This window comes from Gymnoscopelus braueri (genome assembly GCF_963280865.1).
Source record: "Gymnoscopelus braueri genome assembly, chromosome: 22".
NCBI lineage: Eukaryota > Metazoa > Chordata > Actinopteri > Myctophiformes > Myctophidae > Gymnoscopelus > Gymnoscopelus braueri.
The window spans coordinates 41851868-41923956 of record NC_137624.1 but is presented as its reverse complement, the minus strand read 5'-3'; the positions used below and the strand labels follow the sequence as shown (position 1 = coordinate 41923956).

General features: G+C 39.8%; 1 protein-coding gene across 1 annotated transcript; it reads right to left on the bottom strand.

Annotated features, from left to right (window-relative positions):
- Positions 1-12597: 12597 nt before the first annotated feature.
- LOC308079034 (CD5 antigen-like) lies at positions 12598-26795 on the bottom strand (the record flags this gene model as incomplete). The annotated part of the gene is made up of 10 exons (XM_080420371.1): positions 12598-12699; positions 14046-14200; positions 14582-14791; positions 15239-15457; positions 15634-15741; positions 16223-16343; positions 16459-16664; positions 16892-17134; positions 18335-18439; positions 26753-26795. 10 exons carry the CDS (start codon positions 26793-26795, stop codon positions 12598-12600), a joined length of 1512 nt encoding a protein of 503 aa, XP_080276497.1.
- Between the last annotated feature and the right edge of the window lie 45294 nt (positions 26796-72089).

The window sequence follows — 72089 nt, the reverse complement described above, 5'->3', positions numbered from 1 at the left end:
AAAATAATAAAGCATTGAATGGGATTATAGAGGAGAACTGACAGCCCTACTGTCTGTGTCCCGCGGGTTTTGTAGCAAGTTGGGAGAGAATTGGACAACTGCTTGGCTCTGATCTAGTAGTCCGTACGCAGACGGACCGGGCTTGAATTATAGTTGGAAAGATTGACATGACATGATGTTCAAGCCTCCTATTGACAAAGTTCATATAAAAAGTTCATATAAAAGAGAACATCTACCTACAACCACGTTCATAGAATACATTAATATAACATTACTCACAGTTGCTGGCCTGGCCTGGAATCAAACCTGGACCAACCAGGGCCTCCGGCTCCGCTGGCATGCTCTCTAATGATTCTGCTATGACCGCTGCAAATGTACAGAATGCTATTTAGATAGATGCTAGGTTCATTGTTTACCTGGAATCATCTAGTTTCTTTGACACACTATTGTTCTACTGTACTGTATTATACAGTACAGTGATACTGTATTATAAAGTACAGTGGTGTGTGCGACACAAGTCAGTGAGACAGAGTTAGATAATGAATGTGTATCACTGTCTGATGAGAATGTAAATATCACTCACCAAGTTGATCCAAGACTTTCATTTCTTTTGCAGTGATGCCAATCTCTTCATATTCAACACCTTCATCCTCTTTGTCTTTCTGTGAAGATTGTCTTACTAAATGACAACACAGTTAGAAAACTACGGATGAAAAACTATATATTTACTGTTGTACATGCAGTATTACTGTACTTATTATTATTATCATTGTTATGTAGGATAAAATGTCTTCACAATGACACACACACACACACACACACACACACACACACACACACACACACACACACACACACACACACACACACACACACACACACACACACACACACACACACACATATTAAAACATGTCATTCACTGAATTTACATGACATGATGTTCAAGCGTCCAATTGACACATGGTTCATATAAAAGAGAACATCCTATATGACTACAACCATTTTCATAGAATACATTAATATAACGTTACTCACAGTTGCTAGCCTGGCCTGGCATCAAACCTGGGACAACCAGGACCTCCACAGACGTGCTCTCTAATGATTCTGCTATGACTGCTATGAATATACAGGATGTTATTTAGATACCATGTTGTTTAGACATTTCATTGTTTACCTGGTATCCTATAGTTTCAAATATCCAGAATGTTGTTTAGACAGAGGCTAGGTTCATTGTTTACCTGATATACTATAGTTTATTTGAGGCTCTACATTGTTCTCTCTGAACTCTACTTATGTGATGGTTTACCCTGTTTTTATTGACTATTGTTCATGCTGCTGACTCTGATCTCACACTTGTAAATATCACTCACCAAGTTGATCCAAGACTTTCATTTCATTTAAATATCACTCACCAAGTTGATCCAAGACTTTCATTTCATTTAAATATCACTCACCAAGTTGATCCAAGACTTTCATTTCATTTAAATATCACTCACCAAGTTGATCCAAGACTTTCATTTCATTTGCAGTGATGCCAATCTCTTCATATTCAACACCTTCATCCTCTTTGTCTTTTAGTGTAGATTTTATTACTAAATGACAACACAGTTAGAAAACCACTGGTGCAAGATGTCACAGAAAGAAGAAAACCTATAATTGCTTTACTGTTTTACATCAGTATCATTGTACTTATACTTGCCAAAGCAGAGCATTATTATTATCATCATCATCATCATTATTACTATATAGGATAGTAGTAACACACACACACACACACACACACACACACACACACACACACACACACACACACACACACACACACACACACACACACACACACACACACACACACACACACACACACACACACACACACACACACACACACACACCAGGCCAATGTGAAAAGGGTGGCATTTCTTCCTCGGCCTAGTGGGAATGTGCGTGTGAAATTTCACGGAAATAGCAAGCTGCGTGCATAGTTTGAGGCATTTTGTTCAAAATGGACCAATCCTGCAAACTTTGGAGGCCAACCTTAGGCAATGAGGATGGAATATGGGAAATCGGACAGATCTGTGTTGATCATATGACTATAGAGATACTGTGTACCGATTTGCATGACGTTTGGATAAAATCTGTAGGAGTAACATCAAAAAATGGGTTTTGCACAAATCGGCCTCCTGGTGGCGCTACAAAGGGCCCATGTGAAGAATTTAGGGTATAGGTTCTGCTCTGGCATCCAGGGAGTGTGTGTGCACAGTTTCGCAGCGACCGGGCCAACGGTGCCGGAGATTAGCTGGTCGCACACGGACAGGACACACGGACGGACACACGGACAGGACACACGGACGGACACACGGACAGACATACGGACGGACGGACACACTGACGGACGGACAGGGGGTAAAACATACTCTCCCGCCATGCCTTTCGGCCTGGCGGAGACAATAAATGAAAAATATTTGCATTTGACTTGCACTACGAGAAACAACATGATACTCTGTCTTCAAATACTGGCCTCTTGTGACCAGATAGTAGTATTACTTCATCTACATGAATACAATCAGGCTGTGTTTCTGTCAAATATCAGTTTCTTTTTTTCCTAAATGATGGACAAATATTAAAACATGTAACAGTGAATTTACATGATTGTTGACATGATTCAAGACTCCTATTCACAATTTTCACATAAAAGAGAATAATTATCCTATGACTACAACCACTTAAATAGAATACATGAATATAATGTTACTCACTATTAACAGTAGCAGGTGTTCTCACACACAGGCTGAGGAGAATCAGCAGCAGCACAATCACAAGGGCTGTGACAATCCTAAGGAACTCCAGTAAATCCACTAATCCAAAATGATAAATCTCTTTGTGTTGTTGATTTTGTTGGTTGAATAAAGCAAATGAGAGATCATAATCATCATCATCATCATCATCATCACAAATAATCATAAGAATTGTTTCACTCATCAGCGTCTACAGTAGGTAAAACCACAATAACTAATAACACATTTAGTTTAACATGATCAGTGAAAGTATGTGTGTTACCTTTACAATAGATTTCAGCTGGTTTGACTTTCTTACAAGACTTCCGGTGGACACAGTCTCTGATTTTCAAATGATCTTTTGTGCAAACCAGTGTCATTTCCAGGTCCTACAATCAAAATCAAAACTTCCTTTAGTGTTTGAGAGTTTTTTTTCCTCACCGTTTTCAGTCAGGAATGTCACAAAAACACATTTCATACAAAATAATGTGCAGAAGAGACTGGAGTGACATGATATCAATGAGACTTAAAGGTATAGTAGGCAACATTAAGCCTATATTTGAAAAATACCTCTATATATATATTTTGCATTTTTTCCCCTCTATCAGCCACTATATAATGATGCTGGGGTGTTTTCCTGCATTGAAAAACACTCCTCTTTCTGAAATCCGTATTTTCCCTACTATTTAGGTTACACATCCGGGTATCCGGTGCGTAAATTCACGCACGCATGTGCGCATCCGTGCGCGTCCGTGCCCGTGTGAACTTTTTACTTTCGGTTTTAAAATGCTCTCAAACTTCGTTTTTTTAGGCACATAATTTACTTTTCAAAAAGCGTTTGGATAGAATTTAGTTGTTTAACTTCATATATGTGGTCAATTTGTCATGAAAGAGCCTATTTAAAAATAAAAATTCGGAGAACCGGCAGGGGTGGGCAGTTCCTTGAATTGTATCCGTATAAAGCACCCTATATTCGGCATGGACGGTTTAGAAGCCTCCTTAACTCTATGGAAGTCCTCCCTGCGACACCCCCTGGTGGTCGGGGAAACGAACTGCAGGAGTTTTTTTCATTGTTTATCTCAGAATCGCCTACAATCCCTTTAAAGGACAAAGCAAACAAAACAGTTTACCTCCTCTGATGATTTCACATCTGTCATAATGTTCTCTCTGACTTCACCACAACCAAGCTCCTTGCACAGCAGGTTCTTAAAATCCTTTGTTACATTTAGGGGACACACGTGCTCCCACTTATCTTGGTAATAGACTTCAAGTGTACCTCCACACCTCTCTGTGGTGCTGAATCTGATGCCATCTGTAACAAATGAATTGAAAAACCTCTGCTTTATTCTCTGTCATGTGGAAATTATATTACATCCAAACTTTTGAATGGATAAATATCAGTAGCATATATAATAGGAATTAATTTGCATAAGGAGCAAGGGAAAACAAGTAGGAACCTTATTCAACCACTAAAATAGGAGGAAAAAATAAATACATCCATTGAGAGTTTCAAATGAAAATAAAAACGGATGATCTCAATTCCAATCCATTGTTTATTATGTCTAGAAACTTGTAAATAAGTTAAGGTTAATCTAACATTTAGTTTCTATAGAGGTCTTTATCCACTTTTACTTTTTAAACTATATGTCATTGCAGTCTCATATACACCTTTATTTTTTTTCAGTTGAAAATAATACATCAGTAACACATACTGAAGTAAAATATGGACAGAATTCTTAAGTAGTCTGATATACAGTAACTACTATATAGAATACAAAATTACATACAGTAACTACTATATAAAATACAAAATGACTTACAGTAACTACTATATAAAATACAAAATGACATACAGTAACTACTATATACAATACAAAATGCAAAAGTGTAGAAGTATATAAAATAATTCACCTGTACAGTAGACAGACACCAGTCCTCCAGCACACCGGTCCAGGACCGTCTCACACTGCCCAAGACTGGACTCAGAGCCCTGGCAACGGACATGGTAAACATCTGACCCAGTTCTTCCATGTGTTTTAAAGGGCAGAGCATTGCCACAGCCCAGCTCTCTGCAAACTATTTGTGAATGTTTGTCATCCCAGTGATCACTGCACACCCTGATGTTACCGAGCTCCACCAAACCAAAGCAGTACCTATCAGGATACCTATCATAAACAGGATACCCTGATAGTCTAACCACAGGGTTATCTGGGAAAACAGTAACAACAAATAATCAACATAAACAAATAAATCCCTAATCCCACAACCATACAGATGTGATAGCGCTGAAAAAACATGTTATGGGGTCATGTAGAGATGTCATTCAAACCATTTACTTGAAATACGAGGCATACATCCACTGGGCCTGATGAGGCCTGAATATCCCTCATCCAATTATGATCAATGAAAAATAAACTGTCCTTTCACCACTTAAACATACATCTGTCTGTCTTGATATTAAATCAGCTTTTGAACACAAGCCTGTACGTTAATATAACTCTTAATGTGTACAAATGGACTGGTAAAATCCTAGGTGTCAATTTATTTTATTATTTATAATAAAACAAATTATAATGACAGTATTTATTATAATATTATTGTTTTGTTTTAGTTTTGGATTGCACTGTTTGGTAATACAATTTATTACTCTGGCATTGGAGATGTATTAATAATAATTGTTCATTACTCTGGCATTGGAGGTAGATAGTATATAGTAATAATAATAATAATAATAATAATAAGTTATTACTCTGGCATTGGAGGTAGACCCCTTGGTTCCCGGAAGTTGTATTTTCACGTTCACAGTCCCAGATGGTCTTCAGGTTCTTCACATCACTACAGTTGAAGCTCTTCTCCCACAGATCAGAAGAACTATTTGATGCTGTATGGTTTTTATAACCGCCACGGTCCAGATCACGGCACAGTTTGTCTCCCTCTGTGTCTGTCCAGCCATGGCTAGAAACCATCCTGGAACCATTCTGACTATAAACAAACACATGTCCCTCAAAGTGTCTTCCAGGCTGTTTTGGATGTTGTAATCTGATCTTCTGCCAGTCTGAGATGAGAAATAGCAGAGACACAGCATAGTTGAAAACCAAGAAATATGAATCACTGCCTCAGATTGTTGCTGTAAAATCATATTCTACATAGTCCATGTTCATAAATGGGCTGTTACTGTAACATGCAGAGTATCTATACAACACCTGTTTGTTTAAGTCAGTTGGAATCAGATGAAAGCATTTAAAACGTACCAGAACACTGGAGGCCACCAAGAGAACAATGTACTTTGTCCTGTAAAGTAATGTTACAGTCTGCCACCTTGTGGCTGTTTGCAGGACAGCTCAGTCCTGACACGACTTCAGGTGGACTTAGCGGTAAAGGTCCAAAGAATTCAACAGGCTCGCCGGTCTCTCCACATTGCAGCTCTCTGCAGATGGTATTTTGGACATTGGTGTCATTCAGGGTTTCTTTACAGACAGGGTGTCGTTGGTCTCCATAGATTATCACATTTCCAGAACAATGATCTCTGGAATCCTTGAAATCAGCCTTGACACTGGCTGCATGGAAACAGTATAAAAACTTCACGTGAAACAGTTTTTCTATGCATGTACAGAGATAACATACTACTAAAGCAACAAACATATAAATATACATATACATATACATATACATACATACATACATACATATATATATATATATATATATATATACACACACACAAATACAATAAATAATATTTCTTAATTGAATAAATTAATATACTTTAACAATTACTGTTAATATTAACAGGTATGTGTGCTTTACTGCAGATTGTTTCCAGATTTTGTTTACAGACTGGTTCCACTGCTTTCCTTTCTTTACAAAACTCTTGAACATGTTGTCTCTAACCCGCTTTCTCTCAGTCTCTCACAGAACAACCTGCTGGATCAAACCAGCTAACTCCACTGAAACAGCACTTCTCAAAGTCAGAGAAGCACTCCATGCTGCCTATAGGCTGCCTTCCACTCTGCAGTCCTGATTCTTCTATCTTGACCTATCAGCAGCATTTGATACAATGAACCGGACACCCTTTCTGACCATGCCATCACTGGGACAGAACTTATTCTCTTTGCACTCTTACAGTTTGTGACTTATTACCTTCTGTTGTTGATCTAGGGTTCATGCTTACTCTGCTTTCACACTGGTCAGTCACTCTGGATAAGATCGTCTGCTAAATGCCTAAATTGTATTTGTAATTGCAATTGTATACAGTACCAGACCAATCATGACATTAGTCCAGCATGGACAAAGAGAACAAGAGGCATCAAGATAAGCCAATGTAAATGGAGTGAGACAATCACACACACAAACACACACACACACAACATTACAGAATTGACATATGTTTCTCCCCTATTTATATTTGATTATTATTATCTTATTTTTTGTCTGAATTTAACTGTGCTGCTGCTACTGTTTAAGGAACATTCGTAGTATTAAATGATAGACAATTGACTAAAGGTTACAATAAATTACAAACAAAACATCCCCAGACACCTGCATTAATATACAATACTACAATAATGCATCATCATGCTCTTACTTTCACAGGTGACATGAGCAGTGGAAGTGCATGGGACAGAGTCATTGTACTTGGCCTTGCAGTGCCACAGTGACGTCTCAGTGCCATTACAGTTGACATTGTCCAGTATTCCATGATGACCAGTTCTGGTGGTGCTGGTGTAAATCACCTGCAAGAACACATTCAATGTATTCTGAATAAAATGCATTTCCTTTGCCACACAAAACATTTCTGAGAGGATCATCTGTATGAGTAATAGTGTATGAGTAATAGTGTGTGTGTGTGTGTGTGTGTGTGTGTGTGTGTGTGTGTGTGTGTGTGTGTGTGTGTGTGTGTGTGTGTGTGTGTGTGTGTGTGTGTGTGCGACAAACACAGCAAACTAGTTCTCTCCGCCAGGACGGGTTGCTTACCCATTGCCTGCAAGCCTCGGAAGGCAGTTACTGTTATAGCGCCACCATGAGGCCAATTTAAAAAACATTGGGTGGAGCCGTGGAAGTTCTTCTTTGGCTGCTGAGAGTGTGCGTACAAAGTTTCACGGCAATCGAACATGATTTGTGGCATTTTGTGCAAAACAGGCCCCACCCACAAATTTTAAAGCCAACCGTAGCCAATCGAAATGGAATCCGCCGGTGCGGAAGTATAGCGGGCTCTACCTGCCCAAAGTGTATCACAGCCCTGCTACACTCCTACCATCTGGAGCTACCAGGCCCTCCAGGCGACCTTGATCCTGAGGCATTTGACATTGTGGAGCAGTATCTCATAGTTTTTGAGAAATTGAAATAAACTAATAAAGCTACTTTTCAATTTGCATGCACCCAGCAATATATATTTTCACACAGATTCTTTTTTTTAAACAACAAATTTGTAACAACAGCATAATATTGGGTTGGGATGTGCAGGTGAGATTTAGAAAACCCTGTGTGGTTTATAAAGTTGGGGTTGCAAAAATCAATGGGAAAAGTGGGCATGGCCGCTGCCAAGGAGAGGTTTTGGTGCCAAACTTAATGCATGCAAAGATTCAGAATAATGATAAACACCTAGTTTGACCCCTCATAAGCTACTTATACGGAAGTTGAAGTAAAACTTTTAGAAATGTGTTTTGAGCTTTATAAACACATGGATGAACATTTCTTGGTAAGGAATTTATTGTGACTTTGGCCATTTTTATATGATATTTGCTGTCTACTGATTGTGCAAAATTGACCTGTAAGGTGTTTTTGTGTGCCACAGATACATGATTCATTTCATATTAACCATAAAGAATGAGAGCTCACCTTGCCACAGCCCAACTCTCTGCAAACAACTTCTCCATCATGTCTGTCCCAGTCTGAACCACACACAGGCTGCAGACCCATAGAACTATTGATGTAAACTGCACCATAACAATCACTGGGACTGTGGTCGTCCAGGAGAGTTATGTTGATCTTTTCTGTTAAAACATTAAGGGATTTTACATTGGGGGAAAAAACGATTAAATAAGTGAAATGCATTTAATTTAAATGATAAAATTAAGACATAAAGACACATGCTCTGTTTATTCTGTTATGTATTATCTTTGAAGTCAAAGAAATGATTGACCAAAAGAGAGGCATGTCGTCTAAACTGCTTAAATGTGCACTATTAAGTATCCACAATGAAATATAAAATATAATATAATGTTTTCCTACTGTGTGTGTGTAAAGCAAGATAAAAAGTATGGACAAACTTAAAGCTTAACAACACAGGAGTTGACTCCTTTTTCTTGTTGCTGAGCTGAAACTATGAGATGTATGAATATTAATATTACCTGAGCAGTTCAGTGTTGTAGATGGAACTGATTGGCTCCTGTCACAGGTAAAGTTGTGTGTGACACTGACTCCACATCTCAGTTGTTTACACATCATATCAGCTGTTATTTTGGTGTTTTCATTGCAGGTAATATTCCAAATGTCACCGTCCTCCACCACCAAGGTTCCAGAACAGACATTGTCCCCGTCTTGTAGCACGGGGTGATCTGTTAACAGACATGAAAATGTACCAACACTTTAACATACATCTTTATGTGAAAATGTACCAACACTTTGGCATTGAACATTTGAACATTCATTGAACAGCAAACAAATAGATACAAAATGATATACAGTAGCTACTACATAAAATACAAAATGATATACAGTAGCTACTATATAAAATACAAAATGAGATACAGTAGGTACTATATAAAATACATATTATATATACACAGTAGTTACTATATAAAATACAAAATGAGATACAGTAGCTACTATATGACATACAAAATTACATAAACAACTCTATAAAATACAAAATGACATACAGCAACTACTACAAACAAAATATAAAATGCAAAAGTGTAGACTCCTACAGAGTGTCTCTTATTACAAGTATATAAAATAATTCACCTGAACAGTAGACAGACACCAGTCCTCCAGCACACCGGCCCAGGACCGTCTCACACTGCCCAAGACTGGACTCAGAGCCCTGGCAACGGACGTGGTAAACATCTGACCCAGTTCCTTCATGTTTTTTAAAGGGCAGAGCATTGCCACAGCCCAGCTCTCTGCAAACTATTTGTGAATGTTTGTCATCCCAGTGATCACTGCACACCCTGATGCCATCGATCTTCACCTCACCAGAACAGTATGGTAAACTAACCACAGGATTATCTGGGAAAACAGAAACAACAGCAAATCAACAGAAACAAATACATCCCTAATCCCACAACCACACAGATGTGATAGCGCTGAAAAAACATGTTATGGGGTCATGTAGAGATGTCATTCAAACCATTTACTTGAAATACGAGGCATACATCCACTGGGCCTGATGAGGCCTGAATATCCCTCATCCAATTATGATCAATGAAAAATAAACTGTCCTTTCCCCACTTAAACATACATCTGTATTAAATCATCTTTTAAAGACAATTTTTTATGTTAATATAACTCCTATTGTGTACAAATGGACTGGTAAAATCAAGGGTGTCAATACATTTTATTATTTTTAGTCGCGGGTCGTGGCCGCCGGGACACAAGGAATAAACTGGGAGGAATACCGTCGGAGGCCGTGCGGCGTGCAATTCGAATTCGGTACTGAACAGATTCTGCGTTCGTGATACATGGCGTTTTGATTTTAGGAAATAGGGCCCTTGCACTAAAGAAATAGGCCCCTCCCACAAATGTAACCGGACAATTATATTGTCACGTCACTCCTGAGATCACTTGTATTTCATTTTGAGAGGATTGATCCTCCTAAAAATCATGTTTTTGCATCAAACGGTTACATTTTACACATTTGTGGCGCCCCCTATGGATCAAAGTTGAAATACTTTTGGGGATTTGTTGAGTAAACCACCCTTGACGTGTGATTCAAATTTAGGATTGACTGGACGTTTTGTTCATGATTTTGGCATTTGTAAAACAAGCCCCTCCCTCCAACTTTGGCAGCCTATTACGGACGAACGGTATGGACTAATACATTTCCGCATGGATATGTTTATCGCATGGGTCCAGAGAACATGTGTACAGATAAAGTGCAAAAAGTGTGTTTTGAAGAACATTCTAAATGATGATGAGATGCAAATGGGCGTCTATATGGGGAGTTGCATCATGACCCAAGGAATCAAGGGGAATCGTTTTTTTTTATTATTCTACGACCTACGGTTCAAAAGTTATGGGCCGAAACGTTAAGTGGGCTGTTATAGCGCCACCATGAAGCCGATTGGTGTAATTTTTTTTTTTTCAAAATTTGGCACTGGACTATGAGCCTCCCCTCCAAGTGTTGTATTGGTAGCACTTACGGTTTCCAAGAGAAAAATACTTGAATGGGAGTTTTTACATTTCCCATCATAAGTCAATGGGGAAAATGAATTCACTGATAAATTAATACCAATTAAACTATACAACCCTAGCCTGGTTCCAAACCATAGACCCCGCCCACTCTCTGAGTGAGCTCCTCTTGGTCTGGCATTATAATGTCAGCCTATGGCTTTTCACGATCGAAGAAAAATCTGTCAAATCAGAGTCGTAGGTGGGGGTGGTCTAATGACAAGCCAATCAGCGAATATCTGCTAAAACAAGCTGCGCGATGACGTCAGATGTAGGCGGATCCGTCGATCTCTTGTGATTGGTTTAGGGCAATTTCAATCCCCTCCCCCTGGTAATCGCGGACAATGCAGCCAATTTCAGACTGAAGCTCCACGCAGCTTCAGGCTGATAATCAGGCTAATACAACCCATCTCTTAAAAATACAAGCACACGATTCCCGGTGAAGCCTGTCAATTTGACATATGGCTCGAGTGAGTGAAAACTGTGGGAGGAGTAACGGGACAAAATAAAGTTTCTCCTGAATAACGAAAAAGAAAGTCGGACAAGTACTATAGTTGCGCTGTTAGGGCAACCACACTAATAATAGTCATTACTCTGGCATTGGAGGTAGACCCCTTGGTTCCCGGAGGTTGTATTTTCACGTTCACAGTCCCAGATGGTCTTCATGTTCTTCACATCGCTACAATTGAAGCTCTTCTCCCACAGATCAGAAGAACTATTTGATGCTGTATGGTTTATATAACCGCCACGGTCCAGATCACGGCACAGTTTGTCTCCCTCTGTGTCTGTCCAGCCATGGCTAGAAACCATCCTGGAACCATTCTGACTGTAAACAAACACATGTCCCTCATAGTGTCTTCCATGCTGTTTTGGATGTTGTATTCTGATCTTCTGCCAGTCTGAGAAGTAACAGAGACAGAGAATAGTTGATGAAAACTAATAAATATTAATCAGTTCAAGGGTTGCTTCAGTTCAAGAGGTTATTGATGTAAACACATATCCTACCACAGTCCATGTTCACAAATGGACTGTTACTGTAACATGCACATTACCTGTACAACACTTATTTAAGTGATGACTTTTTATGTTATCCTTTTAGCCTAAATGTTTTACTGTACCTTACCTCTGTGCTGTTTACATTTCTTGACAGATTGAAAGTATTAAATCAATCAATCAAAACTAAGTCAGGTGGAATCAGATGAAAGCATTTAAAACGTACCAGAACACTGGAGGCCACCAAGAGAACAATGTCCTTTGTCCTGTAAAGTAATGTTACAGTCTGCCAGCTTGTGGCTGTTTGCAGGACAGCTCAGTCCTGACACGACTTCAGGTGGACTTTGCAGTAAAGGTCCAAAGAATTCAACAGGCTCGCCGGTCTCTCCACATTGCAGCTCTCTGCAGATGGTATTTTGGACATTGGTGTCCTTCAGGGTTTCTTTACAGACAGGGTGTCGTTGACCTCGATAGAGTATCTCCACATTTCCAGAACAATGATCTCTGGAATCCTTGAAATCAGCCTTGATACTGGCTGCATGGAAACGGTATAAAAACTTCATGTGAAACAGGTTTTCTACGCATGTACAGAGATAACATACCACTAAAACAACAAACAATCTAATATAATATCACCTCCAATAATATATAATACTACAAAAATACATCATGCTCTTACTTTCACAGGTGACATGAGCAGTGGAAGTGCATGGGACAGAGTCATTGTACTTGGCCTTGCAGTGCCACAGTGACGTCTCAGTGCCATTACAGTTGATATTGTCCAGTATTCCATGATGTCCAGTTCTGGTGGTGCTGGTGTAAATCACCTGAAAGAACACATTCAATGTATTCTGAATAAAATGCCTTTCCTTTGCCACACAAAACATTTCTGAGTGTGTGTGTGTGTGTGTGTGTGTGTGTGTGTGTGTGTGTGTGTGTGTGTGTGTGTGTGTGTGTGTGTGTGTGTGCAAGCACGACAAACACAGCAAACTAGTTCTCTCCGCCAGGCCGGGTTGCTAACCCATTGCCTTCAAGCTTTGGAAGGCAGTTACTGTTATAGCGCCACCATGAGGCCAATTTAAAAAACATTGGGTGGAGCCGTGGAAGTTCCTCTTTGGCTGCTGAGAGTGTGCGTACAAAGTTTCACGGCAATCAAACATGATTAAAACATGCATTTTGTGCAAAACAGGCCCCACCCACAAATTCTAAAGCCAACCGTAGCCAATCAGAATGGAATCCGCCGGTGCGGGAGTATAGTGGGCTCTACCTGCCCAAAGTGTATCACAGCCCTGCTACACTCCTACCCTCTGGAGCTACCAAGCCCTCCAGGCAACCTTCTTGATCCATTTGACATCGTGGAGCAGTATCATAGTTTTTGAGAAATTTAAATAAACTAATAAAGCTACTTTTCAATTTGCATGCACCCAGCAATATATATTTTCACACAGATTTTTTTTTTTAAACAACAAATTTGTAACAACAGCATAATATTGGGTTGGGATGTGCAGGTGAGATTTAGAAAACCCTGTGTGGTTTATAAAGTTGGGGTTGCAATCAATGGGAAAAGTGGGCATGGCCGCTGCCAAGGAGACATTTTGGTGCCAAACTTAATGCTTGCAAAGATTCAGAATAATGATAAACACCTAGTTTGACCCCTCATAAGCTACTTATACTGAAGTTGAAGTCCAACTTTTAGAAATGTGTTTTGAGCTTTATAAACACATGGATGAACATTTCTTGGTAAGGAATTTATTGTGATTTTGGCCATTTTTCATATGATATTTGCTGACTACTGATTGTGCAAATTTGACCTGTGAGGTCTTTTTGTGTGCCACAGATACATGATTCATTTCATATTAACTATAAAGCATGAGAGCTCACCTTGCCACAGCTCAACTCTCTGCAAACCACTTCTCCATCATGTCTGTCCCAGTCTGAACCACACACAGGCTGCAGACCCATAGAACTATTGATATAAACTGCACCATAACAATCACTGGGACTGTGGATGTCCAGGAGAGTTATGTTGATCTTTTCTGTTAAAACATTAAGGGATTTTACAATGGGGGGGAAATCCATTAAATAAGTGAAATGCATTTAATTGAAATTATAAAATTAAGACGTAAAGAAACATGCTCTGTTTAATCTGTTTTGTATCATCTTTGAAGTCACAGAAATGATTGACCAAAAGAGAGGCATGTAGTCTAAACTGCTTAAATGTGCACTATTAAGTATCCCCAATAAAATGATACAAAATACTTAACAAGACTACCATAACAAATTTAACTCATGGCTTTTATATAATGTTTTCCTAATGTGTGTGTAAAGCAACACTTAAAGCTTAACACAGGAGTTGGCTCCTTTTTCCAAACCAGCTGCTGAGCTGAAACTATGAGATGTATGAATATTCATATTACCTGAGCAGTTCAGTGTGGATGGAACTGATTGGCTCCTGTCGCAGGTAAAGTTATGTGTGACACTGACTCCACATCTCAGTTGTTTACACATCATATCAGCTGTTATTGTGGTGTTTTCATTGCAGGTAATATTCCACATGTCACCGTCCTCCACCACCAAGGTTCCAGAACAGACATTGTCCCCGTCTTGTAGCCGTAACATGGGGTGATCTGTTAACAGACATGAAAACGAACACTTTAACCTACTGTACATCTTTATGTGAAAATGTAGCAACACTTTGGCATACATATGTATGTGAAAATGGACCAACACTATGGCATTGAACATTTGAACATTCATTAAACAGCAAACAAATACATTGTATTGTGTGCACACGTATGCGCATGCATAATATTAGTGTGTGTGTGTGTGTGTGTGTGTGTGTGTGTGTGTGTGTGTGTGTGTGTGTGTGTGTGTGTGTGTGTGTGTGTGTGTGTGTGTGTGTGTGTGTGTGTGTGTGTGTGTGTGTGTGTGTGTGTGTGTGTGAGAGCTCAATCTTTCAAACGGAGTGCTGCTTCTTTCCACATATTAATGCATGTCAGTATGTGTGGTTTGTAACTGACAGCTGTTGGAGATTAGAACACAGATGTAAACCACAGTGAAGTAAACAAACGTACCTGAACATGTGATGAAAGCAGGTTTAGAGCATGTTGCAGGCAGAGGGTCTTTAGGATCACACTGCCACAGATGGTCTTCATTTCTGGTGCCTGTACAATGAATTCTCTTCTTGCCTTTGGAGGTGAACCCCTCTGGTGAGGTCATTTTGGTCGGGTCAGGCACATCTTTTGCCATTCCACATTTGAGGTTGTTGCACACAAGGTCAGCTTGTTCCTTTCCTTTAAGTCGGAGAAAAACCAACATGAGGTATTTAATTTGGAATTATATGAGAAATACTATCATTGCTGCTGCTGCTGCTACTAATGATAAATAATAAGAGCCCGGAATAACAGTCCAAAGGTCCATAAATGATCACACAGGAATTTATGATGACACATTATAGTGTAACTCTTACCCCAGTTGTCAGAACAAACATAGTATTGTGAATTTTCCTCATTTGACGTTGTGGTGAATTGGACAGCTCCGGCACATTTAAAACCATCCAAACTTATTTCAATCTTATCTACAAGTAGAAAGAAAGAAAGAAAGAAAGAAAGAAAGAAAGAAAGAAAGAAAAAAAGAAAGAAAGACCTTTTTAAAACAAAAAAAATACATTATCAATGTCCAAGCTCAAGAATGGTAATGAACTGGAATGGAAATATTTTCATATATTTTCTACAATGGTGTAAACAATCATAATGGAATAGGCGTAATATTCAGAGAAAAATAATTGTATATTTATGAGAGACAAAAACTTGAATATTCTGTGAGAATAAAGTCATGATTTAGCAAGGAAGAGAAACCCTCACTTTCCACATTATGCCTGCAGTGGATGACCTAATCAAATTATACTTTGCAATTAGAAATACTATCACTATTATAAAAAGCTTCTAATAGCAGCCTCATGAACTGGATCTGATCTCTAAAATGTATGACATGTTTTAGTACAATTCTAGATAAACCGAATACTTTTTAATCACAAAGCAAAAGTGGTGTGTTCTTACCTGAACATGTGATCCATTTAACTGAGTCCTGAGTGGAGACGTTGACCCCCCAATCACTGAAGTTCTGACAGTTCCACAGCTGATCCTCTGTCCCGTTACAGTTCACACCATTGATCCATACCTTATCAGGAATATTAGTTATATTGTGTTTCATTATATAGATACAGTTCACATTATTAAATATGAGTAGTATTGTGTTTCATTATATAGATACAGTTTACATTATTGATCCATACCTTATCAGGTATATTGGTTATATTGTGTTTCATTATGTATGAAGATCCATTCACAGCCTGTCCACAGCCAATACTCCTACACACCACATCTTCATTGTTCTGGTTCCAGTTATCATGACCAACGAGGCCCCATTCATAGTCATGATGTATTTCAATGTAACCCTCACATGGGTTGGAGCCACCTTTAAGGATCAGCCTGGTCACACCTGCATGGTTACATGTCATGTTAAATCTACAGTATAAACACTATTTCAAAAACAAACAAACAAACAAAAGCTGATAAAGCCACACATGGGAAAAGTTTAATTGTGTTAAATGTTGTGAACCTGGCAATATGAATTGAAGGAAGGAAGACAGAAAGAAAGAAAGAAAGAATTTGCAAAAGCCTGCCAGCTGTAAATATTGACCCACTAGACCATTAGTTTCATCTCACCTCTCACTTCCATCCAGCTCTCTGGTGACTCTCCACGGTCAGAGATGTTACACTTGTAGAATCCTTCATCAGACTTGTTAACATGGTGGATGGTCATCTGTCCTGTAGACTCAGTCCTGATGAGGGATCCATCTTTATAGAAATCAGCTGGGCGGTCAGAGGAGGTTCTCCTGTACAAGCAGCGGAGTGTGACATCACTTCCCTGGACAGGAAGTAAAGGACTCTCCAGGATCACACCTCCACCTAGAACCAACAGCAGTGAGTTATGAACATCTATAGAACCAACAGCAGTGAGTTATGAACATCTATAGAACCAACAGCAGTGAGTTATGAACATCTATAGAACCAACAGCAGTGAGTTATGAACATCTATAGAACCAACAGCAGTGAGTTATGAACATCTACAGAACCAACAGCAGTGAGTTATGAACATCTATAGAACCAACAGCAGTGAGTTATGAACATCTATAGAACCAACAGCAGTGAGTTATGAACATCTATAGAACCAACAGCAGTGAGTTATGAACATCTATAGAACCAACAGCAGTGAGTTAAGAACATATCTAGAACCAACAGCAGTTTGTTATGAACATCTTTAGAACCAACAGCAGTGAGTTATGAACATCTATAGAACCAACAGCAGTGAGTTATGAACATCTATAGAACCAACAGCAGTGAGTTATGAACATCTATAGAACCAACAGCAGTGAGTTATGAACATCTATAGAACCAACAGCAGTGAGTTATGAACATCTATAGAACCAACAGCAGTGAGTTATGAACATCTATAGAACCAACAGCAGTGAGTTATGAACATCTATAGAACCAACAGCAGTGAGTTATGAACATCTATAGAACCAACAGCAGTGAGTTATGAACATCTATTCATACGTACGTACGTAGGGGTGAGCCGTCTAGAAGTGTGTCTGTCTGCTACTCTCACAAACCACTGGACCAATCAGAGCTAAATGTCTTGTGTACGTTGCCAGTAGAACAAGGAAGTAAATCTATAATTCAATATATTGTCGTTTTGTTGTCAGAATATATTTTCACATTTAGTAAATTCATATTCTCAGATCCACTGTCCTGTCATCCCTCCAGAATTCTTTGTTTGTTTGGAAACAAAGAATCAGGATATATAACAGTAATACTCAAATATCTATAAGTTGGAAATAGGACAGTGACTCTATGACTTTTAAGTTAAGTGTTAAGTTATTATTCAAACTTAAAATATTCTTTATCAAGAGAACAGACGTAACCTCTTGACCTACAAGGTTAACACAACAACACTATACTGATAGACATACTGTAGTCAACATGTGACATCATATCTATTGAATGGAAACACATCAATATCTGTGTTAACATTCAATGATAGTATGTGAATTATGTCTGTCTACACATTAATATATTGATTATATACAGTAATTATATTGATTGTACCAGAGATGGTAATGTTGATGGACTGGCTGAGTTGTCCTGACTGGGACTCACACCAGTAAACACCACTGTACTCAGTCTGCAGGTTCCACGTGTAACAGGTCTCTCCTACACAGAATCACAATGAAAAGAAAGAGGCATTTCACTTGAAATCAATCAATCAATCAATCAGTCTGAATGCCAGTCCGTCCATCCGTCTATCTATCTGTACCTACATACCGTTAATGTACCCCCAGTCATTGCCACATGTTCCACTCCTCCAACGGGTCTTTCTTCTCACAGACCACCCTGGCACAGACTTCCCTTCTTCCTCACAGCTCAGTGTGATGAACTCACCACTAAAGAACTGAGATCTGTCAGGACTGACTCTCACTGACACTGTATATGGAGAGAGAGAGAGAGAGAGAGAGAGAGAGAGAGAGAGAGAGAGAGAGAGAGAGAGAGAGAGAGAAAAAAAAATAACAACATGGACATTAGATCAGGGGTCTTCAACAGGGGGTCCAGGACCCATAGGGGGTCCTAAGAGCTACTACAGGGGGGGCGCCAAATATTTTGTGATAGGATCATTCTTTTTTACAATAACAACTTGAACCCTATTATCCCTATTCTGAGGAGAGCAAGTTAACAAGTGCTTTACAGGACCCTGCTGGATGATCTCAGGCAGCAGCCTGGCTCACAGATAGTTAAAAGATCACAGATATACACAAGTTGTGAATGAAATGCATGTCCCACCCGATTGTACAATAACCCTCCTGTTGTACGCCTGGTGTTACAGTAGGACCCAGGGCCCTATCTTGTGCTCCACCTTACCCCTTATGCCTAAACCTTTATAGGCATATTTTACCAATTTGAAAAACATTTAAAAATAGTTTACATCAACACGTTGTGAGCTTGTAGATCGGCTGAATAAAGAAGGTGCAAAAATAAACGACAACGTTTTGATGTCAGATTACATCTTGTCAGATGTAATCTGACATGTAAACGTTTATTTGTGCTTTACACCCTGTTATTAAAGTAAAAGGCTCCAATCATCTGAGTTGCTCCAGGCCTTCTTTATATGTGTTCGCTTCTGAGACGCACCGGATCAGCCTGATTTCGCCTTGAGGCGCGGTGGAATATCCCTTTAATCTTGTAGATCGGCTATTTGAACTATTTTAAAATGTTTTTCAAAATAGCAACAAAAAAAAAATGGCATAACGGTTAAGGCGGCGGGCAAGATAGAGCCCCCAGTGTGCTACCCGTTACCACAGTTATAAACGGACACCGGGCCGTACTTGCGAACGATGCAAGTCAGTAACAAAGTTTGGAATTCTTTCCCCAGGAAAATGGAAACATTATTATAGAAATAATAATGAAACGCTCTCACACTGTAGTGTAGTAGGGCTCCTATGACAAAGTGCTACACGCTCTTCATCAGACTCATGGATGGGAATGCATTCCCCATTTACCAGAGGTGACCAGTGTCACCAAGAGCTGATTTAGGCAAGCATATAATATTCCTCGAAAAATGACATAATTTCAGGAAGGCGACGTTGTAGTTGTTGTTAAAGTTGCACCTGTTCTTACACCCACCGTGTGGTACCTCTAACATTATGACCACAGTGGTACCTCTAACATTATGACCACAGCGTGGTACCTCTAACATTATGACCACAGTGTGGTACCTCTAACACAGCGGTTCTCAAACTATGGGTCGCGACCCAAAGTGGGGTCGTGGGAACGTGCCATTGGGGTCGCGCATTGGTAACAAATCAAGAAACTAAAAAAATAAAATGGTAACCAACGTGAAGGGGACGGTGATGAATGCAATTAGTGTTCATTCAGTATAGCCTAGTCAGGCAGGGTTGTTATATAAGCCTGACCAGCTGTATCTATTTTGTTGATTAACACAGTAAATGGCAGAAGCCACAGAGCCAGTGGTGTAAAGTAACAAAGTACATTTACTGAAGTAGCCTACTGTACTTAAGTACAATTTTGAGGTACTTTTACTTTACTGGAGTATTTCCAATTGTCTATACTTTTACTTTTACTCCACTACATATCAGAGGCGAATATTATACTTTTACTCCACTACAATTATTTGAAGACTTTAGTTACTAGTTACTTTTCAGATATAGATTATATTATGAAACATACATTAACCACTTTAGTCCCATACCTAGGCTATTTGAAAATAGCCGATCTACAAGCTCACAACGCGTCGCAGCGCGATAATTTGTGAGCTTGTAGATCTGCTATTTTCAAACATTTTTGTACTCTTACTTTTGGTACTTTAAAGGAGTAGTTCACCCCCAAAATGACTTTTTTTCTATTGATTACTCACCCCATGGAGCCTTGAATTCATGGATTTATTTTTGTTTTTGTTGCATTCCTTCCTTTATTATTTGATTATAATAAATGTGTCCCCATTGATTCCGGTAGGAGACACAAATGCATTTGTGTCTCCTACCGGAATCAATGGGGACAAATTTATTATAATCAAATTATTGTCTTAGGAATGCCACAAAAACAAAAATAAATCCATGAAATCAAGGCTTCATGGGGTGTGTAATTGATAGAAAATAAGTCATTTTTTGGGTGAACTCCTCCTTTAAGTACATTTTTAATGCCAATACTTTTGTACTTTTACTCAAGTAATTTTTTTATTCCTGAGCTTTTACTTGCAACGGAGTACTTCTACATTGCAGTATCGATACTTTTACTTAAGTAAACAAATTGAGTACTTTTTCCACCACTTTAGAGAACTGTGAGTTCATGACAGGGACGGCCACTTGACTCCTCCCACACAGACAGCTCCAACACTGACAAAAATCCAACTGATTTTAGCCGTTCATAAACCATTTACTCAGGACTTATGTTCAATATGAGCGGGTGGTACAAATACATGGACCATGGGTCCATTTGGTTCCATCTGTACCCTCGCAGAGTTCAATTTAGATAGCGCGGGGCGCGATGCGGTCGCCAAAATAAATCCCTCATAGTATGGGGTCGTGGACGTGGTATAAAAAGGTTTGAGAACTCCTGCTCCTGCTCTAGTCCATGAGCCAGACAAGATTTCATTATCGAAAAGAGTGGGCAAAACCTACCTATATTAAATTGTTTATAGGGTCAATATAAGTAAATTAATGTATGATAACCTTTACACAGGAGCAGCTTTTTCATATTTATCACACATTTTGTTATTTTCCCCATACATACATGACAGGTGAAAAAAATAGTTATCATAATGAAACTTCCCCTGTTGATTACTTACATGAAGACAATGATTTATCGTATTACAAGTGTTCTGAAATTGTATATTTAAATATGCAAATTGGGCATAGGAAAATATGCCCGAATTTGCATAACTTTCCAGAATCAACATTGGAACATTGGACAAAGCCAGAGTCAACGTTCTTATTTGATTTTGTTATAATGTTGGAGTCAAAGGTTTTTAACGAGGGAATATTCAATATCTGGCTCAATTTTGGGGCTCTGGCTCATGGACTAAATGCCCAATTTGCATATTTAAATATACAATTTCAGAAAACTTGTAATAAGATAAATCATTGTCTTCATGTAAGTAATCAACTGGGGAAGTTTCATTATGATAACTTTTTTTTTATTTAGTAATTTTTTCACCTGAGGAAAATAACAAAATGTGTGATAAATATGAAAAAGCTGCTCCTGTGGAAAGGTTATCAATCATAGATGTATTTACTTATATTGACCCTATAAACAATTTAATATAGGTATGGTTTTGCCCACTCTTTCGATAATCATTGCTCAATTTTGGGGTTCTGACTCATGGACTAATTGTGTTGTACCTGTTCTTACACCACAGTGTGGCACCTCTAATGACCAAACTTATGAAATATGGAGATACAAGGATCCATGATGTCATCAGACAATACTGACATTGTGTCAGCACGACATCAGCGCACATCATCCACACACACGCACGCACGCACGCACGCACACACACACACACACACACACACACACACACACACACACACACACACACACACACACACACACACACACACACACACACACACACACACACACACACACACACACACACACACACACACACACACAGTTCTGAATGTAGAGATAGATCACAGAATCCCCATTCTAGATTGGGTTGCCAACATTGCCACCCAGCAATACGGGACGGGTCGCACACACACACACACACACACATGCCACACAATGATGCCGCGGCCACCTGAGGGAATCTCACACAAGCACACACACACATACAGTTCCCTGTCAACTGAGTGGCACCCCCAGGGTCCTAGTACCCTTCCCATACAGCACACAAACACACAGGGAGGCAGACAGATGCACTGCCTGGAGCATGAAGCAAAATATTGTCCCTTGTCCCTTTACCCGAGACAAATGACGTCCTTTACGGGATGCGTCTCTTTTGGTCAAAATACGGGCCATTGACTGTTGACTGTTGACTGTTGGCAAACCTGATTCTAGACTAGATTGTAATCTAGAATCCTTGTTATAATCATGTTTCACTCATCAGTTACAGTATCTGTGGTGAGGGTCACAGTAATAGTTGATGTAACTCTCACTACAGATTGAATCTATTATCGCATCATGATAATACTCCGTACAGCCCCCCCATCAGATGCTATGCATTGTGGGATGTGTGGTCTGAGAGGTGACAGAAACCTTCCAAGGCTGTTTTCACAAAACTACAGTTTGAGTCTATAAGCTGTGTTTCTAAAACTGGAGGCTCAAACTGTACAACCAATGTTTCATTTCATAGCTATGATTCTCTACTTACTATGAAGTAAAACATTTTTTTTTTGTTAAACCAAACATTTTAAGATGATGCATACATTTAGTTTTCATGCCCAATCCTTTCAAAAACCAACAACAGATGATTGTAACAAAGTATTGTTCACAAACGGAACATTTTAAAAGTTTAAATAAAAACTTGTCACTTGCCTTCTGAGGTCACGGGGCTGGTGGCTGCTATGCAGAGCAGCAGAAGCTGCAGAAACCACATTGCAACTGTAGCTCCTGACTAGACTGACACACACACAGAGTCATCACAGTGGTTTATAACAGAGACATATAAAGGTAGACGCCTCCTCAGACTCTGGGGCGTATGTATCTGCGCCGGGTGTCATATTGGGGATGACTAGTTCATAAGAGGAAGCCACGCAGCTACTAGTTAGTTAGTTGGAACTTGCTAAACTCCACACTCGGATTTTTGAAATAAATGTGATTTTACTGCAGTCTAAACAGGGCCTCAGAGACATGGTCAGTTTGTGTGCAGCTTGGGATGAGACTGGTTCAGAAAGAAGATGTGTTCAACAGCCATCATTTTATTCTATTGTCATTAGTTGTGTCTTCATTTGACAAATTGAGGCTTCACCACATCGCCCAACTTTAAATTACAGAGTGGCAACACAGCAAAAGTTGTGCAAAACTGTTATCTTTCAGCGATATTTTAACATTTTACTTCATTGTCTCCGCCAGGCTAAAAGGCATGGCGAGAGTATGTTTTGCCCCCTGTCCGTCCGTCCGTGTATGTGTCATTCTGTCTGTGTAAAGCTAATCTCTGGCACCGTTGGTTTGACCGCAGCGACACTCCCTGGATGCCAGAGCAGAACCTCTGCCCCGAAATTTTTACAGGAGGCCGATTTTGACAAAACACGTTTCTTGACAGTACTCCTACAGATGTTGTCCAAACATAACGCAAATCGGTACACAGTATCTCTATAGTCATTTAACGAAACAGGTCTTTCAGATTTTTCATATTCCAGATTGGCTAAGATTGGCTTCCAAACTTTGCAGGAGTGCTAACAAAATGCCTCAAATCATGAACAGCGTGCATTGTCCGTTAAATTTGGCACGCACTTTCCCAGTAGGCCGATGAAGAAATGGCATTTGAACATTTTCAAGTCAGCCTCATGGTGGCGCTATAACAGGCCGATTTGTGTTTTTACCTGCACCAATCTGTGCACCAAAAACTTAGTCGGTGCACTCCCTAGAGGTCAAGGAAAAACCTTTACCCTGCATTTTTCACATCTGCCTTTTATAGCGCCACCAGGAGGCGGACTTATGTAAAACAATGTTTTTATATTACTCCTTCAGATTACATTTTTACATGATCTCTATAGTCATGTGATCAGGACGGATCTGATTTTTCAAATTCCATCTTGATTGGCTAAGATTGACATGGGAGTGGCCGGTTTTGAACAAAATGCCGCAAATCATAAACGCAGCGTCCGATTACGGTGAACCTTTCATGCATATTCGCACTACGTTGAGGAACAAATGCCACCCTTATAACATTGCCCTATTATAGCTCCACCAGGAGGCAGATTTATGCAAAACATATTTTTTTAATATTAGCCTACTCCTACAAATTTATTCCAAACAACACGCAAATCGGTACACATTCTCTATAGTCAAGTGATCAAGGCGGATCCTATTGATTTTTCATATTCCATCCTGATTGGCGAATTCCGAACATTGCTGGCCCACCATGACCTACCTGACCTGGCGGAGACCTGTGCTCCGAGGAGCACTTTTCTAGTTTACTTATTTATGTGTTTGTTTATTTATTTACTTACTAACCATTATATTATATTATAATGATCTGCGGCTTTGATGTTATAATTGCTTTCAACTGTCTTGGAGTGATATGTGTTATAGTTTCACTGCCATTAAAATATAGAACCCAGACCGATGATGATCAATTATTTCAGTATTTCAAAGTTGATAGCAAATAGAAGTTGTTTGGTCCAAAAATTATATAATAAATATTTTAATTCATTGTTGATTTTTATTTTATTTTTAATTTAGAGAGTATAGCCAATTATTTTTTACCCCTTTTTATCCGCAATTTAGTCATTATGCCAATAGATTCCTCCTCACACACATGTCTGTTTTGTCACTGCTGTTGAATCCATATGCCATATGCCATGCCATATGCCATGCCACATGCCATGCCACATGCCATACCATATGCCATGCCACATATGCCATGCCATATGCCATGCCATATGCCATGCCACATGCCATATGCCATGCCATGCCACATATGCCATGCCATATGCCATGCCATACCATATGCCATGCCACATGCCATACCATATGCCATGCCACATGCCATACCATATGCCATGCCATATGCCATGTGACATGCCATGCCACATGCCATATGCCATATGCCATGCCACATGCATGCCACATGCAGTACCATGACATGCCTCAGGGTGAACAGCACATCTGTGCTGCTCTTCCTTGGCATAAACCAGGTACTTTCTTACTGTAAATCGCTCTGGATTAAGAGTTTCTGCTAAATGCCTAAATTGTAAACCCATAAGCAGTCATAGTAAAGATGGTGTGTTTACACTGAAGGCCTTTAGATCAGCTCACGGTGAAAATTGAAACAGTCCCCAGGTCTCTGTGGTCCCCAGGGCAGTCACCATACATATTATGGTTTATAACCCAACATGTGATGTGGATGTCAGGTCTTAGGAGCATAAAGTTGATTATGTATATTAGTTATAGAAATAATAACTTTTGCTAATAAGCCAACATTTGATAAAATCATTGAAGCTGAAATTATGCAACTTATGTGCTGCCCTATAATCAATGATTAATGTGCTTTGAGTTATAAAGATAATAACTACACTCACATTCACAGCTTGGTTCTTTAAACTTACATGAAATAGAGTAAATTAAAGTGGGTCAAACCATGAGAGACCTCAGTCTATTTTAGGAGTGTTTATGTTCCTGTGAAGCTGTGTGTTGGTGCAGGTGGATGTGGTCTGTGGTTACAGAGAGTAGCTTACACCAGTGCTTCTCAAACGGCTTCATGTCAAGGACCCCCAAATTAATTTGGCCGTGGACCCCCATCTAAAAATATGGGACCCCCAAACCACATTTCTGGTGTTACATTTTTTTTTTTTTTTAAACATTTTTTAAATAGCCGATATAGGGTTAAACTGATTTTGATATATGAACACATTTTTGCTGGGTAAACCTACTCAAGGACCCCTAGGGGCCCCGGACCCCACTATGAGAACCCCTGCATTAGACCACAGACCACCATAACTCTGAGAGTGTACAAATGGAACCAAATGGACCCATAAGGGTTCATTTGGTTCCTAACTATCAAATAATTTAGCTGGGGACCCCCTGGAACCCCCTCAAGGACCCCTGGCTGTCCCCGGACCCCACTTTGAGAACCACCAGCTTACACCTCTCTGGGTTTTTAGACTAGTATTAGTGTTCGTCTAAAAAGAGGTTATTTAGAAAAAAGTGTTTACCTGAAAACTCATAAACCACAGGATGTTTAGACAGTCATCTCTGCTGTGGTACATGTTTTTTTTATCTCTTCTTCAGTTAAGCAGAAAATGGTTCCCAGAAAGAGAAGGATTTATCTTGTGATCTTCACACCTTGAGAAGTGTGTTGGTTTATCTTCATCTTCATCTTCCTCATGGTGTTTTGCTGCAGGGTTACATTTCAACATGTGGTTTAATGTGATCAATACTCACTGGGTGCAGACGTTTCCCAGCCCTGAGTTCTGCCAGCACGCTCAACCGGGCTGACAAGGCTGCATTTTCAGAGTCTGAAACACATAAATGAGGCTTTAACTACTTTCATGTTGCATACACCAAATAAATCATTAACATAGTTATAAATTATTATCAACTAGATCATACCCGTCGGGGCATATGAGCACCCAAAGTATGTGCAGTTTGGGTTATGCTCTGTGCACAGACAGTACATCAGGGATAAAAAGTGACTTAGTATTTGGCACCTGCAACAGTTCCAACACACACACACACACACACACACACACACACACACACGTGTGCGTCATGGTCCGCTTGTTTGACGGATGTGGCAACACCGGTGCAAGGGGGGCCATGTCCCCGGGGTCACGGACCACTTGGGGGTCCTCGGAGCCGTCGTGCATGGTACGTGGCCGCGCATGCACGTATGAGACAGTGAGTAAACAACAGGCTAATACGCTTAGCCCCAAAAGCTAACAACATACTCTTGGGAGCCCATGGCCACGCATGGCCATGCATGCGTACATACGTGGATGCGCATGTACGTGGCTGCCTATGCATGCACACGTGGCCACGCATGCGCAGTAACGGCGAAAACTCCGGCCGTAATTATTTTACATAAAAACGCTAATAAACAGCTGACATTTGGGCAAAGTAAAAAAAACGGACGTCTCTGGTCCGTGCACATGGTAATGGTCAATGGCTGTGTGCAAATGCAGATCAATTGCTCCAGCCACTGAGGAGAACCAGCTCAATGGCCTTGTGGTTTGAGTCTACCCTGGGACTGGGAGGTCGGGGTTCGATCCCCGGCCGGGTCATACCAAAGATTCTAATAATGGTACCCAGTGCCTCCCTGCTTGGTACTCCCTGCTTGGTACTTGCTCCTGACCTATGGTCCTCAGGGCTCCTGACCTATGGTCCTCAGGGCTCGGCTTACTTACTACTGAGGAGAACTGATGTTGGGACAAACAGAGCTTTGTTTAGATATTGGAGGATACTCAGAAGCAGTGAGTACCACCGTGTCCTAATTGGACTTTAACTTTGTTGGTGCAACAGGAAAAGGGGGGCAGCTTGTCACCTATAGATCAAAAATACTTTTAAGCATATCAGTCTCCAAATGAATGGACAGTCATATCATTGTATTGTATAGGAAGAATTATACATTAAATGTCATCATACTTAACAGTGACCCATCAGATTGTCAACAGTGACCGTATATATTGGAAGATGATTTATCCTTTTCTCTGACGCCATGCTTTAAAGTAAGACATCTGTAAACACAGACATCTACTGTTGGTACATTTAGTTTGACAGTTTATATGACAGGGACAATGTGCATTTAAAACTTGAAATAATTGGACACTCTAAATTGCTGATAGTGTAATTATTTATCAAATTCAGGTCTATTTCATGGAATATTCCTACCTGTAGGCCTAGCTGATACTGCAGTTATCCTGTAAGAAGTCCAAGGTAGACTTACTGGTGTGTGTGATGGTGATTTCTCTACTTTTGACAATGTCCTTCCTTTTCCCCATTGTCATTAATGCACAGGTCATCTTACACAGACCCAGTACATCAGAGTCTTTATTTACAGTTTAGTTTGTTGTTGTTTGTTGACATAGTTGTACAAATAGATGAACATACCAGGTTATGTTGAGCATGTTGCTCTGTGCTGGTCAGGTGACAAAACTGTGTGACCTCACTGTCACTCTACTGTCACCTGTGTCCCTACACATACAACCCCCTGTGCAGCCAATGACTGCCACCAAGTGTTCAAAAATAATAATGCAACTTATATCTAGCTCAAATAATATGACATGCCAACAATACACATGAAAGGCTCATAATGCTAAAATGTGTATCAATGCACCTCATAGTACAACAATACAAGAAGGAGCACACAGACCATTATCATATCACAAAGTCAGTGCTGTATAGTTATAGTTGGTTAATAGTTGGAGTTCTGGCCCAAAGCAACGATGAAGAAGAGGATAGAGAACACCGTCCACGAGGGAGAGAAGATTTGGACATAGGTAAAAAGTGTCTGGACTGTCATGGTTCTAAACATAAAGAGCTTTCTTCCAAACCTTAAAAATAAAAGGAGACAAAATTAGCCAACATGTGTTTTGTTTTTCTTTCCTTTGAGATTTACAATCTACATGTTAGCAGTGGTGGAAAAAGTACTCAAATGTTTTACTTGTTTCATGGTCCTGTTCGACCGGTACTGGACCCCAGGGCTACAGGCCCGACCCAACACCGACGACGCCGGACCCCGCGGACCGGACCGGTGGCCCCACTGCACGCCTGACCAGCGTTTCACCCCTCCTCTGATGGCTCCCTGAGTGACAGCTCCCCCGAAGAGGAGCCCCGGAGAGAGGATGAAGAGGAGGATGAAGAGGAGGAAGAAAGAGACACGCCAGCCCGAAGCCCCTCGGCCATCAAAGCGGATCAAGACCCCTTTTGGAGAGCTCGCCACTGCGCAGTGGACCCACCCCAACCTGGACATGGCCCGCCAACGTGTGGCGGCCATAGATTGACAGAAATGTGACGGGGTGAGTGCACTTGTTCCCCCATACTTTCTAGTAAAAAAAGGACTGTTAGAGGGGTGATAACTAAGGGGGGGGGGGATACTGTTGAGCAATTGCTCGTACCTAAAGCCTATGTCTCCCGAGTGTTAGACCATACTCACCAGCTAGGGGGCGCACCTGGGGGTCCAGAAGACGTACAAGCGCATTTTGGCCCGCTTCTATTGGCCAGGGGTTAAACGGGCCATAGAGGACTTTTGCAAGGGCTGCACGGAATGTCAGAAAATTAGATGTACTGTATTTGGCCGCGGACCCCCATCTCAAAATATTTTTGAGACCCCCTGGTCTATGGAATTAGATCAGCAAATTATGGGAACGAGACTGGCGATGGAATTAGACACAAATCATAGGGATGTAATGGGACTGGCTATGGAATTAAACCTATATATCATGTGGATGCGACTAGCTATGTAATTAGACCTACACGTCATGGGGATGGGACTGGCTATGTAATTAGACCTACAAATCATGGCGATGGGACTGGCGATGGAATTAGACATTCAAATAATGGGGAAGGGATTAGACATACAAATAATGGGGATGGCACTGGCGATGGAACTAGATATACAAATCATGGGGATGGGATTGCCAATGGAATTAGACCTACACATCATGGGGATGTGACTGGCGAGGGAATTAGACAAAGAAATCATGGGGATGGGATTAGACCTACAAATCATGGGGATGGGAATGGCGATGGAATTAGACATACAAATCATGGGGATGGGACTCTCGATGGAATTGGATCTAAAAATCATGGGGAAGGGACTGACTATGAAATTAGATCTAAAATGTGGGGGGGGGGGGTGTATCAGCGGTGTAAGAGGAGTGCAGTGGCTTTTTACTTATCTCATCATCAGGTGGTTTCTCTGTAAATTCACACCTTTCTTGTTGACTGGAAAAAACATGCGTCACTTCATGTGCTTCTGAAATGGGAAACTCCACACAAACCACAGTAAATGCAGCTTCCAACTAGAAAGGGTCGCGCCACAGAGGGCAGATCTCCGCCAGGCCTAATCAGGTCTGTGTAATGTTGCTTATCTACAGCATAGTATATCAGCTCTAGCCTGCGTTTGTGATTTTGCATTATAGGCCCAAAGTAAGAGGCAGCATGTGACATAGTCAGGGGTGATGTGTGCCACTGCATCAGCTCAAAACACATGTATGGTGTTGGACGCAAGCACTAGTGTGGTTAAAATGACTGGGTAAGGGCGCTCAGGTGGCGCAGTGGTAAGGTCCACCACCAGGTTGTGGGTTCGAAACCACCGTGGTGCAACCGGCTTTGTCGGGCGTCTATGTGAACACAATTGGCCCGTGTTTGGGGGAGGTAAGCCAGGCGGGGAGGGTGATATTGGTCATTGCATGTACTATGGGCTGGGGCGGCACCTGTCAGCCAATGACATTTTGACTCTGCATGCACCTCATGGTAACCTAAGTATTCAATCAATCAATCAAAAAATATGTGATCAGCATCAGTTAGACCCCCTGCTGAAAATATTTTGTGCCAAGGACCACCAAGGACATATTCAAGAATCTTGGAAAATAGCAGATCTGCTATTTTCAAATAGCCGGTGTGTATATAGGGGTTAAAATGGTTTAACTGATGTTTATGCTATATTAACACATTTTGCTCAAGGACCCCTGGGGGTCCCCAGACCCCACTTTGAGAACCACTGAATTAGATGATCAGCCAAGTACACACAAGAGAAGACAACATTACATAACATAACATAAGACATACACACAGGATGAATTCATCTTAGTAAAGCATGTTGCTCTGTTTTATAAATATTTAACCAATACCGACCACTTCAGTTTGGTGATCGGCTATTTTCACTACTTTTGAAATAGAAAGATCTAAAAGATCATCCATTTTAGGAGCTAAATTCACTGTTTTACATGTGAATTCAGTTTTTTTTTTTTTTTTTTAAAAGTTGTGAAAACAGCCGATCTACAAGTTTAACATGTTTATTATAAAACATGTACACGTATTTCAATAACAACTACGTTTTAATGTATATATAAGATTTTAATAAAAATGGATACATTTATAAAAAGGTACATAAAATACTAATACTGGTACAAATAATAACTTGTAATATAGTCAATGTACAGTAAGGAATACATCATGGAAATAGCAACAACACTGTAAAATAAATTTCAACATGAAGAAATTAAACTAAACTGCTAATAATATTTACAAACAACACATCAGGGCTTTGAAAAAAAGACACCGTCTTTGCTTTTCTAATCCAGTAACATATCATCGTAAACCAGCTCATAGAAAACTAATTATAACCATAGTTTAAAAATCCATCTAAAACCAATGGAAGTCGGCAGTAAGTTACTGCAGTTTGCCACGGTTTGACAAAATGTAAAATTTGTCACAAGATAAAACAGATATCAAGAAGTAAATGTTTTGTTATAAGTCAATTGTAATAAAAAATGCTGTTACTGCACTCTGGCTTTGTAGAGAAGTATACTTCTCATAAAAAAAAATACAATACCATGCATACTATATTATGTCCTCAAAAAATACAATCTTACAATAAATGCAATGAATCTCTGTATGTATGTGCGTCTGTAATCCACGACATCTCCATATATGGGCATATCAGTCAGATCAGCAGTGTGACGTAGGTGTCACCCTCAGTTTGCACTTATTTCAAAATAAGAATACATAAAATTAAGAATGTTATGTATACTGTGGACAATCAAAATGTGTTAGAAATATTTGTATTTGCATGTGGTGTTACGATTAAAATGTATGTACATTATGACACTTTGACTATCAAGAAAATGAAAACATGCCACTTCATGTCAGAAAGCTTGCCGAGCCCTGCCATATACTCAAGCCATCACAGAACTCCATATAATATATGGAGTTCTATGTGCCCATATTATGGGCACAAAAGGAACACAGACAGATACAGAAATCTCCAAATGTGTGCATTAATAAAACATATTGCACACATTGCATAACTGGGCGGGGCACGCATTTCCAACTTGCATCGTTCCCCGAGTTCTATTTACAACCTCAGCAAAATACAACACAGTCGCATATCATGGAGACATACTACACTATCTTCACAAGAGCCAGCATAGATAATGTGTGTCTTTATCTATCAATTGATCTAAAGGGCTGTCAGTCACCATTACAATATTTAAGTTGACGATTAATTGTCATACAAATAATTGTGATTAACGATTTCATTGTGTTTTTGGCATTGAACATTGCCACATTCAGTATGAATACAAATGTGATTTCAGTTTGGCCTTTTAGGCTTCGTAATAATCAATTCACACTCTGTACAGGACAGAAAAAGACACAAACTAGAAAAAGTGCTCCTCGGAGCACAGGTCTCCGCCAGGTCAGGTACGTTATTGTGGCCTCCTGGTGGCGCTATAATAGGCCAATGTGAAAAGGGTGCCATTTGTTCAAGGGCTTTTCACGGCAATCGGACACTGCATTCATGATTTGAGGCATTTTGTTCCAAAAATGTGTTTTGCTAAATTAGACCTACTGGTGGCGCTATAACAGGCCAATGTGAAAAGGGTGGCATTTCTTCCTCAGCCTAATAGAAATGTGCGTGTGAAATTTCACCGAAATCGCAACCTGCGTTCATGATTTGAGGCAAACGGACCAATCCTGCAAACTTTGGAAGCCAATCTTAGGCAATCCGGATGGAATATGGGAAATCGGACAAATCCGTGGTGATCACATGACTATAGAGATACTGTGTACCGATTTGTGTGATGTTTGGACAAAATCTGTAGGAGTAGTATCAATAAATGTGTTTTGCATATATCGGCCTCCTGGTGGCGCTATAACAGGCCAATCTGAAAGATTTGAATTGGCATCCAGGGAGTGTGCGTGCACAGTTTCGCTGCGACCGGGCCAACGGTGCCAGAGATTAGCTGGTAACGGACGGACAGGACGGACGGACACACGGACGGACGGACGGACGGACGGACGGACACACACACGGACGGACGGACAGGGGGTAAAACATACTCTCTCGCCATGCCTTTCGGCCTGGCGGAGACAATAACTTGCATATACAAATATACGACTGCCATATTTAATACAACGCGTCACAAACACAAAGGGACGTGTTGTAAGCTTGTAGATCAGCTATTTCTGCTATTTTTGAAAAATTTATGAAAATATGAACATTTTTCAACATGTGAAAGGATTATGATGATCATAAAAAATAATTGTGATTATCTCAAATAATTGTAATTAGGTGATTATGTAATAATTGTGACAGATCTATGAATGGATGGATGGCATCTCTAAGGGGCGATCAGGAGAGGACAATTGGTTCAACTCTAATGTCCTCCCTAAGCCCTCCAGCCCTGCTCCCTCACACACTGAAAGCATCTGTCATTTTACATTTTAACCACTTTAACCATTATTTTATACTTTGCTATTCAAAAATAGCGGATATACAAGCTTGTAGATCTGCTATTTTAGAAAAATCTTGAAAATGTGTGCAAATCTTTGAATATATATATTTTTAAAGCAAACATTTGTAACTCAAATCTTTGCTTCTGGGGGGGTCCCTGGAACAACATATTTTGACTTTACATCACTTTTAAAACCCGTCCCGTCCTTATTTACAGTCAGCTTTAAAGGCTGTAATTGTTGCATATTATATTTACATTATTATGTTTGTTTTAATTTGGTTTTAGATTAGGAATTGTCATAGTATTCATTTAAAAAATCCTATTTCCAAATTGTCTGTGTGTCCGTCCGTCCGTCCGTATGTTTGCGGACGGCAAAGATGCAACACATGCGGCACTTCAATAAATGCACACAAACACACACACAAGCCAGCACTGCAGACCTGCGCGCGCGTGCACACACACACACACACACACACACACACACACACACACACACGTAACATGCAGACTTGCGAGGCGCACCGTTGCAACACATGCGCCACTTAAAGACATGTACAAGCCAGCACTGCGCGGGCACACACGTGCGCGGGCACACACACACACACACACACACACACACACACACACACACACGTAACATGCAGACCTGCGAGGCGCTCCGTTGCAACACATGCGCCACTTAAAGACATGCACACACACAAGCCAGCACTGCACACGTGCACGTGCACACACAAACACACACACACCAATGAAATAACCTCATCAAAGACACTGCTTCCTTCATACAGGGTGTGATTTTGTTTAACTATATCTCTTCCCTTCCATCTCCCTTTAAGAATGGTGAACATGGTAATGTTTGTTTACATTCACTGCCAAGGACGTCTTAGATGTCTTTTAGATTCTTTTAACAAAAAAAGCTACCTTTCATGTTAAAGGATTTATAAAAGTTCATTTTTCATGTTTTTTTTTCATGTTTAAAAAAAAAAAAAAAAAAAAACAACAAGTCACATTCAAATAGCTCTGGAATGAAGGATCGTGGCTGGCCAATTATATATTTTTGATTCTACCGGACCCCTGTGTGTGTAATGAGTCGATCTCTGTGAGGAAGGAGGTCACGGATAATATGAAAGTCTGACAAAATACTGTGATAATTTTAGCACAGTAACAACCAAAAATACAATAAACACAACACATATTAATGACACTATTACTTTCAGTCTCGTCATAAGCGGCTGTAGGGGGTCTCCAGGTTGGGGGTCATCTTGGACCTCAGCTGTGATGTCAGGGTGTGTGTCCACATCATCATACACCTCCTGTGGATCCTCTACCTCATAGATCACTGCACCTGTACACACACACACACACACACACACACACACACACACACACACACACACACACACACACACACACACACACACACACACACACACACACACACACACACACACACACACACACACACACACACACACACACACACACACACACACACACACACACACACACACACACACACAATAATTCCATTTATTTCTTCTTTTTTTGTGACTTTGGACAATATATAAAAAATTAAGCATTTCATAATTATTAGAGGGCCAAGCAAGTAGTGCATAGGCACCCTTTTGTATTTGTTAGTTTTATTATTATTCCGCCACTTTTTGCGGTTCTTAACGGTAACCATTAAACAAAACTCACAACCATTGGCCAAAGGGTGGCGCTATAGCACTCAAAAATCTTAACTTTGAACACATCATGTCACTTTGACCATTAAGCTCCGTCCTTAGATTTTCCGCCATTTTGAGTAGTTTGAAAAACACGTTTTTTTTTTGCAAACTGCGTGAAACATTATACACACAATAATAGTAATCATATTTGTTTTAATATTGCACTTAACATTTGAAACAAATCTCAAACTCCTACAGTACAGAATAAAAAAACATTTGCATAAAAACAACGCTTCGAAAAGAAAGGAGTCTAAAAAAAAACTATTAAAAACATGGGGGCAAAGAAACCTTGGGGGTAAAATCAGAATGGCTGACCGAATCCTTTATTAAAAAGGAAAGTCCTCTCTTAACACATTGACCGCCGGGCCCGTAGTTCTACGGGCCGTTAAATCCAACGGTTAAGCGCCGATCCCGTAGCCTACGGGCTGTGGTGCTTTTTCCTTTTTTTCGAATTTTTTTTTTTTTCAATTTTCTAGGGGGACCATTTTCAGTGTAACACCACCCGATGTCGACCGGAAGTGCGATCTCGTTTTTTGTTTCCCGTCTGTCTCCATTCTAAGTCGTACACAATAACCCCTGTAAAAGCCCCTGTAAACATGTAGTTTTTCATCCTCGCATTTCCCATGTTAACATAAACGATCAGAACTCAAACATGGCGGCTCCGTTTCGTTTGACACGCGGTCTCGACGAGTAGACACCAGGACATGTGCCCGTTGTTTACAAACATTGGATCGCGCAATCTAAAGGATTTTAACGGGGCCTATGGCGACCTGAAAAAAACAAAAAACAACAATAAAACGTTGGCACTGGTGAGTACATTATGAGATTAACCTCTGGCGGTCAATGTGTTAAAAGCATCAACAGACTGTGGAGCTCTTAGCTGGTCCGGGAGTGAGTTCCACAGTGGAGGGGCAGCTGAACTGAATAGAAGGCCCGGTCGCCCAATCTATGGACAATCTCCTGGAGGTCCCCCTTGCGGTGGAAGGCCTGTGTGTATGGGTTCACACAACCCAGCAACCCTATAGGCAAATTACGCCACTGTGCATATTGCATTGCTTAGCCCCCGTATTGCTGCTCGCAGCTATATATTATTATTATTATTATTATTATTATTATTATTATCATCATTATCGTCTCTGCCAGGCTGGACGGTTGAAGGCCGGACCTAACAATGCGAAAACAAATGCTTTCATCACGTCAAGCATGATCAACAATAAAGTTTGAGTGCATGCACTGCACCCAGAAAGTTAAGAACGTAGTCGCTGCCATACCACCCTGTGTGTGTGCGTGCGTGCGTGCGTGCGTGCGTGCGTGCGTGCGTGCGTGCGTGCGCGTGTGTGTGGTCACGCTGGTCACACCATGATGGTTCAGCACAGAGGGAGGCAAGACTCCTTCCTTAAAGTTTCCCTCTATAAACGTGACTTGAAAGTTACGTTTTATACACTTTAATAATTATGACAACAGCGAAAGTTTTGATGTAACATTGTCCGTCTGTAATGTAGAGGATCTCAGCTGTGCCTCTGTCTGTCGCAAACCCACCCGTCCCTTCAACATGCAGTTGAGCCTCAGCCGATCTGCAAGCCCACAAAGCGTCGCTAATGCGACGCGTTGTGGGCTTGTAGGTCAGCTGTGTTCCTGCGCGACACCGTTGTACACCGAAACAAAAACAGGCACTAGGCAAGGCAGGAACGCACAGACATTATATACGTGCGGTAAGAAGTTGTAGTCTAATATTTCTCTCCTCTTATAAAAAAAAATGAAAATTTACATAAATTAAAGCCATAACCCTTAACTAATATAGTTGGTTTCACTGTTTTGTTTAGCCTGTTATTAGAGCATTTGTATGTGTGCACGTGTGTGTTTATTATTGTACAACTATACATTATTTTATATAATTATACATTATATAAAAAAATATTCGAATATATTTGAATATTAAAAATAAAAAAGCATTGAATGGGATTATAGAGGAGAACTGACAGCCCTACTGTCTGTGTCCCGCGGGACTCATGCGGACCCCCGTGGGGCGAAGGGCTCGCTAGTGTGTGTATTCGTGTGTGTGTGTGTGTGTGTGTGTGTCTCGCTCCCCGCAGTGTAAAATGACTTCTCTCTCTGTCTGTGTCCAGTGAAAAGGAGAGGGGCTAGTGAAAGTATGAGAACAAATAACAGATATTCAAGGCAACAACGCGTCGAGGCTTGTAGATCTGTTCTTCTCAAATTGGTGACGTAAATGACGTCAGACGACTTCCGGTGCTTCTAGAATATTATTGCATAATAATAGAGTTTCATATAAATCGTGCAATGTACGACGAAGGTGGAAAAGTAGATGGTAACCTAGCCAGAGCCAGGAGGGATTTTTGTAGCAAGTTGGGAGAGAATTGGACAACTGCTTGGCTCTGATCTAGTAGTCCGTACGCAGACGGACCGGGCTTGAATTATAGTTGGAAAGATTGACATGACATGATGTTCAAGCCTCCTATTGACAAAGTTCATATAAAAATGTCATATAAAAGAGAACATCTACCTACAACCACGTTCATAGAATACATTAATATAACATTACTCACAGTTGCTGGCCTGGCCTGGAATCAAACCTGGACCAACCAGGGCCTCCGGCTCCACAGGCATGCTCTCTAATGATTCTGCTATGACTGCTGCAAATGTACAGAATGCTATTTAGATATATGCTAGGTTCATTGTTTATTTGGTATCATATAGTTTCTTTGACACGCTATTGTTCTTTCTGAAATCTACTTATGTGACTATTTGCTCTGTCATTGTTGACTACAGTTCATACTTACTCTGATTACTCTCAAAAAAGCCCTGTTATACAGTGATACTGTATTATACGGTACAGTAGTATTATACAGTAAATTACTGTATAATACTACTGTACTGTATAATACAGTATCACTGTACTGTATAATACAGTATTACTGTAATACTGTATTATACAGTACAGTGATACTGTATTATAAAGTACAGTGGTGTGTGCGACACAAGTCAGTGAGACAGAGTTAGATAATGAATGTGTATCACTGTCTGATGAGAATATAAATATCACTCACCAAGTTGATCCAAGACTTTCATTTCATTTGCAGTGATGCCAATCTCCTCATATTCAACACCTTCATCCTCTTTGTCTTTTTGTGAAGATTGTCTTACTAAATGACAACACAGTTAGAAAACTACGTATTAAAAACTATATATTTACTGTTGTACATGCAGTATTACTGTACTTATTATTATTATCATTGTTATGTAGGATAAAATGTCTTCACAATGTGACACGCACACACACACACACACACACACACACACACACACACACACACACACACACACACACACACACACACACACACACACACACACACTTTCTTTTTTTCAAATGACTGGACAGGTATTAAAACATGTCATTCATTGAATTTACATGACATGATGTTCAAGCGTCCAATTGACACATGGTTCATATAAAAGAGAACATCCTATATGACTACAACCATGTTCATAGAATACATTAATATAACGTTACTCACAGTTGCTGGCCTGGCCTGGCATCAAACCTGGGACAACCAGGACCTCCACAGACGTGCTCTCTAATGATTCTGCTATGACCGCTATGAATATACAGGATGTTATTTAGATACCATGTTGTTTAGACATTTAATTGTTTACCTGGTATCCTATAGTTTCAAATATCCAGAATGTTGTTTAGACAGAGGCTAGGTTCATTGTTTACCTGATATACTATAGTTTCTTTAAGGCTCCACATTGTTCTCTCTAAACTCTACTTATGTGATGGTTTACCCTGTTTTTTATTGACTAGTGTTCATGCTGCTGACTCTGATCTCTCACTTGTAAATATCACTCACCAAGTTGATCCAAGACTTTCATTTCATTTAAATATCACTCACCAAGTTGATCCAAGACTTTCATTTCATTTAAATATCACTCACCAAGTTGATCCAAGACTTTCATTTCATTTGCAGTGATGCCAATCTCTTCATATTCAACACCTTCATCCTCTTTGGCTTTTTGTGAAGATTTTATTACTAAATAACAACACAGTTAGAAAACCACTGGTGCAAGATGTCAAAGAAAGAAGAAAACCTATAATTGCTTTACAGTTGTACATCAGTATCATCGTACTTATACTTGCCAAAGCAGAGCATTACTATCATCATCATCATTATTAATACTACTATATAGGATAGTAGTAACACATACACACACATAACAGGCCAATGTGAAAAGGGTGGCATTTCTCCCTCGGCCTAGTGGGAATGTGCGTGTGAAATTTCACGGAAATAGCAAGCTGCGTGCATAGTTTGAGGCATTTTGTTCAAAACGGACCAATCCTGCAAACTTTGGAGGCCAACCTTAGGCAATGATGATAGAATATGGGAAATCGGACAGATCTGTGTTGATCATATGACTATAGAGATACTGTGTACCGATTTGCATGACGTTTGGATAAAATCTGTAGGAGTAACATAAAAAAATGGGTTTTGCACAAATCAGCCTCCTGGTGGCGCTACAACGGGCCCATGTGAAGAATTTGGGGTATAGGTTCTGCTCTGGCATCCAGGGAGTGTGTTTGCACAGTTTCGCAGCGACCGGGCCAACGGTGCCGGAGATTAGCTGGTCGCACACGGACAGGACACACGGACGGACACACGGACAGGGGGTAAAACATACTCTCCCGCCATGCCTTTTGGCATATTTGCATTTGAACTTGCACTACGAGAAACAAAATGATACTCTGTCTTCAAATACTGGCCTCTTGTGACCAGATTCATCTACATGAGTACAATCAGGCTGTGTTTCTGTCAAATATCAGTTTCTTTTTTTCCTAAATGACTGGACAAATATTAAAACATAACAGTGAATTTACATGATTGTTGACATGATTCAAGACTCCTATTCACAATTTTCACATAAAAGAGAATAATTATCCTATGAATACAACCACTTAAATAGAATACAAGAATATGTTACTCACTATTAACAGTAGCAGGTGTTCTCACACACAGGCTGAGGAGAATCAGCAGCAGCACAATCACAAGGGCTGTGACAATCCTAAAGACCTCCAGTAAATCCACTAATCCAAAATGATAAATCTCTTTGTGTTGTTGATTTTCTTGGTTGAATAAAGCAAATGAGAGATCATAATCATCATCATCATCATCATCATCATCACAAATAATCATCAGAATTGTTTCACTCATCAGTGTCTAGGTAAAACCACAATAACACATTTAGTTTAACATGATCAGTGAAAGTATGTGTGTTACCTTTACAATAGATTTCAGCTGGTTTGACTTTCTTACAAGACTTCTGGTGGAAACAGTCTCTGATGTTCAAATTATCTTTTGTGCAAACCAGAGTCATTTCCAGGTCCTACAATCAAAATCAAAACTTCCTTTAGTGTTTGAGAGTTTTTTTTCCTCACTGTTTTCAGTCAGGAATGTCACAAAAACACATTTCATACAAAATAATGTGCAGAAGAGACTGGAGTGACGAGATGTCTTATGATATCAATGAGACATAAAGGACAAAGCAAACAAAACAGTTGTTTACCTCCTCTGTAGAGTTCACATCTGTCTTCTTGTTCTCTATGACTTCACCACAATGAAGCTCCTTGCACAGCAGGTTCTTAAAATCCTTTGTTACATTTAAGGGACACACATGCTCCCACTTATCTTGGTATCCGACATTAAGTGTTCCTCCACACCACTCTGTGGTTCTGAATCTGATGCCATCTGTAACAAGAGAAATGAAAAACCTCTGCTTTATTCCCTGTCATGTGGAAATGATATTGCATCCAAACTTTTGAATGGATAAATATTAGTAGCATATATAATAGGAATTAATTAGCATAAGGAGCAAGAGAAAACAATTAGGAAGCTTATTCAACCAGTATAATAGGAGGAAGAAAAAATAAATACATCCATTGACAGTTTCAAATGAAAATAAAAACGGATCTGATCTCAATTCCAATCCATTGTTTATTATGTCTAGAAACGTGGAAATAAGTTAAGGTTAATCTAACATTTAGTCTCTATAGAGGTCTTTATCCACTTCAATGTCCAGAATGCCTGTTTTACATTAATAAACTATATGTCATTGCAGTCTCATATACACATTATTTTTTTCAGTTGAAAATAATACATCAGTAACACATACTGAAGTAAAATATGGACAGAATTCTTAAATAGTCTGATATACAATAACTACTATATAAATACAAAATGACATACAGTAACTACTATATAAAATACAAAATGACATTCAGTAACTACTATATAAAATACAAAATGACATACAGTAACTACTATATAAATACAAAATGCAAAACTGTATAAGTATATAAAATAATTCACCTGAACAGTAGACAGACACTAGTCCTCCAGCACACCGGCCCAGGACCGTCTCACACTGCCCAAGACTGGACTCAGAGCCCTGGCAACGGACGTGGTAAACATCTGACCCAGTTCTTCCATGTTTTTTAAAGAGCAGAGCATTGCCACAGCCCAGCTCTCTGCAAACTATTTGTGAATGTTTGTCATCCCAGTGATCACTGCACACACTGATGCCATCGATCTTCACCTTACCAGAGCTATACTCTGATAGGCTAACCACAGGGTTATCTGGGAAAACAGAAACAACAACAAATCAACAGAAACAGATAAATCCCTAATCCCACAACCACACAGATGTGATAGCGCTGAAAAAATATATGTAGAGATGTCATTCAAACCATTTACTTGAAATACGAGGCATACATCCACTGGGCCTGATGAGGCCTGAATATCCCTCATCCATTTATGATCAATGAAAAATAAACTGTCCTTTTCACCACTTAAACATACATCTGTTTTGATATTAAATCATCTTTTGAATACAAGCCTGTACGTTAATATAACTCTTAATGTGTACAAATGGACTGGTAAAATCCTAGGTGTCAATTTATATTATCATTTATAATAAAACAAATTATAATGACAGTATTTATTATAATATTTTTTTGTTTTAGTTTTGGATTGCACTGTTTGGTAATACAATGTATTACTCTGGCATTGGAGATGTATTCATAATAATTGTTCATTACTCTGGCATTGGAGGTAGATAGTATATAGTAATAATAATAAGTTATTACTCTGGCATTGGAGGTAGACCCCTTGGTTCCCGGAGGTTGTATTTTCACGTTCACAGTCCCAGATGTTCTTCAGGTTCTTCACATCACTACAGTTGAAGCTCTTCTCCCACAGATCAGAAGAACTATTTGATGCTGTATGGTTTATATAACCGCCACGGTCCAGATGACGGCACAGTTTGTCTCCCTCTGTGTCTGTCCAACCATGGCTAGAAACCATCCTGGAACCATTCTGACTGTAAACAAACACATGTCCCTCAAAGTGTCTTCCATGCTGTTTTGGATGTTGTATTCTGATCTTCTGCCAGTCTGAGATGAGAAATAGCAGAGACACAGCATAGTTATAAACCAAGAAATATGAATCATTGCCTCATATTCTACCACAGTCCATGTTCATACTGTAAATGGGCTGTTACTGTAACATGCAGAGTATCTATACAACACTTATTTGTTTAAGTCAGGTGGAATCAGATGAAAGCATTTAAAACGTACCAGAACACTGGAGGCCACCAAGAGAGCAATGTCCTTTGTCCTGTAAAGTAATGTTACAGTCTGCCACCTTGTGGCTGTTTGCAGGACAGCTCAGTCCTGACACAACTTCAGGTGGACTTTGCGGTAAAGGTCCAAAGAATTCAACAGGCTCGCTGGTCTCTCCACATTGCAGCTCTCTGCAGATGGTATTTTGGACATTGATGTCATTCAGGGTTTCTTTACAGACAGGGTATCGGCCTCCGTAGAGTATCTTCACATTTCCAGAACAATGATCTCTGGAATCCTTGAAATCAGCCTTGACACTGGCTGCATGGAAACGGTATAAAAACGTGTAATGTGAAACAGGTTTTCTACGCATGTACAGAGATAACATATCCACTAAAACCACTAAAATAATAATGAACATAATATCATATAATATACAATAAAGAATATATTTTTAATTAAATAAATATACTTTTACGATTACTGTTAATATTAGTATTTATATTGGCCGTAGCCTATATAAATACCTATATGCCTATACGCTAGAATGACAGTATTATAGACAATGTAGTGATATTCACAAAATCTAATTATTATGAAGAGGTACGATTGAACATAGTTTACAGTATAACCATTTTCTCATCCGTTTTATTTTAATAACAGGTTTTTAATGTTTTGTGAAAAGCACTTTGAATTGCCTTGTTGAAATGTGCTATTGCCTACAAATAAACTTGCCTCGCCTATAAAAATCTTCAAAAATAATTAGTATTACAATTTTTGTGTAGTTATTTTACCCAGACAAACAACGAAGGCCGGTTTGTCATCACAGTTGGTCTCTGGGTCTTTTTTCACGATGATGCTCTCAGTCAGGTTGGTGGTGTGATTGGTCGGGTACATTGCCAGGATGGTCACATCCCCCTTGATGATCTGGTGGATCTCAGAGAAGGCAGGTCCACAGCCCAGGTCTTTACACAGCATTTCAGAATTAGCTTCAGTCCAGGTGTGTGCACACACCCCCCCACAGCCTGCATGGGTGCACACCTGAACTGTCCCCCAACACTGCTCTGACAGCGTTGCTGTTATATTACCTGTTGAAATACACATTCAAATCAAACAGAAAATAGTGAGGACATCATTCCGAACTATGTTCTGTAAGTGAACATCAAATTAATCACACACAACAGCAACATTACAGCAACATTACAAGGGTAACACATTACCTGAACATTCCACCGAAGCGAGGCTCTGATTGGATGATGTTGTATTGTCCTTTGGACAGTGGAAGACTGATGTCTCTGTGGAGGAGCAGTTATAGGACTCACTCCAAACATCATTCTCCATTCCAGGTTCTCCAGAAGGAACATGAGGGAACAGGGTGACATTAGTAGCATTCCCACAATGCATCTGTCCACAGACCACATCAGCAGTGTGGTTCCACGTCTCATTGGTCCCTGAGAGCCAGTAGGCCTTCCCAGCATGCTCTACTGCCACCTGACCAGAACAGGACGTTCCATTCTTCATGAACACCACCTTGGGGTCTGAAAAGCAGGAAGGAGGGAGGGAGGGGGGGGGGGGGGGGCAATGAGTTGTTCTGCCCAGCTTTCTCTCAATCTCTCACAGAATAAACTGTGGGATCCTAACCAGTCCATTTTCAAACTAGCCCACTGCACGAAAACTCTTTGACTAAATTCGAATCAAATTATTGGCTTAGGACTGCGACAAAAACAAAAAAGGCTTTTTAACTATGTTATGAAGTGTTTTTTTTTTATATTGACCAGGATATCTGTATGTTGTTTTTTAACCTGTACCGCACAAATTAAGTTCCAAAAGAAAAATAAAGTAATTTGAACAAAACTGAAGTTTGATATAAGGCCTGCAGATATGCAGACATAAACGGATTGAGACAATCAGACAGACGGATAAACACAATATTCAAAAGACTACAGTATGGACTTAATGTTTCTCCATTACTATTTTATCATTGTTAATATATCATTTTTTTGTCTGAATTTATTTATGCGGCTGCTACCATGACCCCTTCAGAAGCATTATGAATACATGAACAGATGTAGATTTTAAAGTTCCATTAAATTACAAAAAACTCCTCCAACACCTGTAATAATATACAATAATACAATAATGCATCATCATGCTCTTACTTTCACAGGTGACATGAGCAGTGGAAGTGCATGGGACAGATTCATTGTACTTGGCCTTGCAGTGCCACAGTGACGTCTCAGTGCCATTACAGTTGACATTGTCCAGTATTCCATGATGTCCAGTTCTGGTGCTGCTGGTGTAAATCACCTGCAAGAACACATTCAATGTATTCTGAATAATATGCAACACAAATAATTTCTGAGTGAAATTATCTGTAGGCCAGGACACTGTAAATGTATATTTAAAGTGTAAACATTGACCTGTATAGGTCTGTGTGTGTACCACAGATACATGATTCATTTCATATTAACCATAAAGAATGAGAGCTCACCTTGCCACAGCCCAACTCTCTGCAAACCACTTCTCCATCATGTCTGTCCCAGTCTGAACCACACACAGGCTGCAGACCCATAGAACTATTGATATAAACTGCACCATAACAATCACTGGGACTGTGGTTGTCCAGGAGAGTTATTTTGATCTTTTCTGTTAAAACATTAAAGGTAGGGTAAGTGATATTTTTTGGTTAAAACAAAAAGTATTTTTTTTAAAGGTTAAAATACTATATTCTGATAGTAATCATTGCTATAGAGTGTTTTTTTCAGTAACAGATGTCTCCCTGTCTCTCCAGCTCTTTAATAAACAGAAAATACATTTTTCGGTAGGTGTCAAGATCTCAGCCAATCAGGAGAAAGTACCCATTTTTAAGCTTAATTTGTATAGTTTTCAGTTCAAATTTTGCATGCTCATTTCTTAGTGTCATCACTTCCAATTTCACTTGTTTAATCTGTGTCCTGATTGAGTTCTGTCCTGGTTGGATAAAATTGGAAATGAAACTAAAAAAAAAAAAAAAAAAACTACAAAATACATTTTCTGTTTTATAAAGAGCTGGAGAGACATGGAGACTCTTTATATGGACAGGACACCCTATAGTAACGAGTACTATCAGAACATATACCCATTTTGCAATTATTTGAAACTTTGCAAATCACTTACACTACCTTTAAGGGATTTTACATTGGGGGAAAAAACGATTAAATAAGTGAAATGTATGTAATTTAAATGATAAAATTAAGAAATAAACAAAAATGCTCCATTTAATCTGTTTTGTATCATCTTTGAAGTCACATAAATGAACGACCAAAATATAGGCATAAAACCTGTGTCTAAGCTGCTTAAATGTGCATGGTTTTGTATCCCCATTAAAATGATACAACATACTTAAGATGCCATGAAATTAAACTTATGGCTTTTATGTAATGTTTTCCTACTGTGTGTGTAAAGCAAAAACATATCATGGTCTAACTTAAAGCTTAACAACACAGGAGTTGACTCATTTGTCTTCTTGCTGAGCTGAAACTCTGAGATGTATGGATATTAATATTACCTGAGCAGTTCAGAGTCGGTGGAACTGATTGACTCCTGTCACAGGTAAAGTTATGTGTGACACTGACTCCACATCTCAGTTGTTTGCACATCATATCAGCTGTTATTTTGGTGTTTTCATTGCAGGTAATATTCCACATGTCACCGTCCTCCACCATCAAGGTTCCAGAACAGACATTGTCCCCGTCTTGTAGCACAGGGTGATCTGTTAACAGACATGAAAATGTACCAACACTTTAACATACATCTTTATGTGAAAATGTACCAACACTTCGGCATTGAACATTCATTGAATATTTATATTTATATACAGTAGCTACTATATAAAATACAAAATGATATACAGTAGCTACTATATAAAATACATATTTTATATACAGTAGCTACTATATAAAATACATATTGTATACAGTAGTTACTATATAAAATACAAAATGATATACAGTAGCTACTATATAAAATACATATTTTATATACAGTAGCTACTATATAAAATACATATTATATATACAGTAGTTACTATATAAAACACAAAATGAGATACAGTAACTACTATATAACATACAAAATGACATAAACAACTATATAAAATACAAAATTACATACAAGTGTAGACTCCCACAGAGTGTCTCTTATTAGAAGTATATAAAAGAATTCACCTGAACAGTAGACAGACACCAGTTCTCCAGCACACCGGCCCAGGACCGTCTCACACTGCCCAAGACTGGACTCAGAGCCCTGGCAACGGACATGGTAAACATCTGACCCAGTTCTTCTATGTTTTTTAAAGGGCAGAGCATTGCCACAGCCCAGCTCTCTGCAAACTATTTGTGAATGTTTGTCATCCCAGTGATCACTGCACACCCTGATGCCATCGATCTTCACCTCACCAGAACAGTATGGTAAGCTAACCACAGGAATATCTGGGAAAACAGAAACAACAGCAATTCAACAAAAATAAATACATCCCTAATCCCACAACTACATAGATGTGATAGCGCTGAAAAAAACATGTTATGGGGTCATGTAGAGATGTCATTCAAACCATTTACTTGAAATACTGGGCCTGATGAGGCCTGAATATCCCTCATCCAATTATGATCAATGAAAAATAAACTGTCTTTTTCCTCACTTAAACATACATCTGTCTTGATATTAAATCATCTTTTGAACACAATCCTTTATGTTAATATAACTTCTAATGTGTACAAATGGACTGGTAAAAACAAGGGTGTCAATTCAGTTTATTATTTTTAATACAATTAAAATGATTAAATTATGTATTATTATCCATTTTTTTGTTTTAGTTTTGGATAACACTGTTTGGTGAAACTATTTATTACTCTAGAATTATAGATGTAGTAGTAACTAGAATATTCGCAATTCTGGGAAATTGCAAGTGTGGTTGCGCCGACGCGAGTCGCGGGGCGCGGCCGCCGGGACACGAGGAATACACTGGGAGGAATACCGTCGGAGGCCGTGCGACGTGCGATTCTAATTCGGTGCTGAACAGATCCTGCGTTCGTTATACATGGTGTTTTGATTTTAGGAAATAGGCCCTTGCCACAAAAGAAATAGGCCCCTCCCACAAATGTAACCGGACTATTTTCACGTCACTCCTGAGATCACTTGTATTTAATTTTGAGAGGATTGAAAAATGATGTTTTTGCATCAAACGGTTACATTTTGCACATTTGTGTCGCTCCCTATCGATCAAAGTGGAAACGCTTTTGGAGTTTTGTTGAGTAAACCACCCTTGACGTGTGATTCAAATTTGGGATTGACTGGACGTTTTGTTCATATGGGGAGTTGCATCATGACCCAAGGAATCAAGGGGATTTTAGAAAAATTTAGACAAAATATGTTGGAGAAAGTGCAAAAAGTGTGTTTTGAAAAACATTCTAAATGGCGGAAAAGATATCCAGACGCAAATAGGCGTGGCCTACATGGGGAGTTGCATCATGACCCAAGGAATCATGGGGATAATTTTTTTTATTCTACGACCTACGGTTCAAAAGTTATAGGCCGAAACGTAAAGTGGGCTGTTATAGCGCCACCATGAGGCATTCTTTTTTTCAAAATTTGGCACTGGACTATGAACCTCCCCTCCAAGTGTTGTATTGGTAGCACTTGAATGGGAGTTTTTACATTTCCCATTATAAGTCAATGGGGAAAATTAATTCACTAATACATTAATACCAATTAAACTATACAACCTATCTCTTAAAAATATAAGCACATGATTCCCGGTGTAGCCGGTCAATTTGACATATGGCTCGAGTGAGTGAAAACTGTGGGAGGAGTAGCGGGACAAAATAAAGTTTACCGGAATAACGAAAAAGAAAGTCGGACAAGTACTATAGTGTGTTGCGCTGTTAGGGCAACCACACTAATACTAAGTTATTACTCTGGCATTGGAGGTAGACCCCTTGGTTCCCGGAGGTTGTATTTTCATGTTCACAGTCCCAGATGGTCTTCAGGTTCTTCACATCACTACAGTTGAAGCTCTTCTCCCACAGATCAGAAGAACTATTTGATGCTGTATGGTTTATATAACCGCCAAGGTCCAGATGACGGCACAGTTTGTCTCCCTCTTTGTCTGTCCAGCCATGGCTAGAAACCATCCTGGAACCATTCTGACTGTAAACAAACACATGTCCCTCATAGTGTCTTCCATGCTGTTTTGGATGTTGTATTCTGATCTTCTGCCAGTCTGAGAAGTAACAGAGACAGAGAATAGTTGATGAAAACTAATAAATATTCATATTAATGGCAAGAGGTTATTGATGTAAACACATATCCTACCACAGTCCATGTTCACAAATGGACTGTTACTGTAACATGCACATTACCTGTACAACACTTATTTAAGTGATGTCCCCAGGACTTTTTATTCTATCCTTTTAGCCTAAATGTTTTACTGTACCTCTGTGATGTTTACATTTCTTGACAGATTGAAAGTATTAAATCAATCAATCAAAAGTCAGGTGGAATCAGATGAAAGCATTTAAAACGTACCAGAACACTGGAGGCCACCAAGAGAACAATGTCTTTTGTCCTGTAAAGTAATGTTACATTCTGCCAGCTTATGGCTGTTTGCAGGACAGCTCAGTCCTGACACGACTGCAGGTGGACTTTGCGGTAAAGGTCCAAAGAATTCAACAGGCTCGCCGGTCTCTCCACATTGCAGCTCTCTGCAGATGGTATTTTGGACATTGGTGTCATCCAGGGTTTCTTTACAGACAGGGTATCGTTGGTCTCCATAGCGTATCTTCACATTTCCAGAACAATGATCTCTGGAATCCTTGAAATCAGCCTTGACACTGGCTGCATGGAAACAGTATAAAAACTTCACTTGAAACAGTTGCACAACTATGCATGTACAGATATAACATACCACTAAAGCAACACACACACACACACACACACACACACACACACACACACACACACACACACACACATACACATACACATACACATACATATACATATACATATACATATACACACACACACACACACACACACACACACACACACACACACACACACACACACACACACACACACACAAATACAATAAATAATATTTCTTAAATAAATAAATATACTTTTACTGTAACTGTTAATATTAACACGTATGTGTGCTTTACTGCAGATTGTTTCCACTGCTTTCCTTTCTTTACAAAACTCTTGAACATGTTTTCTCTACCCCGCTTTCTCTCAGTCTCTCACAGAACAATCTGCTGGATCAAACCAGCTAACTCCACTGAAACGGCACTTCTCAAAGTCAGAGAAGCACTCCATGCTGCCTATAGGCTGCATTCCACTCTGTAGTCCTGATTCTTCTATACCTATCAGCAGCATTTGATACAATGAACCTGACACCCTTTCTGACCATGCCATCACTGGGACAGAACTTATTCTCTTTGCACTCTTATGTGACTTTTTACCATCTGTTGTTGAACTAGGGTTCATGCTTACTCTGCTTTCAAACCTGTCAATCACTCTGGATAAGATAGTCTGTTTGTAATTGCAATTGTATACAGTACCAGAATGGCCAGCATGGGCAAAGAGAACAAGAGGCATCAAGATAAGTGGATGTAAATGGAGTGAGAATCACACAAACACACCATTCACCATATTACACAATGGACAATTTCTCCACTATTTATAATTGTGGGATCGCTTTAGCGATCACACTAAAGTTATCTTCACTATTTATTATTATTATTATTATTCCGCCCGTTTTTTGGGTCATTTCAATGGAGAAATGCCATTTAATGACGTCATAATGCATAATGCCATTCTAGTGACGTCATAATACTGATGTCATTGTATTATGACCCTACTATAACACTACTAACACTATCAATACTCAATACCAGCAACATTCTTAGCGATCCCACACTGTTTCTTCAGGAACAGTACTTTCTAGTTGATTATTGTTATCTTATAACTGTGCTGCTGCTACTGTTTAAAGAACATTCGTAGTAATGATAGACATTGACTAAAGGTTACAATAAATTACAAACAAAACATCCCCCAACACCTCCAATAATATATAATACTACAATAATGCATCATCATGCTCTTACTTTCACAGGTGACATGAGCAGTGGAAGTGCATGGGACAGAGTCATTGTACTTGGCCTTGCAGTGCCACAGTGACGTCTCAGTGCCATTACAGTTGACATTGTCCAGTATTCCATGATGTCCAGTTCTGGTGGTGCTGGTGTAAATCACCTGCAAGAACACATTCAATGTATTCTGAATAAAATGCATTTCCTTTGCCACACAAAACATTTCTGAGTGGAATTATCTGTGTGTGTGTGTGTGTGTGTGTGTGTGTGTGTGTGTGTGTGTGTGTGTGTGTGTGTGTGTGTGTGTGTGTGTGTGTGTGTGTGTGTGTGTGTGTGTGTGTGTGTGTGTGTGTGTGTGTGTGTGTGTGTGTGTGTGTGTGTACTCTATGTAGACAAACACAGCAAACTAGTTCTCTCCGCCAGGCCGGGTTGCTTACCCATTGCCTGCAAGCTTTGGAAGGCAGTTACCGTGGAAGTTCCTCTTTGGCTGCTGAGAGTGTGTGTACAAAGTTTCACGGCAATCGAACATGATTTGTGGCATTTTGTGCAAAACAGGCCCCACCCATAAATGTTAAAGCCAACCGTAGCCAATCGGAATGGAATCCGCCGCTGCGGGAGTATAGCGGGCTCTACCTGCCCAAAGTGTATCACAGCCCTGCTACACTCCTACCCTCTGGAGCTACCAGGCCCTTCAGGCGACCTTGATCCTGAGGCATTTGACATTGTGGAGCAGTATCTCATAGTTTTTGAGAAATTGAAATAAACTAATAAAGCTACTTTTCAATTTGCATGCACCCAGCAATATATATTTTCACACATATATATATATATATATATATTTTAAACAGCAAATTTGTAACAACAGCATAATATTGGGTTGGGATGTGCAGGTGAGATTTAGAAAACTGTGTGTGTGGTTTATAAAGTTGCCAAGGAGAGCTTTTGGTGCCAAACTTAATGCTTGCAAAGATGCAGAATAATGATAAACACCTAGTTTGACCCCTCATAAGCTACTTATACTGAAGTTGAAGTAAAACTTTTAGAAATGTGTTTTGAGCTTTATAAACACATTGATGAACATTTCTTGGTAAGGAATTTATTGTGACTTTGGCCATTTTTCATATGATATTTGCTGACTACTGATTGTGCAAAATTGACCTGAAAGGTGTTTTTGTGTGCCACAGATACATGATTCATTTCATATTAACCATAAAGAATGAGAGCTCACCTTGCCACAGCTCAACTCTCTGCAAACCACTTCTCCATCATGTCTGTCCCAGTCTGAACCACACACAGGCTGCAGACCCATAGAACTATTGATATAAACTGCACCATAACAATCACTGGGACTGTAGTTGTCCAGGAGAGTTATGTTGATCTTTTCTGTTAACATTAAGGGATTTTACATTGGGGGGAAAATCCATTAAATAAGTGAAATGCATTTAATTGAAATAAACGTAAAGAAACATGCTCTGTTTAATCTGTTTTGTATCATCTTTGAAGTCACAGAAATGAATGACCAAAAGAGAGGCATGTAGTCTAAACTGCTTAAATGTGCACTATTAAGTATCCCCAATCAAATCAAGTAAGTATCAAAATACTTAACAAGACTACCATAAAAAATGTAACTCATGGCTTTTATATAATGTTTTCCTAATGTGTGTTTAAAGCAAGATAAAAAGCATGCACACACTTAAAGCTTAACACAGGAGTTCTCCTTTTTCCAAACCAGCTGCTGAGCTGAAACTATGAGATGTATGAATATTCATATTACCTGAGCAGTTCAGTGTGGATGGAACTGATTGGCTCCTGTCACAGGTAAAGTTATGTGTGACACTGACTCCACATCTCAGTTGTTTACACATCATATCAGCTGTTATTGTGGTGTTTTCATTGCAGGTAATATTCCACATGTCACCGTCCTCCACCACCAAGGTTCCAGAACAGACATTGTCCCCGTCTTGTAGCCGTAACATGGGGTGATCTGTTAACAGACATGAAAATGAACACTTTAACCTACTGTACATCTTTATGTGAAAATGTACCAACACTTTGGCATACATATGTATGTTGAAATGTAGGCTACCAACACTATGGCATTGAACATTTGAACATTCATTAAATAGCAAACAGATACATTGTATTTTGTGCACACGTGCGCATGCATAATATTAGTGTGTGTTTGTGTGTGTGTGTGTGTGTGTGCGCGTGCGCGTGCGCGTGTGCGTGTGCGTGTGCGTGTGCGTGTGCGTGTGCGCGAGCGTGTGTGTGTGTGTGTGTGTGTGTGTGAGCTCAATCTTTCAAACAGAGTGCTGCTTCTTTCCACATATTAATGCATGTCTGTATGTGTGGTTTGTAACTGACAACTGTTGGAGATTAGAACACAGATGTAAACCACAGTGAGGTAAACAAACGTACCTGAACATGTGATGAAAGCAGGTTTAGAGCATGTAGCAGGCAGAGGGTCTTTAGGATCACACTGCCACAGATGGTCTTCATTTCTGGTGCCTGTACAATGAATTCTCTTCTTGCCTTTGGAGGTGAATCCCTCTGGTGAGGTCATTTTGGTCGGGTCAGGCACATCTTTTGCCATTCCACATTTGAGGTTGTTGCACACAAGGTCAGCTTGTTCCTTTCCTTTAAGTAGGAGAACAAACAACATGAGGTATTTAATTTGGAATTATATGAGAAATACTATCATTGCTGCTACTGTTACTAATGATAATAATAATAAGAGCCCGGAATAACAGTCCAAAGGTCCACAAATGATCACACAGGAATTTATGATGACACATTATAGTGTAACTCTTACCCCAGTTGTAAGAATAACAAACATAGTGTTGTGAATTTTCCTCATTTGACGTTGTGTTGAATTGGACAGCTCCGGCACATTTAAAACCATCCAAACTTATTTCAATCTTATCTACAAGAAAGAAAGAAAGAAAGAAAGAAAGAAAGAAAGACATTTTTTAAACAATGACTTGGAAATTAGAGTTATGTCCATCACTCACCACAGTTCATTCCCCCAGAAAATACATTATCAATGTCCAAGCTCAAGAATGTTAATGAGCTGGCATGGAAATATTTTCATATATTTTCTACAATGGTGTAAATAATCATAATGGAAGAGGGGTAATATTCAGAGAAAACATTTTTTATATTTATGAGAGACAAAAACTTGAATATTCTGTGAGAATAAAGTCATGATTTAGCAAAGAAGAGAAATCCTCACTTTCCAACATTATGCCTGCAGTGGATGACCTAATCAAATTATACTTTGCAATTAAAAATACTATCACTATTATCAGAAGCTTCTAAGGGCAGCCTCATGAACTGGATCTGATCTGTAAAATGTATGACATGTTTTAGTACAATTCTAGATAAACAGAATTATTTTTAATCACAAAGCAATACTGAGGTGTGTTCTTACCTGAACATGTGATCCATTTAACTGAGTCCTGAGTGGAAACGTTGACCCCCCCAATCACTGAAGTTCTGGTTGGAGACGTTGACCCCCCAACCACTGAAGTTCTGGCAGTTCCACAGCTGATCCTCTGTCCCATTACAGTTCACACCATTGATCCATACCTTATCAGGAATATTAGTTATATCGTGTTTCATTATATAGGTACAGTTCACATTATTAAATATTAGTTATATTGTGTTTCATTATATAGATACAGTTTACATTATTGATCCATACCTTATCAGGTATATTAGTAATATTGTGTTTCATTATGTATGAAGATCCATTCACAGCCTGTCCACAGCCAATACTCCTACACACCACATCTTCATTGTTCTGGTTCCAGTTATCATGACCAACGAGGCCCCATTCATAGTCATGATAGATTTCAATGTAACCCTCACATGGGTTGGAGCCACCTTTAAGGATCAGCCTGGTCATATCTACATGGTTACATGTCATGTTAAATGTACAGTATATACACTATTTCAAAAACAGACAAACAAACAAAAGCTGATAAAGCCACACATGGGAAAAGTTTAATTGTGTTAAATGTTGTGAACCTGCAATATGAATTGAAGGAATGAAGGAAGACAGAAAGACAGAAAGACAGAAAGAAAGACAGAAAGACAGAAAGACAGAAAGAAAGAAAGAAAGAAAGAAAGAAAGAAAGAAAAAAAATCCTGCCAGCTGTAAATATTGACCCACTGTAGAACATTAGTTTTATCTCACCTCTCACTTCCATCCAGCTCTCTGGTGACTCTCCACGGCCAGAGATGCTACACTTGTAGAATCCTTCATCAGACTTGTTAACATTGTGGATGGTCATCTGTCCTGTAGACTCAGTCCTGATGAGGGATCCATCTTTATAGAAATCAGCTGGGAGGTTAGAGGATGCTATCCATGTTGTCCTGTCTCTGTACCAGCAGCCGAGTGTGACATCACTTCCCTGCATCACAGGAAGTACAGGACTGTCCAGGATCACATCTCCATCTAGAACACACACACACACACACACACACACACACACACACACACACACACACACACACACACACACACACACACACACACACACACACACACACACACACACACACACACACACACACACACACACACACACACACACACACACACACACACACACACACACACACACACACACACACACCCACTGTCCTGTCATGCCTCCAGAATTCTTTGTTTGTTTGGAAACAAAGAATCAGGATATATAACAGCAGGCATGCAATGCTCATTTGGTATGTTCTTGCACTCTATTTTAATGACGTGACGCGCACGTCGCTTAACACCTACACTGCAAGTCACAAAATGGACAATTGATATGCATCTAGGCTTATTCCTATGTTAATTCGCTAGGTGTGAGTCGGGAGCCTTTGAAAACTTTGTTGAGGTGCAAATTTAAAGTAGTTTTAAATCTATGCGTGTGCCTGCATGTGCTTCTGGTCAAATAAGTTCCGGCACGGCGTGCAAGGCCGTCCAGTGAGCATTGCACCCCTGTATAACAGTAATACTCAAAGATCTATAAGTTGGAAATAGGACTGTGGCTCTAGGACTATTTAAATTATTATTCAAACTTAAAATATTCTTTATCAAGAGAACAGACGTAACCTCTTGACCTACAAGGTTAACACAACAACACTATACTGATAGACATACTGTAGTCAACATGTGACATCATATCTATTGAATGGAAACACATCAATATCTGTGTTAACATTCAATGATAGTATGTGAATTATGTCTGTCTAATCATTAATATATTGATTATATACAGTAATTATATTGATTGTACCAGAGATGGTGATGTTGATGGACTGGCTGAGTTGTCCTGACTGGGACTCACACCAGTAAACACCACTTTCATCAGTCTGCAGGTTCACCTGGTAACAGGACCCTCCTACACAGAATCACAATGAAAAGAAAGAGGCATTTCACTTGAAATCAATCAATCAATCAATCAGTCTGAATGCCCGTCCGTCCGTCTATCTATCTATCCCTATACATACCGTTGTTCCATCCCCAGTCACTGCCACAAGTTCCATCCTTCGACCACCTCGTACTACTGATCTTTCTTCTCACAGACCACCCTGGCACAGACTTCCCTTCTTCCTCACAGCTCAGTTTGATGTACTCACCGCTAAATAACTGAGATCTGTCAGGACTGACTCTCACTGACACTGTATGGAGAGAGAGAGAGAGAGAGAGAGAGAGAGAGAGAGAGAGAGAGAGAGAGAGAGATTTTTCTTTTTGATTTTTAAACCATCTTTATTTTCTAATAAATAATGACAATCTTAATCAAGACATACAGTACATATCAAGGAGCCACAAGTCAAAATTGTTAAAACCTATAATAATACCAAATTAAAAACCAACTGCTCCTCCACAACATGAACATTAGACCAGGGGTCTTCAACAGAGGGTCCAGGACCCATAGGAGGTCCTCAGAGCATCTACAGGGGGGGGGGGGGTCAAACATTTTGTGATATGATCTTTTTTTATTACATTAACCTAGGCCTGACCTCGACTAGTCGAATAGTCGACTTATTTTTTATTTTTTATTTGTTTTATTATTTGACTGAGAGATTGGCCTAGTTTGTTATATTAATTAACTAATAGTTTGCCAAAAATAGGATATACATCATGATTTATTGGGAGAAACCAATAGTATATGTTAAATCAGACCCTAAGCACCCCTACAGCCCAAATGGAATGTTCCTCTATTGCATAACATATTTTTTGCATGACATTATGTTGTTCTTACACACAGTGTGGTACAGTACCTCTAACATTATGTTGTTCTTACACACAGTGTGGTACAGTACCTCTAACATTATGTTGTTCTTACACACAGTGTGGTACAGTACCTCTAACATTATGTTGTTCTTACACACAGTGTGGTACAGTACCTCTAACATTATGTTGTTCTTACACACAGTGTGGTACAGTACCTCTAACATTATGTTGTTCTTACACACAGTGTGGTTCAGTACCTCTAACATTATGTTGTTCTTACACACAGTGTGGTACAGTACCTCTAACATTATGTTGTTCTTACACACAGTGTGGTACCCAGGGGCATAGCATCAAATTCTGGGCCCTGGGACAAGGAATCTCTGTGGGCCTCATGCATACGCACATTTCTTTTTTAAGTTTTTATCATTCCCAGGGCATAAGAAAAAGACCATAAAGGCTATAATGTATAATAAAGGACAACAATGAATTGCTGACACAATGAAAATATGTTCCAAACACTTCTTACTGTACATATTGATATATTTGCTGCTGCCACACAATGTAGGCATTTTACTTGCAGGCAGTACACTCTTTCACATTTAATTTTCTTCATTCACTTGTTTATATTTTATACTGTTCTGTTTTAATGTTTTACCCTCTATTATTATTTATTATACAATTATTTTTTTTAGCCCACTCTTTTACAACTGTAGTAAACAAATATGTGATGTTACAATTTGACAAATAAAGTGAATGTGAATTAGTTGACTGCCTTCTTTCAATCAAAGATCAGGTGAGGATATTAGCTAAAACATTCTCTTACTGTAATTATGCCTAATTTAGGCGGTGTTGAGTGCCGAAAAGTAGCAGATCTACAAGCTCACAACGTGTCGCATGCACAAGCACGACATGTTGTGAGCTAGTAGATCGGCACTGCCGACGACGTATAAATCTGTCTTTAATTGTGTGTGTTGACTGTGTTCACTCACACACATTCAATCACTGCTCACTGGTCTTTTGGAAGAAAGTCTAATTAGTAAGGAGTTGTTTCCCCTTACACTGTTTTCTTTCTCTTTCTTTCCCTTATTTTCTTTTCTGACAATTTACTTTTCAGTCATCAGTTGTCACTCCAGTGTCTTTTCTGTTAAAACATTAAGGGATTTTACATGGACATTTTTAAGTGAAATGCATTTAATTTAAATGATACAATTAAGACATATGTTTAATCTGTTTCATATAATCTTTGAAGTCACATAAATGAATGACCAAAAGAGAGGTATGTAGTCTAAACTGCTTAATTGTGCACTATTAAGTATCCCCAATAAAATGATACAAAATACTTAACAAGACTACCATAAAATTAAACTTATGGCTTTATATAATGTTTTCCTAATGTGTGTGTAAAGCAAGATAAAAAGCATGGACAAACTTAAAGCTTAACACAGGAGTTGGCTCCTTTTTTCCAAACCAGCTGCTGAACTGAAACTATGCGATGTATGAATATTAATATTACCTGAGCAGTTCAGTGTGGATGGAACTGATTGGCTCCTGTCACAGGTAAAGTTATGTGTGACACTGACTCCACATCTCAGTTGTTTACACATCATATCAGCTGTTATTGTGGTGTTTTCATTGCAGGTAATATTCCACATGTCACCGTCCTCCACCACCAAGGTTCCAGAACAGACATTGTCCCCGTCTTGTAGCCGTAACATGGGGTGATCTGTTAACAGACATGAAAATGAACACTTTAACCTACTGTACATCTTTATGTGAAAATGTACCAACACTTTGGCATACATATGTATGTTGTTGTAGGCTACCAACACTATGGCATTGAACATTTGAACATTCATTAAATAGCAAACAGATACATTGTATTTTGTGCACACGTGCGCATGCATAATATTAGTGTGTGTTTGTGTGTGTGTGTGTGTGTGTGCGTGCGCGTGCGCGTGCGCGTGCGCGTGCGCGTGTGCGTGTGCGTGTGTGTGTGTGTGTGTGAGCTTTACTAATGATAATAATAATAAGAGCCCGGAATAACAGTCCAAAGGTCCACAAATGATCACACAGGAATTTATGATGACACATTATAGTGTAACTCTTACCCCAGTTGTAAGAATAACAAACATAGTGTTGTGAATTTTCCTCATTTGACGTTGTGTTGAATTGGACAGCTCCGGCACATTTAAAACCATCCAAACTTATTTCAATCTTATCTACAAGAAAGAAAGAAAGAAAGAAAGAAAGAAAGACATTTTTTAAACAATGACTTGGAAATTAGAGTTATGTCCATCACTCACCACAGTTCATTCCCCCAGAAAATACATTATCAATGTCCAAGCTCAAGAATGTTAATGAGCTGGCATGGAAATATTTTCATATATTTTCTACAATGGTGTAAATAATCATAATGGAAGAGGGGTAATATTCAGAGAAAACATTTTTTATATTTATGAGAGACAAAAACTTGAATATTCTGTGAGAATAAAGTCATGATTTAGCAAAGAAGAGAAATCCTCACTTTCCAACATTATGCCTGCAGTGGATGACCTAATCAAATTATACTTTGCAATTAAAAATACTATCACTATTATCAGAAGCTTCTAAGGGCAGCCTCATGAACTGGATCTGATCTGTAAAATGTATGACATGTTTTAGTACAATTCTAGATAAACAGAATTATTTTTAATCACAAAGCAATACTGAGGTGTGTTCTTACCTGAACATGTGATCCATTTAACTGAGTCCTGAGTGGAAACGTTGACCCCCCAATCACTGAAGTTCTGGTTGGAGACGTTGACCCCCCAACCACTGAAGTTCTGGCAGTTCCACAGCTGATCCTCTGTCCCATTACAGTTCACACCATTGATCCATACCTTATCAGGAATATTAGTTATATCGTGTTTCATTATATAGGTACAGTTCACATTATTAAATATTAGTTATATTGTGTTTCATTATATAGATACAGTTTACATTATTGATCCATACCTTATCAGGTATATTAGTAATATTGTGTTTCATTATGTATGAAGATCCATTCACAGCCTGTCCACAGCCAATACTCCTACACACCACATCTTCATTGTTCTGGTTCCAGTTATCATGACCAACGAGGCCCCATTCATAGTCATGATAGATTTCAATGTAACCCTCACATGGGTTGGAGCCACCTTTAAGGATCAGCCTGGTCACACCTGCATGGTTACATGTCATGTTAAATGTACAGTATATACACTATTTCAAAAACAGACAAACAAACAAAAGCTGATAAAGCCACAAATGGGAAAAGTTTAATTGTGTTAAATGTTGTGAACCTGCAATATGAATTGAAGGAATGAAGGAAGACAGAAAGACAGAAAGACAGAAAGAAAGAAAGAAAGAAAGAAAGAAAGAAAAACAATCCTGCCAGCTGTAAATATTGACCCACTGTAGAACATTAGTTTTATCTCACCTCTCACTTCCATCCAGCTTTCTGGTGACTCTCCAAGACCAGAGATGTGACACTTGTAGAATCCTTCATCAGACTTGTTAACATGGTGGATGGTCATCTGTCCTGTAGACTCAGTCCTGATGAGGGATCCATCTTTATAGAAATCAGCTGGGAGGTTAGAGGATAGTTTCCATGCTGTTCTGTCTCTGTACCAGCAGCGGAGTGTGACATCACTTCCCTGCATCACAGGAAGTACAGGACTCTCCAGGATCACATCTCCATCTAACACACACACACACACACACACACACACACACACACACACACACACACACACACACACACACACACACACACACACACACACACACACACACACACACACACACACACACACACACACACACACACACACACACACACACACACACACACACACTTAAATGTAGGGGTGAGCCGTCTAGAAGTGTGTCTGTCTGCTACTCTCACAAACCACTGGACCAATCAGAGCTAAATGTCTTGTGTACGTTGCCAGTAGAACAAGGAAGTAAATCTATAATTCAATATATCGTTGTTTTGTTATCAGAATATTTTTCACATTTAGTAAATTCATATTCTCAGATCCACTGTCCTGTCATCCCTCCAGAATTCTTTGTTTGTTTGGAAACAAAGAATCAGGATATATAACAGCAGGCATGCAATGCTCATTTGGTATGTTCTTGCACTCTATTTCAATGACGTGACGCGCACGTCGCTTAACACCTACACTGCAAGTCACAAAATGGACAATTGATATGCATCTAGGCTTATTCCTATGTTAATTCGCTAGGTGTGAGTCGGGAGCCTTTGAAAACTTTGTTGTGGTGCAAATTTAAAGTAGTTTTAAATCTATGCTTGTGCTTCTGGTCAAATAAGTTCCGGCACGGCGTGCAAGGCCGTCCAGTGAGCATTGCACCCCTGTATAACAGTAATACTCAAAGATCTATAAGTTGGAAATAGGACTGTGGCTCTAGGACTATTTAAGTTATTATTCAAACTTAAAATATTCTTTATCAAGAGAACAGACGTAACCTCTTGACCTACAAGGTTAACACAACAACACTATACTGATAGACATAGACAACATGTGACATCATATCTATTGAATGGAAACACATCAATATCTGTGTTAACATTCAGTGATAGTATGTGAATTATGTCTGTCTATCCATTAATATATTGATTATATACAGTAATTATATTGATCGTACCAGAGATGATAATGTTGATGGACTGGCTGAGTTGTCCTGACTGGGACTCACACCAGTAAACACCACTGTGCTCAGGATCCAGCCATGTGTAACAGGACCCTCCTACACAGAATCACAATGAAAAGAAAGAGGGATTTCACTTGAAATCAATCAATCAATCAATCAATCAATCAATCAGTCTGAATGCCAGTCCGTCCATCCGTCTATCTATCTATACCTACATACCTTCAATGTATCCCCAGTCATTGCCACATGTTCCACTCCTCCAACTGGTCTTTCTTCTCACAGACCACCCTGGTACAGACTTCCCTTCTTCCTCACAGCTCAGTGTGATGGACAAACCACTAAAGAACTGAGATCTGTCAGGACTGACTCTCACTGACACTGTATGGAGAGAGAGAGAGAGAGAGAGAGAGAGAGAGAGAGAGAGAGAGAGAGAGAGAGAGAGAGAGAGAGAAAATAACAACATGGACATTAGACCAGGGGTCTTCAACAGGGGGTCCAGGACCCATAGGGGGTCCTCAGAGCTACTACAGGGGGGGCGCCAAATATTTTGTGATAGGATCATTCTTTTTTACAATAACAACTTGAACCCTATTATCCCTATTCTGAGGAGAGCAAGTTAACAAGTGCTTTACAGGACCCTGCTGGATGATCTCAGGCAGCAGCCTGGCTTACAGGGAGTTAAAAGATCACAGATATACACAAGTTGTACAATAACCCTCCTGTTGTACGCCTGGTGTTACAGTAGGACCCAGGGCCCTATCTTGTGCTCCACCTTACCCCTTATGCCTAAACCTTTATAGGCATATTTTACCAATTTGAAATAGCCGATCTACATCAACACGTTGTGAGCTTGTAGATCGGCTGATTAAAATGTATTATTGCATATATTAATTTTTATTATTATTTGTATTATATTATTATTTTATTATATTTTGTTATTATTATTATTATTGCATATATATATAAATATTATAAATATTATTGCAAAAATAAACGACAACGTTTTTGATGTCAGATGACATCTTGTCAGATGTAATCTGACATGTAAACGTTTATTTGTGCTTTACACCCTGTTATTATAGTAAAAGGCTCCAATCATCTGAGTTGCTCCAGGCCTTCTTTATTCAGTTATATGTGTCCGCTTCTGAGACGCACCGGATCAGCCTGATTTCGCCTTGAGGCGTGGTGGAATATCCCTTTAATCTTGTAGATCGGCTATTTTAACTATTTTAAAATGTTTTTCAAAATAGCAAAAAAAAAAAAAAATGGCATAAGGGTTAAGGCGGCGGGCAAGATTAGAGCCCCCAGTGTGCTACCCGTTACCACAGTTATAAACGGACACCGGGCCGTACTTGCGAACGATGCAAGTCAGTAACAAAGTTTGGAATTCTTTCCCCAGGAAAATGGAAACATTATTATAGAAATAATAATGAAACGTTCTCACACTGTAGTGTAGTAGGGCTCTTATGACAAAGTGCTACACGCTCTTCATCAGACTCATGGATGGGAATTTATTCCCCATTTACCAGAGGTGACCAGTGTCACCAAGAGCTGATTTAGGCAAGCATATAATATTCCTCGAAAAATGACATAATTTCAGGAAGGCGACGTTGTAGTTGTTGTTAAAGTTGCACCTGTTCTTACACCCACCGTGTGGTACCTCTAACATTATGACCACAGTGTGGTACCTCTAACATTATGACCACAGTGTGGTACCTCTAACATTATGACCACAGTGTGGTACCTCTAGAGTCTAACATTATGACCACAGTGTGGTACCTCTAGAGTCTAACATTATGACCACAGTGTGATACCTCTAGAGTCTAACATTATGACCACAGTGTGGTACCTCTAGAGTCTAACATTATGACCACAGTGTGGTACCTCTAACATTATGACCACAGTGTGGTACCTCTAACATTATGACCACAGTGTGGTACCTCTAACATTATGACCACAGTGTGGTACCTCTAGAGTCTAACATTATGACCACAGTGTGGTACCTCTTGAGTCTAACATTATGACCACAGTGTGGTACCTCTAACATTATGACCACAGTGTGGTACCTCTAACATTATGACCACAGTGTGGTACCTCTAACATTATGACCACAGTGTGGTACCTCCAACATTATGACCACAGTGTGGTACCTCTAACATTATGACCACAGTGTGGTACCCCTAACACAGCGGTTCTCAAACTATGGGTCGCGACCCAAAGTGGGGTCGTGGGAAGGTGATGTTGGGGTCGCGCATTGGCAACCAATCAAGAAACGAAAAAAAAAAAATGGTAACCAACGTGAAGGGGACGGTGATGAATGCAATTAGTGTTCATTCAGTATAGCCTAGTCAGGCAGGGTTGTTATATAAGCCTGACCAGCTGTATCTATTTTGTTGATTAACACAGTAAATGGCAGAAGCCACAGAGAACCAGTGGTGTAAAGTAACAAAGTACATTTACTGAAGGACTGTACTTAAGTAAAATTTTGAGGTACTTTTACTTTACTGGAGTATTTCCAATTGTCTATACTTTTACTTTTACTCCACTACATATCAGAGGCGAATATTATACTTTTACTCCACTACAATTATTTGAAGACTTTAGTTACTAGTTACTTTTCAGATATAAATTATGATATTATGAAACATACATTAACCACTTTAGTCCCATACCTAGGCTATTTGAAAATAGCCGATCTACAAGCTCACAACGCGTCGCAGCGCGATAATTTGTGAGCTTGTAGATCTGCTATTTTCAAACATTTTAGTACTTTTACTTTTGGTACTTTAAGTACATTTTGATGCCAATACTTTTGTACTTTTACTCAAGTACATTTTTTATTCCTGAACTTTTACTTGCAACGGAGTACTTCTACATTGCAGTATCGATACTTTTACTTAAGTAAACAAATTGAGTACTTTTTCCACCACTTTAGAGAACTGTGAGTTCATGACAGGGACGGCCACTTGACTCCTCCCACACAGACAGCTCCAACACTGACAAAAATACAACTGATTTTAGCCGTTCATAAACCATTTAATCAGGACTAATTATGTTCAATATGAGCGGGTGGTACAAATACATGGACCACGGGTCCATTTGGTTCCATCTGTACCCTCGCAGAGTTCAATTTAGATAGCGCGGGGCGCGATGCGGTCGCCAAAATAAATCCCTCATAGTATGGGGTCGTGGACGTGGTATAAAAAGGTTTGAGAACTCCTGCTCCTGCTCTAGTCCATGAGCCAGACAAGATGTCATTATCGAAAGAGTGGGCAAAACCTACCTATATTAAATTGTTTATAGGGTCAATATAAGTAAATTAATGTATGATAACCTTTACACAGGAGTAGCTTTTTCATATTTATCACACATTTTGTTATTTTCCCCATACGTACATGACAGGTGAAAACAATAGTTATCATAATGAAACTTCCCCTGTTGATTACTTACATGAAGACAATGATTTATCGTATTACAAGTTTTCTGAAATTGTATATTTAAATATGCAAATTGGGCATAGGAAAATATGCCCGAATTTGCATAACTTTCCAGAATCAACATTGGAACATTGGACAAAGCCAGAGTCAACATTCTTATTTGATTTTGTTATAATGTTGGAGTCAAAGGTTTTTAACGAGGGAATATTCAATATCTGGCTCAATTTTGGTGCTCTGGCTCATGGACTAAATGCCTAATTTGCATATTTAAATATACAATTTCAGAAAACTTGTAATAAGATAAATCATTGTCTTCATGTAAGTAATCAACTGGGGAAGTTTCATTATGATAACTTTTTTTTAATTTAGTAATTTTTTTCACCTGTCATACTAGTGGGGAAAATAACAAAATGTGTGATAAATATGAAAAAGCTGCTTCTGTGGAAAGGTTATCAATCATAGATTTATTTACTTATATTGACCCTATAAACAATTTAATATAGGTATGGTTTTGCCCACTCTTTCGATAATCATTGCTCAATTTTGGGGTTCTGACTCATGGACTAATTGTGTTGTACCTGTTCTTACACCCACAGTGTGGCACCTCTAATGACCAAACGTATGAAATATGGAGATACAAGGATCCATGATGTCATCAGAAAATACTGACATTGTGTCAGCGCACATCATCCACACACACACACACACACACACACACACACACACACACACACACACACACACACACACACACACACACACACACACACACACACACACACACACACACACACACACACACACACACACACACACACACACACTTCTGAATGCAGAGATAGATCACAGAATCCCCATTCTAGATTGGGTTGCCAACATTGCCACCCAGCAATACGGGACGGGTCACACACACACACACACACTCACACACACACACACACATGCCACACAATGATGCCGCAGCCACCTGAGGGAATCTCACACAAGCACACACATACAGTTCCCTGTCAACTGAGTGGCACCCCCAGGGTCCTAGCACCCTTCCCATACAGCACACAAACACACAGGGAGGCAGACAGATGCACTGCCTGGAGCATGCACAGAAAGCTAAATATTGTCCCTTGTCCCTTTGCCCGGGACAAATGACGTCCCGTACGGGATGCGCCTCTTTTGGTCAAAATACGGGGCGCTGACTGTTGACTGTTGGCAAACCTGATTCTAGACTAGATTGTAATCTAGAATCCTTGTTATAATCATGTTTCACTCATCAGTTACAGTATCTGTGGTGAGGGTCACAGTAATAGTTGATGTAACTCTCACTACAGATTGAATCTATTATTGCATCATGAGAATACTCCGTACAGCCCCCCCCCCCCCCATCAGATGCTATGCATTGTGGGATGTGTGGTCTGAGAGGTGACAGAAACCTTCCAAGGCTGTTTTCACAAAACTACAGTTTGGGTATGTAAGCTGTGTTTCTAAAACTGGAGGCTCAAACTGTACAACCAATGTTTCATTTCTTAGCTGTGATTCTCTACTTACTATGTAGTAAAATATATATATTTTTAAACCAAACATTTTAAAAGACTTTGTCAGATTGGCACATGATGCATACATTTAGTTTTCATGCCCAATCCTTTCAAAATCCAACAACAGATGATTGTATGATTGTAACAAAGTATTGTTCACAAACGGAACATTTTAAAAGTTTAAATAAAAACTTGTCACTTGCCTTCTGAGGTCACGGGGCTGGTGGCTGCTATGCAGAGCAGCAGAAGCTGCAGAAACCACATTGTCACTGTAGCTCCTGACTAGACTGACACACACGCAGAGTCATCACAGTGGTTTATAACAGAGACATATAAAGGTAGACGCCTCCTCAGACTCTGGGGCGTATGTATATGCGCCGGGCGTCATATAGGGGATGGCTAGTTCATAAGAGGAAGCCTCGCAGCAACTAGTTAGTTAGTTGGAACTTGCCAAACTCCACACTCAGATTTGTGAAATAAATGTGATTTTACTGCAGTCTAAACAGGGCCTCAGAGACATGGTCAGTTTGTGTGCAGCTTGGGATGAGACTGGTTCAGAAAGAAGATGTGTTCAACAGCCATCATTTTATGTTTTTGTCATTAGTTGTGTCTTAATTTGACAAATTGAGGCTTCACCACATCGACAAACTATAAATTACAGTGGCAACACGGCAAAAGTTGTGCAAAATAGTTATCTTCCAGGGATCTTTATAATGTTACTATTTATGTAATTGTTTGTTTATTTATTTACTTACTACTTATTTATTTACTTACAGAGCCTAGTCCCTCCACGTGCCAGAGCCTCTTCTCTCCCACAGTCCCGGCAGAGTAGTTCCGGAGAAGCGGATTGAGTGGGTAGCTACTGGGACGTACGTAAGTCTGGGCTTGATCAACCCTGGCTGGGTCACCTGGGCGAGGGTGTATGTTGCGAGACCCAAAACGACCGTTTACCCCAGGCTACAACACTGATGATACGTCCCAGGTGCATCCATGTGATTTTTTTTCGTTAAAGTTATTCTATTTATAGTGGCTCATTGAAATAGACTACGTGACAACCAGGAATAGTTTGGTGACCACTGGAGAGACGGTTGACAGCCGGAATGTAGACGGCATCCGGGAGCAGTATGGGTTAGCGCCCCAGCCTGTGTTTTCCGTGAGGAAGAAGCCCAACAAATCCACAGTGAGGCCTTTAAAGTTTAGGAGGGCTATTCAAGCAAGCCACACGTGGAGCCTGCAGTACCACCACGGCCTAAGAAACCATCACGCCAGAAGGAAATGTTTGGAGCGAGGGAGTCTGGTGCAACGCTCAGGTCCTGGACCTGGTGAGACGGAGGAGGAGCCCGGCCAGGAGGCCATCCACAGAGCCTAGTCCCTCCACGTGCCAGAGCCTCTCTTCTCCCCCAGTCCCCGCAGAGTAGTTCAGAAGAAACGGACTGAGGGGCCCGTCTTACCTAAGAGGACTGACCGTGGGTAGCTACTGGGACGTAAGTCGGGGATTGATCAGCCCCGGCTGGGTCACCTGGGCGAGGGTGTATGTTGCGAGACCCGAAACGCCCGTTGACCCCAGGCTACAACACTGATGATACGTCCCAGGTGCATCCATGTGATGTTTTTTCGTTACTAACCATTATATAATAATGCTCTGCGACTTTGATGTTATAATAGCTTTCAACTGTATTGGAGTGTTATGTGTTATGGTTTCACTGCCATTAAAATATGTAACACAGACTGTCAGTGTCTCAAACCCATTTCATTTGTATTTGCTGTTTTTGTAAAAAAAAAAAAAGAAGCTCAACCCAGCTGAACGCAGCCCTCAAGGGGCGCGGAGCAATTAGGGGTTAAGAGTCTTAATCAGGGACACACATCGACACATTGCTGGCCTGGAATCGTACCTGGAACAACCAGGGGCTCTGGCTCCCCAGGCAGGTTCACTAACCACCACTCAGCTATGGCAGCCCCATGCCACGTCCATGCCATGCCACGCCATGCCATGCCATGCCATGCCATGCCACACCACAAGACAGAAAGGTCTCTGTGGGAGGGACACCGAGCTGTCCCAGCGGCATGAATATTTATCCTCCTTCTCTGTGGTCCCCAGGTCTCTGTGGTCCCCAGGTCTCTGTGGTCCCCAGGACAGCACACAGACACCATACTGTATGGTTTATAACCCAAAATGTGATGAGCACGCATGTGGATGCCAGGTCTTAGGAGGATACAGTTGATTATATATTAGTTATAGAAATAATTATTTTTGCCAATAGGCCAACGTTTGATAAAATCATTGAAGCTGAAATTATTCAACTGAAATAGAGTAAATTAAAGTGGGTCAAACCATGTGAGACCTCAGTCTATTTTAGGAGTGTTTATGTTCCTGTGAAGCTGTGTGTTGGTGCAGGTGGATGTGGTCTGTGGTTACAGAGAGTAGCTTACACCAGTGCTTCTCAAACGGCTTCATGTCAAGGACCCCTAAATTAATTTGGCCGCGGACCCCCATCTTAAAATATGTTGTGCCAAGCAGGGACCCCCATACCAGATTTGTGGTGTCAAAAGAAAATCATGAAATATTATATATATTTTTTTTAATTTAATGTAAAAAAATATATATATATTTCATGATTTTCTTTTAACAGCCGATATAGGGTTAAACTGATTTTGATATATGAACACATTTTCGCTGGGTAAACCCACTCAAGGACCCCTGGGGGTCCCCGGACCCCACTATGAGAACCCCTGCATTAGACCACAGACCACCATAACTCTGAGAGTGTACAAATGGAACCAATTTGGTTCCATTTACACTCTCAGAGTTACAGACCCATAAGGGTCCATTTGGTTCTGGGGACCCCCTGGAACCCCCTCAAGGACCCCTGGCTGTCCCCGGACCCCACTTTGAGAACCACCAGCTTACACCTCTCTGGGTTTTTAGACTAGTATTAGTGTTCGTCTAAAAAAGGTTATTTAGAAAAAAAAAAGTGTTTACCTGAAAACTCATAAACCACAGGATGTTTAGACAGTCATCTCTGCTGTGGTACATGTTTTTTTCTCTCTTCTTCAGTTAAGCAGAAAATGGTTCCCAGAAAGAGAAGGATTTATCTTGTGATCTTCACACCTTGAGAAGTGTGTTGGTTTATCTTCATCTTCATCTTCATCATGGTGTTTGGCTGCAGGGTTGTTGTTTTAGGCCTTGGTGCTTTCATGTCATTTAAAATGTGCAGGTTGGGGGACAAGGCACTGAAGTGACACTTGTCTCTGTCCCCTGGGTCAGAAACTCGGGGCCTGACACCCTATAGCAAGGGTGATGCAACTTTGATGGAGAGGGCCACTATATATTTACACACTCACTCCAGAGCAGTGGCGTACGAAGGGGGGGGGGGGGGGGTACTCGGGGAAAAATCTCGGGGGAAACAAGTTAACAACAACACTACACTGACTACAAAACTGAAACACGTTAATAAAAACAATATGCAAGTATAATCAATCAATCAATTCTTCAGCGGTGGTCTCTTCATGTTGTAGTTTAGTAATGAATGGCTCAAGCTGCTCTCAGAGCCCCTTTTATGCCAGGTGAGTACAGGTGATGGCCCAGACCCCCACCCCTGGCACTCCTGGTACCCCATGAAGACAAAGGCATACATTTGCATCACTATAGGTCGAGGGTCGCTCTGCTGAATGGATACGGTGGTGATTGGCTGCCTGCCCGCGTGAATGGACGAGGAGGCGGGGCTAATGGTCCGACGGCCACTATTTTGTTTGGATTTTTTTTCACTGCCTGTTTTTCAGTCAGTTTTTTACTTTATTTTCTAGGGGAGGCGAGATACACCACTGCTCCAGAGGGCCACAATGCATATACTGTCGGGCAGACACCTCTTATCTCCTTATTTTCACTTCTTTCGTAAATGTATGCCGTACTTCGTCATTCTATGTCACACAAAAATAGCAAAAGTGGCCGATCTACAAGCTCAAAACGTGTCGCAGCCCGACGCGTTTTGAGCTTGTAGATCGGCCACTTTTGCTATTTTTGAATTGGAATCCTGAAAAGTTACATTTTTATTTAATTTCTAATGCATTTAGTTATACTTATGTTAACTTGAACTTAAACACAAATACATTGGACATAAAAAAATTCTGTAGTTTGTTTTCCACTTCAGGTGAAAAACTACAGGAGGGTAAAACATGGCAGGCTGCATCACACTGACCTTATCCAAAGACATTCCAGAACAAGAGACGACACTCCCATCAGGTCCCATTATAACAACCAGCTCCCTCTGCCTCCGCCATGTTGGAGTGAAAGAGACTTCCTGTTGCTTCAAAAAACATTACAAAGTCATGCTGTACAAACAATAACTTGTTTTTATTCTATTCTACTACCATATATGTAATGCTTCTACAGGACTGGTCTGTGTTGAACAGGGAAACAGTATTATAAGTATGCATAACACTATAATTATTTACTCATATATTTATCATATTTATGAATGGATCAAAGCAGAAATTAGTAACATACTGTATTCATTCAGAATTTCAGGGTGCATGTGTGCGTGACCGCTCATGTTTATGTGTGTGTATGAGGTGTTACATTAACATTAATTCAGAGCGTCAGTACGTGAACGTGCTTGGCTTGTGTGTGCTTGCACCTGCGTCTTACAGTAGCCTGTCACCAAGTATTGGACCCAAGAGCAGAACCACACAGGCAGGCAGATGGAGTTCAATGATGACTTATTAACAAACTCAGAAGAATACAATTTAAAGCAGGACTTACAAGGCCAGGATACACCGTGACATTAACTATAATCTGACAAAATAACAGTGAACACAGGTAGGTTTAGATAGACACAGACTAACAAGA